Source organism: Sphaerodactylus townsendi, linkage group LG10, assembly GCF_021028975.2.
Source record: "Sphaerodactylus townsendi isolate TG3544 linkage group LG10, MPM_Stown_v2.3, whole genome shotgun sequence".
Lineage (NCBI taxonomy): Eukaryota > Metazoa > Chordata > Lepidosauria > Squamata > Sphaerodactylidae > Sphaerodactylus > Sphaerodactylus townsendi.
The window spans coordinates 85,925,566-85,994,555 of record NC_059434.1 but is presented as its reverse complement, the minus strand read 5'-3'; the positions used below and the strand labels follow the sequence as shown (position 1 = coordinate 85,994,555).

At 59.3% G+C, this 68,990-nt stretch overlaps 2 protein-coding genes across 4 annotated transcripts in view; one reads left to right on the top strand and one right to left on the bottom strand.

Annotated features, from left to right (window-relative positions):
* Window positions 1-6,767, bottom strand: part of PRADC1 (protease associated domain containing 1) — a 9,118-nt gene extending 2,351 nt beyond the window's left edge. The window contains exons 1-5 of one of the 3 annotated variants that reach the window (XM_048510077.1): window positions 6,669-6,767; window positions 4,424-4,465; window positions 4,088-4,188; window positions 2,158-2,267; window positions 1,210-1,377 (exon numbers count right to left, since the gene is read on the bottom strand). In XM_048510077.1, coding sequence (XP_048366034.1) covers window positions 1,210-1,377; window positions 2,158-2,267; window positions 4,088-4,188; window positions 4,424-4,465; window positions 6,669-6,732 — 485 coding nt within the window. In that variant the 5' untranslated portion in view covers window positions 6,733-6,767. Of the gene's footprint in view, window positions 1-1,209; window positions 1,378-2,157; window positions 2,268-4,087; window positions 4,189-4,416; window positions 5,257-6,668 lie in introns of those variants that run through there. The other 2 variants (XM_048510078.1, XM_048510075.1) reach the window with 2 other exon arrangements.
* A 15,442-nt stretch (window positions 6,768-22,209) lies between these two features.
* CCT7 (chaperonin containing TCP1 subunit 7) lies at window positions 22,210-45,919 on the top strand. The gene is given in 14 exon segments (XM_048509528.1): window positions 22,210-22,349; window positions 24,402-24,555; window positions 26,040-26,146; window positions 26,794-26,919; window positions 28,093-28,145; window positions 31,663-31,834; window positions 33,293-33,482; window positions 36,190-36,348; window positions 36,351-36,376; window positions 37,840-37,937; window positions 41,837-41,969; window positions 44,576-44,782; window positions 45,232-45,439; window positions 45,442-45,919. Coding segments are annotated over 14 exon segments (1,794 nt in total). The 5' UTR covers window positions 22,210-22,343; the 3' UTR covers window positions 45,597-45,919.
* Window positions 45,920-68,990: the final 23,071 nt, after the last annotated feature.

Sequence of the window (68,990 nt, the reverse complement as noted above, 5' to 3'; positions counted from 1 at the left end):
GTATGTTTTGAACATCAGTTAAACGTTCTCTGATTTTAGAACCTGCTAAAAACATGAGGTATACAAAGCTACTTTGAATGTAACCTCAGCATGCCGTCCTAAGCCATCAAGAAAGCAAAACTTTCTCTTCCTCACTACCCTTATCAGACCTGCCAGGATATCGATTGATATATTTGTTCTTGGATAGCAGAGTAAAAAGGGCAATGAAGGGGTGTGCTCAGTGTATTATGTAGGTCACTCTGATTTAAAACTACATCTGCATACACAGTAGCTCTTTTGGTGTTTTAGCATATCTCCCAGTAATTGTTCTGATTTAAACGTCTGATATCTCAGGGAAGTGAATGATTTCCTTAGGTTTGCTTCCTTGAGATTTGTGAGATATTGTGCATAACATTTGTTCTTTTTGACGCAGGAGAACCACGGGGAGTATTTCTGAATGGAAGCAAGTTGTTTGTCTCGTAGAGCATCTCTACTATAGAGCCAGTCGCGAATTTTGCTAGCATCCCATCTATGAATAGTTTTCAGATCAGAAATTTCGTAAAGAGCTAATATGGGAGACATTTGATCCTCCCCCTACTTATTGGAATTCAGCGAGCCAGATGTTACAAAAATAAAACTTTAAAAAATAAAAATGAGTGTCCTATGAAAATGCGTGAACAAAAAAAGCCTCTATTTTAGAAGTAACTCACAAAATTGACAAAACTGACACGGAAATCACAATTACCTCCCTTACATGGGAAAGGGGGCTCAGGATCAGTGGCAGAACATCTGCTGGGCTTGTAGAAGGTTCAACGCCCGGCATCTCCAGTTAGAAGACCAGGCAGTAGGTGATGGGAAACACCTCAGCCTGAGACCCTGGAGAGCCACAGGGAGGCCTCATGACTCAGTGGTGGAGCAACTGCTGGACATTCAGAAAGTCCTAGGTTCAATTCCGGGAATCCCCAATTAAAAAGGACAAAGCAGGGGGTGATGGGAAAAACTCCACCTGACCCTCCTGGAGAGCAGCTGCCAGTCTTGAGTATATAATGCTGACTCTCTGTGACTAGCCCAAGGTCACCCAGCTGGCGTGTATTGGAGTGCACAAGCTAATCTGGTTCACCAGTTAAGCCTCCATGGCTCAAGTGGCAGAGAGGGGAAACAAACCCGGTTCTCCAGATTAGAGTGCACCTGCTCTTAACCACTACGCCACTGCTGTTCTCTGCCACTTACCCGTCCCTCCCAAGGAGGAAAAGTGCAGGAATATCTGCTGTCTGGCCGGTGCTGTCCTGGATCATCTCCACATAGGAGCTGTCGTTGTCGTAGGCGTTGTCTGCGATGATCACTGCCCGGCCCCCGTGCTCTTGGATGACGCGGGTTTTGGACAAGAACGAGCAGCCCCTATTAGAAACAGGACACGGGTTCAGTCCTTACACTGATATGGTTGGGTGACCTTGGGCCAGTCACAGTTCTTCGGAACTCTCTCAGCCCCACCAACCTCACAAGGTGTCTGTTGTGGGGAGAGAAAGGGGGGGAAAGTTTGTAAGCTCCTTTGAGTCTTTACAGGAGAGAAAGGCAGGTATGAATCAAAATTCTTCTTCTTTAATGGGAGGGATTCCTGGGTCCAACCCAGCAGGGTTGTTCATTTATTTGCCGCTGAACAGCTCACATAAGTGTTCGCTGTCTTTCCTCTTGGGTTCATAGAATCATAGAGTTGGAGGAGACCCCAAGGATCATCAAGTCCAACCCCCGGCAATGCAAGAACACACAATCAAAGCACTCCTGACAGGTGGCCATCCAGCCTCTCTTTAAAAACCTCCAAAGATGGAGTCTCCACCACACTCCGAGGCAGAGAATTCCTCTGTTGAACAGCCCTGACTGTCAGGAAGTTTTTCCTGATATTTAGGTGGAATCTCTTTTCCTTCACCTTGAACCCATGACTCCTCATCCTGGCCTTTGGAGCAGCAGAAAACAAGCTTGCTCCCTCACCAACATGACGTCCCTTCAATGATCTAAACATGGCTATCATGTCACCTCTTAACTTTCTGTTCACCAAACTCCCTGAGTCTCTCCTCGTAGTGCATGGATTCCAGACCTTTGACCATTTTGGTTGCCCTCCTCTGGACCTGTTCCAGCTTGTCAATAACCAGTTTGCTCCTTTTCCTGTGCAAGGAAACTCACCCGCGTTCCACCAGGGCTATCTGGCCTTCAACGAAAACGCCGTTGTTCAACACCCCGCAGGCTTCCGGAGGCTCTGTGGGCACCAGGTAGATCTGCTCATATCTTGTGTTCTAGGGGAGACAACGGACAATGTGACTTGATAAAGCTGCAGGCTTGATTTGCTGGCCAAAATTATGCAGCCCAAACGTAGAGATTATATTTCAGCGTATTAATCTTATTGCAAGCTATCCCAAGCCCAGCCTTTGCTGGGAATGAGCAGGGTATAACTATAATAAAATAAAAATAAATAGAGCCAACATGGTGTAGTGGTTAAGAGCAGGTGCACTCTAATCTGGAGAACCGGGATTGATTCCCCGCTCTGCAACTTGTGCTATGGAGGTTTATCTGGTGAGCTAGATTAGCTTGTGCACTCCTACACATGCCAGCTGGGTGACCTTGGGCTAGTCACAGTTCTTCGGAGCTCTCTCAGCACCACCCACCTCACAGGGTGTTTGTGGGGGGGGGGGGGAGGAAGAGAAGGGAGTCAGCCCCTTTGAGTCTCCTTACAGGAGAGAAAGGTGGGGTATAAATTCAAACTCTCTTCAAATTCTTCTATAGGGCAGAATCCGCTGTCAACATGCAGCCGATGTGATACCAGAGATTTCACCCTCTAAGTAGCCAGGGGAATTGATTTCTACAGAATGGGAGATTAACCATAATTCTGGGAAACTCCACGGCAGATGGTCGAAGGATGGCATTGCAGACACCAGCTTAGCAGCGGGTGATGTAATGGATCACAGGGACACTGGGACGCTGTCAGATTCTATAAGATCAGCTTGCTTTGGGATTTGTTGGAGAGAGATGCCGTCTGATTTCTCATCCTGGCACAATCAGGCCAAGCTAAAATAAAAAGTCAACCCCAACTATATTGGCATTTCTATAAGGGTCCCGCTAACTGCAATACAATATTACCATTGTATATAATTAGTGTACCCATTATACAAAATACAAATGGCTAGCTAAACACATAGGTTCTAGAAAGCAGACCCTAATATATATTGCACATCAATCTCACAAGTAACAACACAGGTGTTCTTAAAATTGATAAATACCGTAGATCAAATGACCAGCAAAATCACCATGTTTCGGCCCTTACGGTCTTCTTCAGTGGTCAGTGACATAGCATTTTGAAACACACACTCAAGTGCTGATGTATAAATCCACACCAGGACTGGCTTCCTGGTGGACTTGTGGAAAAGCTAAATTGATAAATATATCAATATATACAATAATTCAAAATATTTTAAAGACTAATGGGATCTGGTTTCCACAACCTATGTGTATTTGTGTTGAAAGAGGGATGGATAGATGGGTGGATATAGATATATCCGATTGCTCCCTAGGGGAGGGTTTTAAAGGAAAGGATTCTCCGGGTGCCTTTATTATGATATTACCGCTGTTTTAATGAAATTTAGTATGTTTTAATGTTGGCGTTTTGATGGGCTGCTGTTGTTTTATTTGTATGGTTTGCCCCTAATTTGTTTGTATTAATTTTGTTGTACACTGCCCGGAGCCCCTCGGGGATAGGGCGGTATAAAAATCGAAATAATAAATAAATAAATAAAAATAATATAAATATAAAATATATATATAAATGAACAAGCCTTGTATCGTCGAAGGCTTTCACGGCTGGGATCACTAAGGTGTTGTGGTTTTTCCGGATTGTATGGCCGTATTCCAGTAGCCTTTTCACCTAAGAGAGAAGCTGGAACACTACTGGAACGCAGCTGCTACTGGAGCACAGCCATACAACCCAGAAAACCCACAACACGCTAGCGAATAAGTCTTCACACATAAAAATGACAAGAGGTTTTATAAGCAAGCTTGTTGAACACTTAGGAGGAGAAAGATAATTAGAGAAACTGTTCGCAAGGGCCGTTCTCATACTTACAAACACTCCCCCAAAATCCCTGGCTGGGGTTGCAGAAAAGATGTAGTGGATATCGCCGGGGCTGAGCACTTGGAAATAGAGATACTGCTGAACACGTAACCCTGCAAAGGGAATGTACACAAAGAGAAGAGAGGTGAGGCATTCCAGTGGCAAGGAGTTTCAAAGGTCTGCCCCAGAAATGGAGGAAAGGGAGGTGCATGTAGGTAAGGGTTTTGATTGGCGTGCTCATTCCGCAGTTCGTGGGAAGGCCTGTTTGCAATTGACCACAACCCAAGATAGCCACGTTCCCTTCCACCCCGCCACGAGGCCTGAATCTAAGAGAGACTCACAGCTTACCGGTTCCTCTGGTGGTGGTGGTGGTTTCAGCGCGAGGACAACCTGCAAATCACAAACCCCACCAGGCAAGGGTATTGCCCACTTTAGTGAAACCTGGAGCAGATGCCAACTTGGGGAACAGTGTTTGGAAGAGCCACAGGTAGCAGGCCGAAAGAGCCGGAGGTATGTAAGATACTTAGTGGATGGGCATGGCTGGTTTACACAGAGAGAGAACAGCATTGCTCTTTTCCCACGGAGCTGCAGCAGGGTGGCTCGCTCAATGGGAAAGAACAGCAAATAAGAACATAAGAAAGAGCCTGCTGGATCAGACCAGAGTCCATCTAGTCCAGCACTCTGCTCCTCGCAGTGGCCCACCAGGTGCCTTTGGGAGCTCACAGGCAGGAGGTGAAAGCAATGGCCTTCTGCTGCTGCTGCTCCTGAGCACCTGGTCTGCATGAGAACGGTCAGGTCCAAACCATTTTTGATGCTGGAGGTGGAAAATCTAAAGATGCCTTAACAATTTCAATAAGCCTTTATTGGCATACAGAACATACAATATAAATACAGTTAAAATGACTAGATAAAACTTCACACTGGATCATAAGTTCAGTTCGCAAACCTCGGCCAGAAACTTTGCCACTGCGAGACAACAGTCAAGGTCATTACAGTTTAAGAGCATATTTACTTTATCAAGCTCGGTCAGGGTTTTCATGGAGTCAATGATTTGTAATAATATGTTAAGATAAGATGCCTTAACTAACACGCTCTTGCAAAGAGCACATGGGAGAGTTTTCCAGTAGATGGTCTTTCAGATCTGTCCAACCCTCAGTATCCAAGACTCACAAACAACCCAGTAAGTTAGGCCCAGAGGTCTGCAACCTGCGGCTCTCCAGATGTTCATGGACTACAATTCCCATTTATTTTTCTGGCTGGCGATAGCGAACATCTGTATAAACATAGTTTCAGAGGGGTAGTTGCCCTAGTCAGTTGCAGAAAAATGAAACCATTTATTCCTGCATTAGTTTTTGTGAGTCCAGAGTAGCTGAACACATAGACATAAAACTGCCATATACTTCAGTCTATCCGAGTGATTATTGTCTACTTAGACTGGCATTGCTCTCTTACGCGGGGCATTTCACATCGTCTACAACCTGGTCCTTACTGGAGATGACGGGGTTGGACCTGGGATCTCCTACATGCCAATCAGTTTCTCTACCATTGACCTCACCCTTTCCGCCATGGTGTTAATGATGCCAGAATAGATTCTGTGATACTCAAAGGTTTGTCTGGACTCCTGTTTAATTTTGTGTAAACACAGGTATTTTTTTAGATGTGTATCCTTGGCGCCATTGTTCCTACCAAGAAGCCATTACCTAGGTTGAATTTGCAGAGAGCTTGATGTTCCCTTCTGGACACTTGGCGTTTGTTTATTTATTTCCTCACTTCACGTGGACTACATTCCTTAGTAGCACTGAATCTGCTGTCTTGTAGAAAATGTTCTTGCTAATCTGCAGTATCATAGCTTTGTTCTCCGGATGTGCATAAAATCCGTTGGAACCTGGAATCAGAACTAAAGAACGTTTGTATGTGTATATACTGTTGTTTTCTTGGGTTGCAATTCACAGATCTTTAAGATTATCTTTTCCAGGAAAAGGCAGTCTATTTCTAAGAGAGAGATGCACTCAATTGGCCATGCTGGCAGGGGCTGATGGGAATTGTAGTCCATGAACATCTGGAGAGCCGCAGGTTGCAGACTTCTGGGCTAATCTTATCACCCCCAAATTGCAGGAACAGAGGCCAAGAAAGGGTGGCCAGCCTAAAGCCAACAGCTTGGGGCTAAGGGTGACATTTAGGGGGAGGAGCCGTGGCTCTGTGGCGGAGCATCTGCCTGGCATGCAGAAGGTCCCAGGTTCAAGCCCTGGCATCTACACTTAAAAAAAAAGGATCAGAGAGTAGGTAAGCCTTGGAGATGCCAGCCATAAGAGGCGGCCGAAACGGTGGGAGCAAAAGCGACCAGACCATGCCTCTGAAGATGCCAGGCATGGCGATGGGCAGCATGAGGAGCAGAAGCGACCAGACCATGCCTCCGGAGATGCCCGCTAGTTTCCTTGGCTCATTTCGAGTCCTGCTGGAGGACAAGGCTGCAATCAAAAGGCGGCGGAGGGGGGGGGAGGGGTTGCACCCAAGGCCGCCACCCCTGCGAGGTAGGCACAACCCCTGCCTTGCCAGCTGTTCCCCAAGAGCCGCGGCCCCGGGGGAGACTCACCGTGCACGGCCGAGCAGAGCCACAGCCAGCCGCTCAGCCAGCCGCTCAGCCGGGAGGGCAGCATCGCTGGGGCGGCCGCGACCGTGCAAAGCCCAGGGGGAGCCCTGCAAGAGAGGCCCGCCTCCCGCGCGCCTCTCATTGGGCCAGGGCCAAAGGCCGGGCGCGTGCCATTGGCCAGCCAGGCCCTCACTCATCCGGCTCTCTCTACCAAGAAGTCTCTAGTAGGGAGGAAAGCGGAAAAGGGGGCAAAACAAGACAAGCCCGATTCTTTTCTTTTTTTTTTGACGGAAAGTTCTCCCATGGAGAAGTTCCATCACAGTAACATTTAATATTATATATGATTATTAATAATATCCTATTGGATATCCTATCCTATTATAATATATCCTATTATATCCTATTATAATATATCCTATTGTTACCGCGCTGCTCAGGATAACACTTTTCCTACTCAGAGGTATCCCGGGGGGGGGGGGGGGGGGGGGGGGGGGGGGGGGCGGGGGGGCGGGGGGGGGGGGGGGGGGGGGGGTGGGGGGGGGGGGGGGTTGGGGGGGGGGGGGGGGGGGGGGGGGGGAGGGGGGGGGGGGGGGTGGGGAGGGGGGGGGGTGGAGGGGGGTGGGGGGGGGTGTCAGGGGGGGGGGGGGGTGGGGGGGGGGGGGGGTGGGGGGGGGGGCTGGGTGGGGGGGGGGGGTTTGGTGGGGGGGGGGGGGGGTGGGGGGGGGGGGGGGGGGGGGGGGGGGGGGTGTGTGGGGGGGGGGGGGGGGGGGTGGGGGGGGGGGGGGTGGGGGGGGGGGGGGGGGTGGGGGGGGGGGGGTGGGGGGGGGGGGGGGTTGGGGGGGGGGGCGGTGGGGGGGGGGGGGGGTGGGGGGGGGGGGGGGGGGGGGGGGGGGGGGGTGGGGGGGGGGGGGGGTGGGGGGGGGGGGGGGTGGGGGGGGGGGGGGGTGGGGGGGGGGGGGGGTGGGGGGGGGGGGGGGTGGGGGGGGGGGGGGGTGGGGGGGGGGGGGGGTGGGGGGGGGGGGGGGTGGGGGGGGGGGGGGGTGGGGGGGGGGGGGGGTGGGGGGGGGGGGGGGTGGGGGGGGGGGGGGGTGGGGGGGGGGGGGGGTGGGGGGGGGGGGGGGTGGGGGGGGGGGGGGGTGGGGGGGGGGGGGGGTGGGGGGGGGGGGGGGTGGGGGGGGGGGGGGGTGGGGGGGGGGGGGGGTGGGGGGGGGGGGGGGTGGGGGGGGGGGGGGGTGGGGGGGGGGGGGGGTGGGGGGGGGGGGGGGTGGGGGGGGGGGGGGGTGGGGGGGGGGGGGGGTGGGGGGGGGGGGGGGTGGGGGGGGGGGGGGGTGGGGGGGGGGGGGGGTGGGGGGGGGGGGGGGTGGGGGGGGGGGGGGGTGGGGGGGGGGGGGGGTGGGGGGGGGGGGGGGTGGGGGGGGGGGGGGGTGGGGGGGGGGGGGGGTGGGGGGGGGGGGGGGTGGGGGGGGGGGGGGGTGGGGGGGGGGGGGGGTGGGGGGGGGGGGGGGTGGGGGGGGGGGGGGGTGGGGGGGGGGGGGGGTGGGGGGGGGGGGGGGTGGGGGGGGGGGGGGGTGGGGGGGGGGGGGGGTGGGGGGGGGGGGGGGTGGGGGGGGGGGGGGGTGGGGGGGGGGGGGGGTGGGGGGGGGGGGGGGTGGGGGGGGGGGGGGGTGGGGGGGGGGGGGGGTGGGGGGGGGGGGGGGTGGGGGGGGGGGGGGGTGGGGGGGGGGGGGGGTGGGGGGGGGGGGGGGTGGGGGGGGGGGGGGGTGGGGGGGGGGGGGGGTGGGGGGGGGGGGGGGTGGGGGGGGGGGGGGGTGGGGGGGGGGGGGGGTGGGGGGGGGGGGGGGTGGGGGGGGGGGGGGGTGGGGGGGGGGGGGGGTGGGGGGGGGGGGGGGTGGGGGGGGGGGGGGGTGGGGGGGGGGGGGGGTGGGGGGGGGGGGGGGTGGGGGGGGGGGGGGGTGGGGGGGGGGGGGGGTGGGGGGGGGGGGGGGTGGGGGGGGGGGGGGGTGGGGGGGGGGGGGGGTGGGGGGGGGGGGGGGTGGGGGGGGGGGGGGGTGGGGGGGGGGGGGGGTGGGGGGGGGGGGGGGTGGGGGGGGGGGGGGGTGGGGGGGGGGGGGGGTGGGGGGGGGGGGGGGTGGGGGGGGGGGGGGGTGGGGGGGGGGGGGGGTGGGGGGGGGGGGGGGTGGGGGGGGGGGGGGGTGGGGGGGGGGGGGGGTGGGGGGGGGGGGGGGTGGGGGGGGGGGGGGGTGGGGGGGGGGGGGGGTGGGGGGGGGGGGGGGTGGGGGGGGGGGGGGGTGGGGGGGGGGGGGGGTGGGGGGGGGGGGGGGTGGGGGGGGGGGGGGGTGGGGGGGGGGGGGGGTGGGGGGGGGGGGGGGTGGGGGGGGGGGGGGGTGGGGGGGGGGGGGGGTGGGGGGGGGGGGGGGTGGGGGGGGGGGGGGGTGGGGGGGGGGGGGGGTGGGGGGGGGGGGGGGTGGGGGGGGGGGGGGGTGGGGGGGGGGGGGGGTGGGGGGGGGGGGGGGTGGGGGGGGGGGGGGGTGGGGGGGGGGGGGGGTGGGGGGGGGGGGGGGTGGGGGGGGGGGGGGGTGGGGGGGGGGGGGGGTGGGGGGGGGGGGGGGTGGGGGGGGGGGGGGGTGGGGGGGGGGGGGGGTGGGGGGGGGGGGGGGTGGGGGGGGGGGGGGGTGGGGGGGGGGGGGGGTGGGGGGGGGGGGGGGTGGGGGGGGGGGGGGGTGGGGGGGGGGGGGGGTGGGGGGGGGGGGGGGTGGGGGGGGGGGGGGGTGGGGGGGGGGGGGGGTGGGGGGGGGGGGGGGTGGGGGGGGGGGGGGGTGGGGGGGGGGGGGGGTGGGGGGGGGGGGGGGTGGGGGGGGGGGGGGGTGGGGGGGGGGGGGGGTGGGGGGGGGGGGGGGTGGGGGGGGGGGGGGGTGGGGGGGGGGGGGGGTGGGGGGGGGGGGGGGTGGGGGGGGGGGGGGGTGGGGGGGGGGGGGGGTGGGGGGGGGGGGGGGTGGGGGGGGGGGGGGGTGGGGGGGGGGGGGGGTGGGGGGGGGGGGGGGTGGGGGGGGGGGGGGGTGGGGGGGGGGGGGGGTGGGGGGGGGGGGGGGTGGGGGGGGGGGGGGGTGGGGGGGGGGGGGGGTGGGGGGGGGGGGGGGTGGGGGGGGGGGGGGGTGGGGGGGGGGGGGGGTGGGGGGGGGGGGGGGTGGGGGGGGGGGGGGGTGGGGGGGGGGGGGGGTGGGGGGGGGGGGGGGTGGGGGGGGGGGGGGGTGGGGGGGGGGGGGGGTGGGGGGGGGGGGGGGTGGGGGGGGGGGGGGGTGGGGGGGGGGGGGGGTGGGGGGGGGGGGGGGTGGGGGGGGGGGGGGGTGGGGGGGGGGGGGGGTGGGGGGGGGGGGGGGTGGGGGGGGGGGGGGGTGGGGGGGGGGGGGGGTGGGGGGGGGGGGGGGTGGGGGGGGGGGGGGGTGGGGGGGGGGGGGGGTGGGGGGGGGGGGGGGTGGGGGGGGGGGGGGGTGGGGGGGGGGGGGGGTGGGGGGGGGGGGGGGTGGGGGGGGGGGGGGGTGGGGGGGGGGGGGGGTGGGGGGGGGGGGGGGTGGGGGGGGGGGGGGGTGGGGGGGGGGGGGGGTGGGGGGGGGGGGGGGTGGGGGGGGGGGGGGGTGGGGGGGGGGGGGGGTGGGGGGGGGGGGGGGTGGGGGGGGGGGGGGGTGGGGGGGGGGGGGGGTGGGGGGGGGGGGGGGTGGGGGGGGGGGGGGGTGGGGGGGGGGGGGGGTGGGGGGGGGGGGGGGTGGGGGGGGGGGGGGGTGGGGGGGGGGGGGGGTGGGGGGGGGGGGGGGTGGGGGGGGGGGGGGGTGGGGGGGGGGGGGGGTGGGGGGGGGGGGGGGTGGGGGGGGGGGGGGGTGGGGGGGGGGGGGGGTGGGGGGGGGGGGGGGTGGGGGGGGGGGGGGGTGGGGGGGGGGGGGGGTGGGGGGGGGGGGGGGTGGGGGGGGGGGGGGGTGGGGGGGGGGGGGGGTGGGGGGGGGGGGGGGTGGGGGGGGGGGGGGGTGGGGGGGGGGGGGGGTGGGGGGGGGGGGGGGTGGGGGGGGGGGGGGGTGGGGGGGGGGGGGGGTGGGGGGGGGGGGGGGTGGGGGGGGGGGGGGGTGGGGGGGGGGGGGGGTGGGGGGGGGGGGGGGTGGGGGGGGGGGGGGGTGGGGGGGGGGGGGGGTGGGGGGGGGGGGGGGTGGGGGGGGGGGGGGGTGGGGGGGGGGGGGGGTGGGGGGGGGGGGGGGTGGGGGGGGGGGGGGGTGGGGGGGGGGGGGGGTGGGGGGGGGGGGGGGTGGGGGGGGGGGGGGGTGGGGGGGGGGGGGGGTGGGGGGGGGGGGGGGTGGGGGGGGGGGGGGGTGGGGGGGGGGGGGGGTGGGGGGGGGGGGGGGTGGGGGGGGGGGGGGGTGGGGGGGGGGGGGGGTGGGGGGGGGGGGGGGTGGGGGGGGGGGGGGGTGGGGGGGGGGGGGGGTGGGGGGGGGGGGGGGTGGGGGGGGGGGGGGGTGGGGGGGGGGGGGGGTGGGGGGGGGGGGGGGTGGGGGGGGGGGGGGGTGGGGGGGGGGGGGGGTGGGGGGGGGGGGGGGTGGGGGGGGGGGGGGGTGGGGGGGGGGGGGGGTGGGGGGGGGGGGGGGTGGGGGGGGGGGGGGGTGGGGGGGGGGGGGGGTGGGGGGGGGGGGGGGTGGGGGGGGGGGGGGGTGGGGGGGGGGGGGGGTGGGGGGGGGGGGGGGTGGGGGGGGGGGGGGGTGGGGGGGGGGGGGGGTGGGGGGGGGGGGGGGTGGGGGGGGGGGGGGGTGGGGGGGGGGGGGGGTGGGGGGGGGGGGGGGTGGGGGGGGGGGGGGGTGGGGGGGGGGGGGGGTGGGGGGGGGGGGGGGTGGGGGGGGGGGGGGGTGGGGGGGGGGGGGGGTGGGGGGGGGGGGGGGTGGGGGGGGGGGGGGGTGGGGGGGGGGGGGGGTGGGGGGGGGGGGGGGTGGGGGGGGGGGGGGGTGGGGGGGGGGGGGGGTGGGGGGGGGGGGGGGTGGGGGGGGGGGGGGGTGGGGGGGGGGGGGGGTGGGGGGGGGGGGGGGTGGGGGGGGGGGGGGGTGGGGGGGGGGGGGGGTGGGGGGGGGGGGGGGTGGGGGGGGGGGGGGGTGGGGGGGGGGGGGGGTGGGGGGGGGGGGGGGTGGGGGGGGGGGGGGGTGGGGGGGGGGGGGGGTGGGGGGGGGGGGGGGTGGGGGGGGGGGGGGGTGGGGGGGGGGGGGGGTGGGGGGGGGGGGGGGTGGGGGGGGGGGGGGGTGGGGGGGGGGGGGGGTGGGGGGGGGGGGGGGTGGGGGGGGGGGGGGGTGGGGGGGGGGGGGGGTGGGGGGGGGGGGGGGTGGGGGGGGGGGGGGGTGGGGGGGGGGGGGGGTGGGGGGGGGGGGGGGTGGGGGGGGGGGGGGGTGGGGGGGGGGGGGGGTGGGGGGGGGGGGGGGTGGGGGGGGGGGGGGGTGGGGGGGGGGGGGGGTGGGGGGGGGGGGGGGTGGGGGGGGGGGGGGGTGGGGGGGGGGGGGGGTGGGGGGGGGGGGGGGTGGGGGGGGGGGGGGGTGGGGGGGGGGGGGGGTGGGGGGGGGGGGGGGTGGGGGGGGGGGGGGGTGGGGGGGGGGGGGGGTGGGGGGGGGGGGGGGTGGGGGGGGGGGGGGGTGGGGGGGGGGGGGGGTGGGGGGGGGGGGGGGTGGGGGGGGGGGGGGGTGGGGGGGGGGGGGGGTGGGGGGGGGGGGGGGTGGGGGGGGGGGGGGGTGGGGGGGGGGGGGGGTGGGGGGGGGGGGGGGTGGGGGGGGGGGGGGGTGGGGGGGGGGGGGGGTGGGGGGGGGGGGGGGTGGGGGGGGGGGGGGGTGGGGGGGGGGGGGGGTGGGGGGGGGGGGGGGTGGGGGGGGGGGGGGGTGGGGGGGGGGGGGGGTGGGGGGGGGGGGGGGTGGGGGGGGGGGGGGGTGGGGGGGGGGGGGGGTGGGGGGGGGGGGGGGTGGGGGGGGGGGGGGGTGGGGGGGGGGGGGGGTGGGGGGGGGGGGGGGTGGGGGGGGGGGGGGGTGGGGGGGGGGGGGGGTGGGGGGGGGGGGGGGTGGGGGGGGGGGGGGGTGGGGGGGGGGGGGGGTGGGGGGGGGGGGGGGTGGGGGGGGGGGGGGGTGGGGGGGGGGGGGGGTGGGGGGGGGGGGGGGTGGGGGGGGGGGGGGGTGGGGGGGGGGGGGGGTGGGGGGGGGGGGGGGTGGGGGGGGGGGGGGGTGGGGGGGGGGGGGGGTGGGGGGGGGGGGGGGTGGGGGGGGGGGGGGGTGGGGGGGGGGGGGGGTGGGGGGGGGGGGGGGTGGGGGGGGGGGGGGGTGGGGGGGGGGGGGGGTGGGGGGGGGGGGGGGTGGGGGGGGGGGGGGGTGGGGGGGGGGGGGGGTGGGGGGGGGGGGGGGTGGGGGGGGGGGGGGGTGGGGGGGGGGGGGGGTGGGGGGGGGGGGGGGTGGGGGGGGGGGGGGGTGGGGGGGGGGGGGGGTGGGGGGGGGGGGGGGTGGGGGGGGGGGGGGGTGGGGGGGGGGGGGGGTGGGGGGGGGGGGGGGTGGGGGGGGGGGGGGGTGGGGGGGGGGGGGGGTGGGGGGGGGGGGGGGTGGGGGGGGGGGGGGGTGGGGGGGGGGGGGGGTGGGGGGGGGGGGGGGTGGGGGGGGGGGGGGGTGGGGGGGGGGGGGGGTGGGGGGGGGGGGGGGTGGGGGGGGGGGGGGGTGGGGGGGGGGGGGGGTGGGGGGGGGGGGGGGTGGGGGGGGGGGGGGGTGGGGGGGGGGGGGGGTGGGGGGGGGGGGGGGTGGGGGGGGGGGGGGGTGGGGGGGGGGGGGGGTGGGGGGGGGGGGGGGTGGGGGGGGGGGGGGGTGGGGGGGGGGGGGGGTGGGGGGGGGGGGGGGTGGGGGGGGGGGGGGGTGGGGGGGGGGGGGGGTGGGGGGGGGGGGGGGTGGGGGGGGGGGGGGGTGGGGGGGGGGGGGGGTGGGGGGGGGGGGGGGTGGGGGGGGGGGGGGGTGGGGGGGGGGGGGGGTGGGGGGGGGGGGGGGTGGGGGGGGGGGGGGGTGGGGGGGGGGGGGGGTGGGGGGGGGGGGGGGTGGGGGGGGGGGGGGGTGGGGGGGGGGGGGGGTGGGGGGGGGGGGGGGTGGGGGGGGGGGGGGGTGGGGGGGGGGGGGGGTGGGGGGGGGGGGGGGTGGGGGGGGGGGGGGGTGGGGGGGGGGGGGGGTGGGGGGGGGGGGGGGTGGGGGGGGGGGGGGGTGGGGGGGGGGGGGGGTGGGGGGGGGGGGGGGTGGGGGGGGGGGGGGGTGGGGGGGGGGGGGGGTGGGGGGGGGGGGGGGTGGGGGGGGGGGGGGGTGGGGGGGGGGGGGGGTGGGGGGGGGGGGGGGTGGGGGGGGGGGGGGGTGGGGGGGGGGGGGGGTGGGGGGGGGGGGGGGTGGGGGGGGGGGGGGGTGGGGGGGGGGGGGGGTGGGGGGGGGGGGGGGTGGGGGGGGGGGGGGGTGGGGGGGGGGGGGGGTGGGGGGGGGGGGGGGTGGGGGGGGGGGGGGGTGGGGGGGGGGGGGGGTGGGGGGGGGGGGGGGTGGGGGGGGGGGGGGGTGGGGGGGGGGGGGGGTGGGGGGGGGGGGGGGTGGGGGGGGGGGGGGGTGGGGGGGGGGGGGGGTGGGGGGGGGGGGGGGTGGGGGGGGGGGGGGGTGGGGGGGGGGGGGGGTGGGGGGGGGGGGGGGTGGGGGGGGGGGGGGGTGGGGGGGGGGGGGGGTGGGGGGGGGGGGGGGTGGGGGGGGGGGGGGGTGGGGGGGGGGGGGGGTGGGGGGGGGGGGGGGTGGGGGGGGGGGGGGGTGGGGGGGGGGGGGGGTGGGGGGGGGGGGGGGTGGGGGGGGGGGGGGGTGGGGGGGGGGGGGGGTGGGGGGGGGGGGGGGTGGGGGGGGGGGGGGGTGGGGGGGGGGGGGGGTGGGGGGGGGGGGGGGTGGGGGGGGGGGGGGGTGGGGGGGGGGGGGGGTGGGGGGGGGGGGGGGTGGGGGGGGGGGGGGGTGGGGGGGGGGGGGGGTGGGGGGGGGGGGGGGTGGGGGGGGGGGGGGGTGGGGGGGGGGGGGGGTGGGGGGGGGGGGGGGTGGGGGGGGGGGGGGGTGGGGGGGGGGGGGGGTGGGGGGGGGGGGGGGTGGGGGGGGGGGGGGGTGGGGGGGGGGGGGGGTGGGGGGGGGGGGGGGTGGGGGGGGGGGGGGGTGGGGGGGGGGGGGGGTGGGGGGGGGGGGGGGTGGGGGGGGGGGGGGGTGGGGGGGGGGGGGGGTGGGGGGGGGGGGGGGTGGGGGGGGGGGGGGGTGGGGGGGGGGGGGGGTGGGGGGGGGGGGGGGTGGGGGGGGGGGGGGGTGGGGGGGGGGGGGGGTGGGGGGGGGGGGGGGTGGGGGGGGGGGGGGGTGGGGGGGGGGGGGGGTGGGGGGGGGGGGGGGTGGGGGGGGGGGGGGGTGGGGGGGGGGGGGGGTGGGGGGGGGGGGGGGTGGGGGGGGGGGGGGGTGGGGGGGGGGGGGGGTGGGGGGGGGGGGGGGTGGGGGGGGGGGGGGGTGGGGGGGGGGGGGGGTGGGGGGGGGGGGGGGTGGGGGGGGGGGGGGGTGGGGGGGGGGGGGGGTGGGGGGGGGGGGGGGTGGGGGGGGGGGGGGGTGGGGGGGGGGGGGGGTGGGGGGGGGGGGGGGTGGGGGGGGGGGGGGGTGGGGGGGGGGGGGGGTGGGGGGGGGGGGGGGTGGGGGGGGGGGGGGGTGGGGGGGGGGGGGGGTGGGGGGGGGGGGGGGTGGGGGGGGGGGGGGGTGGGGGGGGGGGGGGGTGGGGGGGGGGGGGGGTGGGGGGGGGGGGGGGTGGGGGGGGGGGGGGGTGGGGGGGGGGGGGGGTGGGGGGGGGGGGGGGTGGGGGGGGGGGGGGGTGGGGGGGGGGGGGGGTGGGGGGGGGGGGGGGTGGGGGGGGGGGGGGGTGGGGGGGGGGGGGGGTGGGGGGGGGGGGGGGTGGGGGGGGGGGGGGGTGGGGGGGGGGGGGGGTGGGGGGGGGGGGGGGTGGGGGGGGGGGGGGGTGGGGGGGGGGGGGGGTGGGGGGGGGGGGGGGTGGGGGGGGGGGGGGGTGGGGGGGGGGGGGGGTGGGGGGGGGGGGGGGTGGGGGGGGGGGGGGGTGGGGGGGGGGGGGGGTGGGGGGGGGGGGGGGTGGGGGGGGGGGGGGGTGGGGGGGGGGGGGGGTGGGGGGGGGGGGGGGTGGGGGGGGGGGGGGGTGGGGGGGGGGGGGGGTGGGGGGGGGGGGGGGTGGGGGGGGGGGGGGGTGGGGGGGGGGGGGGGTGGGGGGGGGGGGGGGTGGGGGGGGGGGGGGGTGGGGGGGGGGGGGGGTGGGGGGGGGGGGGGGTGGGGGGGGGGGGGGGTGGGGGGGGGGGGGGGTGGGGGGGGGGGGGGGTGGGGGGGGGGGGGGGTGGGGGGGGGGGGGGGTGGGGGGGGGGGGGGGTGGGGGGGGGGGGGGGTGGGGGGGGGGGGGGGTGGGGGGGGGGGGGGGTGGGGGGGGGGGGGGGTGGGGGGGGGGGGGGGTGGGGGGGGGGGGGGGTGGGGGGGGGGGGGGGTGGGGGGGGGGGGGGGTGGGGGGGGGGGGGGGTGGGGGGGGGGGGGGGTGGGGGGGGGGGGGGGTGGGGGGGGGGGGGGGTGGGGGGGGGGGGGGGTGGGGGGGGGGGGGGGTGGGGGGGGGGGGGGGTGGGGGGGGGGGGGGGTGGGGGGGGGGGGGGGTGGGGGGGGGGGGGGGTGGGGGGGGGGGGGGGTGGGGGGGGGGGGGGGTGGGGGGGGGGGGGGGTGGGGGGGGGGGGGGGTGGGGGGGGGGGGGGGTGGGGGGGGGGGGGGGTGGGGGGGGGGGGGGGTGGGGGGGGGGGGGGGTGGGGGGGGGGGGGGGTGGGGGGGGGGGGGGGTGGGGGGGGGGGGGGGTGGGGGGGGGGGGGGGTGGGGGGGGGGGGGGGTGGGGGGGGGGGGGGGTGGGGGGGGGGGGGGGTGGGGGGGGGGGGGGGTGGGGGGGGGGGGGGGTGGGGGGGGGGGGGGGTGGGGGGGGGGGGGGGTGGGGGGGGGGGGGGGTGGGGGGGGGGGGGGGTGGGGGGGGGGGGGGGTGGGGGGGGGGGGGGGTGGGGGGGGGGGGGGGTGGGGGGGGGGGGGGGTGGGGGGGGGGGGGGGTGGGGGGGGGGGGGGGTGGGGGGGGGGGGGGGTGGGGGGGGGGGGGGGTGGGGGGGGGGGGGGGTGGGGGGGGGGGGGGGTGGGGGGGGGGGGGGGTGGGGGGGGGGGGGGGTGGGGGGGGGGGGGGGTGGGGGGGGGGGGGGGTGGGGGGGGGGGGGGGTGGGGGGGGGGGGGGGTGGGGGGGGGGGGGGGTGGGGGGGGGGGGGGGTGGGGGGGGGGGGGGGTGGGGGGGGGGGGGGGTGGGGGGGGGGGGGGGTGGGGGGGGGGGGGGGTGGGGGGGGGGGGGGGTGGGGGGGGGGGGGGGTGGGGGGGGGGGGGGGTGGGGGGGGGGGGGGGTGGGGGGGGGGGGGGGTGGGGGGGGGGGGGGGTGGGGGGGGGGGGGGGTGGGGGGGGGGGGGGGTGGGGGGGGGGGGGGGTGGGGGGGGGGGGGGGTGGGGGGGGGGGGGGGTGGGGGGGGGGGGGGGTGGGGGGGGGGGGGGGTGGGGGGGGGGGGGGGTGGGGGGGGGGGGGGGTGGGGGGGGGGGGGGGTGGGGGGGGGGGGGGGTGGGGGGGGGGGGGGGTGGGGGGGGGGGGGGGTGGGGGGGGGGGGGGGTGGGGGGGGGGGGGGGTGGGGGGGGGGGGGGGTGGGGGGGGGGGGGGGTGGGGGGGGGGGGGGGTGGGGGGGGGGGGGGGTGGGGGGGGGGGGGGGTGGGGGGGGGGGGGGGTGGGGGGGGGGGGGGGTGGGGGGGGGGGGGGGTGGGGGGGGGGGGGGGTGGGGGGGGGGGGGGGTGGGGGGGGGGGGGGGTGGGGGGGGGGGGGGGTGGGGGGGGGGGGGGGTGGGGGGGGGGGGGGGTGGGGGGGGGGGGGGGTGGGGGGGGGGGGGGGTGGGGGGGGGGGGGGGTGGGGGGGGGGGGGGGTGGGGGGGGGGGGGGGTGGGGGGGGGGGGGGGTGGGGGGGGGGGGGGGTGGGGGGGGGGGGGGGTGGGGGGGGGGGGGGGTGGGGGGGGGGGGGGGTGGGGGGGGGGGGGGGTGGGGGGGGGGGGGGGTGGGGGGGGGGGGGGGTGGGGGGGGGGGGGGGTGGGGGGGGGGGGGGGTGGGGGGGGGGGGGGGTGGGGGGGGGGGGGGGTGGGGGGGGGGGGGGGTGGGGGGGGGGGGGGGTGGGGGGGGGGGGGGGTGGGGGGGGGGGGGGGTGGGGGGGGGGGGGGGTGGGGGGGGGGGGGGGTGGGGGGGGGGGGGGGTGGGGGGGGGGGGGGGTGGGGGGGGGGGGGGGTGGGGGGGGGGGGGGGTGGGGGGGGGGGGGGGTGGGGGGGGGGGGGGGTGGGGGGGGGGGGGGGTGGGGGGGGGGGGGGGTGGGGGGGGGGGGGGGTGGGGGGGGGGGGGGGTGGGGGGGGGGGGGGGTGGGGGGGGGGGGGGGTGGGGGGGGGGGGGGGTGGGGGGGGGGGGGGGTGGGGGGGGGGGGGGGTGGGGGGGGGGGGGGGTGGGGGGGGGGGGGGGTGGGGGGGGGGGGGGGTGGGGGGGGGGGGGGGTGGGGGGGGGGGGGGGTGGGGGGGGGGGGGGGTGGGGGGGGGGGGGGGTGGGGGGGGGGGGGGGTGGGGGGGGGGGGGGGTGGGGGGGGGGGGGGGTGGGGGGGGGGGGGGGTGGGGGGGGGGGGGGGTGGGGGGGGGGGGGGGTGGGGGGGGGGGGGGGTGGGGGGGGGGGGGGGTGGGGGGGGGGGGGGGTGGGGGGGGGGGGGGGTGGGGGGGGGGGGGGGTGGGGGGGGGGGGGGGTGGGGGGGGGGGGGGGTGGGGGGGGGGGGGGGTGGGGGGGGGGGGGGGTGGGGGGGGGGGGGGGTGGGGGGGGGGGGGGGTGGGGGGGGGGGGGGGTGGGGGGGGGGGGGGGTGGGGGGGGGGGGGGGTGGGGGGGGGGGGGGGTGGGGGGGGGGGGGGGTGGGGGGGGGGGGGGGTGGGGGGGGGGGGGGGTGGGGGGGGGGGGGGGTGGGGGGGGGGGGGGGTGGGGGGGGGGGGGGGTGGGGGGGGGGGGGGGTGGGGGGGGGGGGGGGTGGGGGGGGGGGGGGGTGGGGGGGGGGGGGGGTGGGGGGGGGGGGGGGTGGGGGGGGGGGGGGGTGGGGGGGGGGGGGGGTGGGGGGGGGGGGGGGTGGGGGGGGGGGGGGGTGGGGGGGGGGGGGGGTGGGGGGGGGGGGGGGTGGGGGGGGGGGGGGGTGGGGGGGGGGGGGGGTGGGGGGGGGGGGGGGTGGGGGGGGGGGGGGGTGGGGGGGGGGGGGGGTGGGGGGGGGGGGGGGTGGGGGGGGGGGGGGGTGGGGGGGGGGGGGGGTGGGGGGGGGGGGGGGTGGGGGGGGGGGGGGGTGGGGGGGGGGGGGGGTGGGGGGGGGGGGGGGTGGGGGGGGGGGGGGGTGGGGGGGGGGGGGGGTGGGGGGGGGGGGGGGTGGGGGGGGGGGGGGGTGGGGGGGGGGGGGGGTGGGGGGGGGGGGGGGTGGGGGGGGGGGGGGGTGGGGGGGGGGGGGGGTGGGGGGGGGGGGGGGTGGGGGGGGGGGGGGGTGGGGGGGGGGGGGGGTGGGGGGGGGGGGGGGTGGGGGGGGGGGGGGGTGGGGGGGGGGGGGGGTGGGGGGGGGGGGGGGTGGGGGGGGGGGGGGGTGGGGGGGGGGGGGGGTGGGGGGGGGGGGGGGTGGGGGGGGGGGGGGGTGGGGGGGGGGGGGGGTGGGGGGGGGGGGGGGTGGGGGGGGGGGGGGGTGGGGGGGGGGGGGGGTGGGGGGGGGGGGGGGTGGGGGGGGGGGGGGGTGGGGGGGGGGGGGGGTGGGGGGGGGGGGGGGTGGGGGGGGGGGGGGGTGGGGGGGGGGGGGGGTGGGGGGGGGGGGGGGTGGGGGGGGGGGGGGGTGGGGGGGGGGGGGGGTGGGGGGGGGGGGGGGTGGGGGGGGGGGGGGGTGGGGGGGGGGGGGGGTGGGGGGGGGGGGGGGTGGGGGGGGGGGGGGGTGGGGGGGGGGGGGGGTGGGGGGGGGGGGGGGTGGGGGGGGGGGGGGGTGGGGGGGGGGGGGGGTGGGGGGGGGGGGGGGTGGGGGGGGGGGGGGGTGGGGGGGGGGGGGGGTGGGGGGGGGGGGGGGTGGGGGGGGGGGGGGGTGGGGGGGGGGGGGGGTGGGGGGGGGGGGGGGTGGGGGGGGGGGGGGGTGGGGGGGGGGGGGGGTGGGGGGGGGGGGGGGTGGGGGGGGGGGGGGGTGGGGGGGGGGGGGGGTGGGGGGGGGGGGGGGTGGGGGGGGGGGGGGGTGGGGGGGGGGGGGGGTGGGGGGGGGGGGGGGTGGGGGGGGGGGGGGGTGGGGGGGGGGGGGGGTGGGGGGGGGGGGGGGTGGGGGGGGGGGGGGGTGGGGGGGGGGGGGGGTGGGGGGGGGGGGGGGTGGGGGGGGGGGGGGGTGGGGGGGGGGGGGGGTGGGGGGGGGGGGGGGTGGGGGGGGGGGGGGGTGGGGGGGGGGGGGGGTGGGGGGGGGGGGGGGTGGGGGGGGGGGGGGGTGGGGGGGGGGGGGGGTGGGGGGGGGGGGGGGTGGGGGGGGGGGGGGGTGGGGGGGGGGGGGGGTGGGGGGGGGGGGGGGTGGGGGGGGGGGGGGGTGGGGGGGGGGGGGGGTGGGGGGGGGGGGGGGTGGGGGGGGGGGGGGGTGGGGGGGGGGGGGGGTGGGGGGGGGGGGGGGTGGGGGGGGGGGGGGGTGGGGGGGGGGGGGGGTGGGGGGGGGGGGGGGTGGGGGGGGGGGGGGGTGGGGGGGGGGGGGGGTGGGGGGGGGGGGGGGTGGGGGGGGGGGGGGGTGGGGGGGGGGGGGGGTGGGGGGGGGGGGGGGTGGGGGGGGGGGGGGGTGGGGGGGGGGGGGGGTGGGGGGGGGGGGGGGTGGGGGGGGGGGGGGGTGGGGGGGGGGGGGGGTGGGGGGGGGGGGGGGTGGGGGGGGGGGGGGGTGGGGGGGGGGGGGGGTGGGGGGGGGGGGGGGTGGGGGGGGGGGGGGGTGGGGGGGGGGGGGGGTGGGGGGGGGGGGGGGTGGGGGGGGGGGGGGGTGGGGGGGGGGGGGGGTGGGGGGGGGGGGGGGTGGGGGGGGGGGGGGGTGGGGGGGGGGGGGGGTGGGGGGGGGGGGGGGTGGGGGGGGGGGGGGGTGGGGGGGGGGGGGGGTGGGGGGGGGGGGGGGTGGGGGGGGGGGGGGGTGGGGGGGGGGGGGGGTGGGGGGGGGGGGGGGTGGGGGGGGGGGGGGGTGGGGGGGGGGGGGGGTGGGGGGGGGGGGGGGTGGGGGGGGGGGGGGGTGGGGGGGGGGGGGGGTGGGGGGGGGGGGGGGTGGGGGGGGGGGGGGGTGGGGGGGGGGGGGGGTGGGGGGGGGGGGGGGTGGGGGGGGGGGGGGGTGGGGGGGGGGGGGGGTGGGGGGGGGGGGGGGTGGGGGGGGGGGGGGGTGGGGGGGGGGGGGGGTGGGGGGGGGGGGGGGTGGGGGGGGGGGGGGGTGGGGGGGGGGGGGGGTGGGGGGGGGGGGGGGTGGGGGGGGGGGGGGGTGGGGGGGGGGGGGGGTGGGGGGGGGGGGGGGTGGGGGGGGGGGGGGGTGGGGGGGGGGGGGGGTGGGGGGGGGGGGGGGTGGGGGGGGGGGGGGGTGGGGGGGGGGGGGGGTGGGGGGGGGGGGGGGTGGGGGGGGGGGGGGGTGGGGGGGGGGGGGGGTGGGGGGGGGGGGGGGTGGGGGGGGGGGGGGGTGGGGGGGGGGGGGGGTGGGGGGGGGGGGGGGTGGGGGGGGGGGGGGGTGGGGGGGGGGGGGGGTGGGGGGGGGGGGGGGTGGGGGGGGGGGGGGGTGGGGGGGGGGGGGGGTGGGGGGGGGGGGGGGTGGGGGGGGGGGGGGGTGGGGGGGGGGGGGGGTGGGGGGGGGGGGGGGTGGGGGGGGGGGGGGGTGGGGGGGGGGGGGGGTGGGGGGGGGGGGGGGTGGGGGGGGGGGGGGGTGGGGGGGGGGGGGGGTGGGGGGGGGGGGGGGTGGGGGGGGGGGGGGGTGGGGGGGGGGGGGGGTGGGGGGGGGGGGGGGTGGGGGGGGGGGGGGGTGGGGGGGGGGGGGGGTGGGGGGGGGGGGGGGTGGGGGGGGGGGGGGGTGGGGGGGGGGGGGGGTGGGGGGGGGGGGGGGTGGGGGGGGGGGGGGGTGGGGGGGGGGGGGGGTGGGGGGGGGGGGGGGTGGGGGGGGGGGGGGGTGGGGGGGGGGGGGGGTGGGGGGGGGGGGGGGTGGGGGGGGGGGGGGGTGGGGGGGGGGGGGGGTGGGGGGAGGGGTGAGGGGTGGGGGGGAGGGCGGGGTGGGGGGCTGGGACGCTGGGGGGGGGTAGGGGGGGGGGGGGGGGGGGGGGGGGGGGGGGGGGGGGGGGGGGGGGTGGGAGATAGGCCTCCGTCTCTATGGTGACGGGGGTACGTACTGGCCGTTCTTTCCCACCATTCTAGCATAGAGTTCTCCTTCCCAGGACAGGTCCGCCTTTCCGCTTCCTTAAGCCGAGGGTTCGCCCGCCTCCCTGCGGGAATCTTCTAGGTGCGCGCCAAGTGCATTGTGGGAAGGGACCGTTAGCTGGGCGTGAGCCGGCAAGATGATGGTGAGTGAGAGGAATGGAGGGGGAGGGTTATCGTTTTCCATCGGCCTCCGGGACGGGTCGGGCTCCTTCTTGGCGGCGCCTTCTGGGCCCGGGGGAGCCTCTCCGGTGGGGACAAGGCGGTATTGGCGGGGGCGGAGCGGGTTGAGCGGCCCCAAGAGGGAACTACGGAGCCCCCCTCCCAGCCTTCCCCGCGCGTCGTTAAGGGAGGCTTGAGGCCAGAATGAGCTTCGCAGGCACTACCAATCCCGGCAAGCTTTTCGCGAGCCGGCTCTCGTCGTGGAATGGAGGGTCCCCCGCGGGGATTGCTGGGAAGTGTAGTCGTTGCGGAGATGCGGGCGCTGTTTCCGCACCTCGTTGCCTGGGGATCTCATGGTCGAGGTCTCTTTTGCTGCTAGGCCGCGCACCCCGGTCTCTGGCACGGCGGTCTGCGATGGCCTCCCAGTTCATGCCCCTGAATGAACCGAATGCTGGACCTGACGGGCCTTGGTCTGATGCAGCGTGGCTTGCCTTATAGTTCTTATGCATACAGAGCTCCGAATTTGTCGCCTTATTGAGCTTTCTTGTACTTCTCTGTATGGAACACAGTGTGCTTAACAGTACTGACCTTTCCCGTGCAAAGGGCTATATCTATTGCACTGTGCTATGCTGGCCACATTAGAATTATAGAGTTGGAAGAGACCCCAAAGGCCATCAAGTCCAACCCCCTGCCATGTAGGAACACACAATCAAAGCACTCCTGACAGATGGCCATCCAGCCTCTCTTTGAAAACCTCCAAAGAAGGAGACTCCACCACCCTCCGAGGTAGTGCATTCCACTGTCGAACAGCCCTGACAGCCAGGAAGGTTTTTCCTGATGTTTAGGTGGAACCTCTTTTCCTTCACCTTGAACCCATCCCTCCTGGTCCCAGTCTCTGGAGCAGCAGAAGACAAGCTTGCTCCCTCAACAACATGACATCCCTTCAAATATCTAAACAGGGCTATCATGTTCCCCTTAACTTTCGCTTCTCCAGACTAAACATCCCCCGCTCCCTGAGCCTCTCTTCGTAGGGCATAGATTCCAGACCTTTGACCATTTTGGTTGCCCTCTGGATTTTGTTGGCTTATTAATGTCGCTACTTAAATTGTGGTGCCCAGAACTGTACACAGTACTCTAGATGAGGTGACCAATGCAGAGTAGAATAGTACAGTTACTTCCCTCGATCTAGACTCTATACCAGCCATTCTCAACCAGGGTTCTGTGGTACCCTGGGGTGCCGTGAGCATGTCCCAGGGGTACCACGGCAACACTACCGCCCCCCCTCATTTTTGTGGTGTCTCCCACCGGCACCAGCAAGGACATGGAGCTGGCCCATGGGGCAGGGCCTGCCACAAGGTCAGCAGCCACCCCCCCCCCCCAGTGCTACCCTTCACCCTGGGAGGGGAAGGTGGGGTGTGTGGCAAGCAGGGGCAATGGGAGGGGAAGGTGGAGGGTGGTGGCAGGGGTACCGTGAGATATGAAGAGTGAGGTCAAGGGTACCCTGACCTCGAAAAGGTTGGGAAACACTGCTCTATACTCTTATTGATGCATCCCAGAATTGCATTGGCTTTCTTTGCTGCCGCATCACACTGCTGACTCATGTTCAGTTTGTGGTCTACTAAGACTCCCAGATCCCTTTCACATGTACTGTCGCCAAGCCAGGTGTCACCCATCCTATATCTGTGCATTTCATTTTTTCTGCCTAAGTGTAGAATTTTACTAAGTGTAGAATTTCTGTTGAAATTCATTTTGTTAGTTTTGGCCCAGCTCTCTGTCCAGATCATTTTGAATCCTGCCCCTGTCTGATCCAGCATGGCTTTCCCTATGTTCTTATGCGTATAGCGCTTCGAATTTGTCGCCTTATTGAGCTCTCTCGTACTTCTCTGTATGGAACACAGTGTGTTTAACGGTACTGATCTTTCCCGTGCAAAGGGCTATAGCTATTGCCCTGTGTTATGCTGGCCACGTTGATGATCGCTGTGTTTGCATTGTCAATCTCAGGAGGATTTTTGTCTAATCCCTTGCCTCGCTTGCAGCCCACACCTGTGATCCTGCTGAAGGAGGGCACGGACACCTCTCAGGGAGTCCCACAGCTGGTCAGTAACATCAATGCCTGCCAGGTCATTGCAGAGGCGGTCCGCACCACCCTCGGCCCCCGGGGCATGGACAAGCTCATTGTCGATGACAGAGGTAAGAAGAAGAAGAAGAAGAGTTTGGATTTATATCCCCCCTTTCTCTCCTGCAAGGAGACTCAAAGGGGCTTACAATCTCCTTGCCCTTCCCCCCTCACAACAAACACCCTGTGAGGTGGGTGGGGCTGAGAGAGCTCCGAGAAGCTGTGACTCGCCCAAGGTCACCCAGCTGGCGTGTGTGGGAGTGCACAGGCTAATCTGAATTCCCCAGATAAGCCTCCACAGCTCAGGCGGCAGAGCAGGGAATCAAACCAGATTAGATACATGAGCTCTTAACCTCCTACGCCACTGCTGCGTGCCCAGCTTCTGCCAATTCATACAATTATTCGTACAATGGCTTTCCATAGTAATTTCTTCCAGCTGTCCCTGAACTGTTAGACTTGAACAAATGTGTAAATCTCTTTGGGTTCATAATTGTTTAGATTTTATAGAATCATGGAAGAGACCCTAAGGGCCATCAAGTCCCTGCAGTGCTGGAACACACAATCAAAGCACGCCTGACAGATTTGGGAGGGTGACCAATGTTGTTTGGGTGAAGTGTCAGGTACCCTTCTGACAGGTGGGTGCTTCTTGTCTTGCACTTCTTGCCTTGAGGAAAAAATAGCTTTGGGCCATTCTGTCGCTAAGAAGGTGGAAGAGAGTAGCTCTTCGCTACCTTAAACAGGTGGTGTCTGTGGGCATGGAGAAGAAGAAGAAGAGTTTGGATTTATATCCCCCCTTTCTCTCCTGCAGAAGACTCAAAGGGGCTTACAATCTCCTTGCCCTTCCCCCCTCACAACAAACACCCTGTGAGGTAGGTGGGACTGAGAGAGCTCCGAGAAGCTGTGACTAGCCCAAGGTCACCCAGCTGGCGTGTGTGGGAGTGTACAGGTTAATCTGAATTCCCCAGATAAGCCTCCACAGCTCAGGTGGCAGAGCTGGGAATCAAACCCGGTTCCTCCAGATTAGATACATGAGCTCTTAACCTCCTACGCCGCTGCTGCTCCTAGGGGCAGTATTCACACAAGGAACTTCTGCATCTGTACTAACAATCCAATAATCTTAATGCCAGGACTCATCTAAGGAATTAAGTTCTATAGATCTATAAATTAGATATGCTACCTCATATCAGAAAGTCAGAATTCGGGGTGCTGGAGAAAAGGGTGAGTTGGGATCGGGAACACAGTTACGCTTTGGAATGTCTTTTATCAGCTGGGTCTTTATCGACCTAATAGCATTACTAGTTGCTGTTAAGCCCTTTAATTTATCTGAGTGGCTTGGTGTGGCATAGCCAGGAGGGTTTGTCCTCTGCCCTGGTGGTTAGGGTTTCTCTAGTTGGTCACTGTATGAAACAGGATACCTGGACCGTTTGGACTGATCCAGCATGGCTTTCTGTGTGCTGTTAACTTTGGCATTAACCCAGACGGGTAGAGTCTCAATTGACTCAGCTTACTGTTGGCTGGGACATCGTATCAAGATGCTTGTTTTTCACCTCTGCTTCAGGGAAAGCGACCATCTCCAACGATGGGGCCACCATCCTGAAACTTCTAGATGTGGTGCACCCTGCTGCAAGGACACTAGTGGACATCGCCAAATCACAGGACGCAGAGGTGGGAAGAATGGGGCAGTCTTCAAAGAGGGACAGAAGGTGGTGCTCAGATAGCTTCCCTTTCTTAAGCCTTTAGTGCAGGGATGTTGAACATGTGGCCCGGGGGTCAAATCCTGGTCCCTTGAGGGAGCTTATCAGGCCCAACTTGCCAGGCCAGATTGGGAATGATGGAGGTGGGGGTGGGGAGGTTGTCTCAGCTGGCTCGCGGACTTGATAAGCCTTCTCAAGGTAGCCACCCCACCTCACTCCCAAGCTCGCCAATCCAGGCACCCTCAGTGCCATTCTGGGGCCAGCCAAGACAGCCACCCCTGTCCAAGAGCCACCCGATCAAATCACCTTCATCTGGCCCTGGCAACAAATGAGTTCGACACTCCTGTTTCAGTGGGCATCACATGTGGCCGCTGTCTAAGCACCCTGAATCATCCTTAAGCCCAGAAACCTTCTGTCTCTTGGAAGGAACTTCCTTGATGTTGATTTTGCAGTGCCAGGTAAGATGCTGGCGCCTGAGGAGAGACAGATGGGGCCGAGGACACTTAGCTGCCTCTCGAGCAGTGACATCAGGAAGGGGGTGAGAGGAAAAGCTGGCTTGTTGGCGAGTCTCCCAAGGGGGAAAAATCAAATTTAAGTCTACAAATGTTTCCCCTACAGGTTGGTGATGGCACCACTTCGGTCACCCTCCTAGCTGCTGAATTCCTCAAGCAAATCAAGCCTTACATAGAGGAAGGCCTGCACCCTCAGATCATCATTCGGGCCTTTCGCACTGCCACTCAGCTGGTAAGGCGCCTTGGGGTGTCTGTGTGGGTTTGCTGACTGCCCAGATTTGTTCAGAAGGGAGCGCATGCTAAGAGATATTGGGGGGGATCATAGACTCATGGAGTTGGAAGAGACCCCAAGGGCCATCAAGTCGAACCCCCTGCCATGCAGGAACACACAATCAAAGCACTCCTGACAGGTGGCCATCCAGCCTCTCTTTAAAAACCTCCAAAGAAGGCGACGCCACCACACTCCGAGGTAGTGCATTCCACTGTCGAACAGCCCTGACTGTCAGGAGGTATTTCCTGATGTTTAGGTGGAATTTTCCTGATGTTTAGGTGGAGACTCCAGAAGAAGAGTCCTGAATGGGTGCTAAGCATAGTTTGGGGCTAGGAATAAAAGCTGAAATTTGTGTTTAAAAAGATTTTTTTAAAAGCTCTAGTGATTTCTGGACTATCCATGCGGCTGTCTTGGGTTTAATCTTCGGAATCTAGCGCAAGTGTGTCTAGCCTCCTTGAGCCTGTGGCCACCTTTGGAATTCCGACACAGCGTTGTGGGCGCATCCGCAAAATGGCTGCCACAGCTTACCTTCAGGAGCCCAATGAAGATGCGTGTGCTGTGGGGGCAACTGCTGCCAACCTGCCAGTTTTAAAAATCCACCCAGCCAATCAGGAGCCTTGCTGGCTAAAAGCCCCACCTGGCCCTGCCCACTTTCTAAAAATACATGGCAGGCAAACAGAAAGGTGTTGATTGGGGCCATGGTGCCCTTAGAGTAGAGAGTCATTTTTCTCTTCCAGCGCTTATGATTGAAAAGTCGCCACTTGTAATCAGACATACCGTGGATTGAATCGGCAGTTCTGCTGGAAATGTGCCACAATGTTAATCTTTGGTATGGAAAGTAGAGATAGCGCAGATAGAGCTTTATTTCCTGTGTATACCTTGCTTCGTTAGACATTGGCTTGATATTCTTTCTCAGTGGCTGAGTCGCTAGCGCCACAAATGCCAGCCCAGGGTGTGACTCCTGCACTTAACTGAGCAGGAAGGGCACATGGGCATAGTCGAGATAACTTGCCACTATGCGGTGCTCATAGCGAGAGCTTCAAATCGGAGCAAGCGTGTGTAGTGTGTGAAAGATCAGGGTGAGCGGCAGACGGAGGGTTGGAAGACCAACTGATTGTCACTGTGTTTTGGCAGGCCGTCAGGAAGATCCAGACAATTGCAGTCACCATCAAGAAGACGGACTTCGAGTAAGTTTCTGTCTCATCCAGATGTTGCATAGAAAGAATCAATCTTTAGCTTCCCTCTGTTCTGATTGGCTTATTGCATATTTGTACTGACACCTGAAACAATCTTGGTGTGTGTTGAAGTAATGGGAAGTGTGTGCCGTTCTGCCGCATCAGCACAGTTGGGTGTTGGGAGTTTTGTTGTGTCCTTGAAAGCAGTGATGTTGCCCAGGCTGGTGATGTTGTTTGTGGGGCTACCCTTGAAGAGTGCCAGGAAGTTAAAGTTGGTACAGAAAACTGCAGCCAGAATATTGACCGGCTGGGTTGTAGCAATCCATATGACTTCAGTCTTTTCCCCTTTCCCCTAGCTCCCAGTTTGCTTCCGAACCCAATTCAAGATAGTGGTATTGTTTTTCAAAATAATTATTTTACTAATTAAAGAAATACAGAAAAAATAAGAAGTTAAAGATAAAAAGCATAAAGCAATACAGAAAAGTAAGAAAAAGATAAAAAATAAGTATAAAGAAATGCAGAAACAGAAAAAAGTTAAAGATAAAAAATAAGCAAGTATAACAGCCGTAATGCCCTCACAGTTGAAAAGATAGTTATAACAAATACACGTATTGACTAATACAATCAAAATCAGATATAGTCTATATCAAATGGGCCTGCATTTATACTCTTATAATATTATAAACTTTATAATCTTATTGATAAAGATAAATTAACTGGTATGCTGGATAGAAACAACCCTAATCATTAATCGTTTAAGGCCTAGCTAAACTTAGCTATATTCTTATTGTATATGTTTAAAAAAAGAAATTAATCAACAAATACATATAATAATATGTGCATAATAAAACTATTCCAGTGGCCCAGGAAATCTTTACGCTAATCAGAATATTAGAATGTTAGTTATCTGCTAGTTTGTATGTGTGGGTGTGTATTCAATATTATTGAAGATATGAATAGAAACATTATGAATAGTCATGTAAAAGGTGCTAGTATTGACCTTTAAAGCTTTACGCAGCTTGGGGCCAGCATACCTTAAAAATATGTACTCCCAGATAAACCTACTCAACCACTCCAGTGATCTTCAGAGGCCTGCTTCAGTTGCTTCTGCTGTCTGAGGATAGGTGGGTGGCAACCCAAGAAAGGGTCTTCTTGTTCGTGGCAGCAAATGTTTGGAACTTCCTGGCACAGAGATTTGGCTGTCTCCCTCTATTGTTGTCTTCTACCAGCGAGTCAAGACATCTTTGTTTTATTTGGCGACCATTTACTGACATTCAACAACTCTACTTTCCTGTTTGTGTATTTATTTTAAATATTATATATACGTGTGTATGTATTATAGTGCCTTGGGGACCCTAAGTTGGGTGAAAAAGCATTATTCAACTGTTTTAAATATCCTACTATGTTTAGCTTGCTGAACCTAGGATCTTTTAACGTGTCATTTTAAGACTGTTGCTTTGCTTCAGTTATGCCTTTAGATTTCTCCTTGGTCCTACAACCCTCGTTCCATTCTGTTTATTGAGTGTCCATTCTGTTGATTGTTTCGACTCGCTCATGGATAATCTGCCGTGGGTCCAAGCCAGACAGATGGACTATAAATAACACAGATTAAAAAATCAATCAATCACGTGAATGTTTGCTCTCAAAATAAACACTTGGAAGTCCAGTTGTTACATGTTGACTGAGACCACTGGTTGGTCCAGATCAGCTCTTGGGTAGGGATCTTGCCTATCACCTACTGACTTGAGAGCTAGCGTGGTGCAGTAGTTAAGAGCAGTCACTATCTCTGAGCCACAGCTCCGTCCCTTGCACGTCAGCCATGTTTTCTCAGGTTGGGGCATGAAACATAGGCGATTCCGCACACGAGTAAAATAGGTTCGACCCAGTTCCCTGAGAAGGGTACTAACCTAGGTCGAAGCCATTGTTGTTCCCCACTGCAACCAGCTTGATCCCAGCTCGGAGGGCGGAATCATCCTATGCCTCTTCGTCGCTCTGTTCCGATTGGCTACTGTTCTACGTTCACGTTCCGTCTATCCCCACACACGTTATAAAAAAAACTACCACAGGAATGGAGGGACAAGGGTGGCGTTTTTTGATTGGCCAGCTGTACGCATGCCCAAAACACTCAGCTGTGATTGGCTGAATGGGGGACTCCTTGCACCAGAGATTCCACACTTTTCTGGAATCTAGCTGAGTTCGAGCGTGGTTCCCTGAAAAAGTAGTAGTTCCCAACTGGAGTTGGAAATTTGACCGTTACATGGGGCGAAGCTGGTACAAAACTCGAACTTAGGTCGATAACGCAAGTGCAGAATCGACCATAAAGTGCTGTTCAGTCCCTGTGGATGCTCCAGCATCCAGTGACCCTCAGCTGTTCGCTCCAAGGCACAAGCCAGCGTGCAAACGCACAGCCTTTATGAAGAGTTCCGCCAGAGACCTCTTTTGCCCGTCCTGAGCCCTTCATTCACCTGTTTGCTACCTTGCTTTTGATTGCTTCGAAGTGGAGTTTCTCTGTGTCCTTTTGTTCAATCCAGGCTGACCCACCATTTCCCCCCTCCGTTTCTCGTTGCCCCGCATGCACCAACAAACCGGCTTCAAAAGACCAATAGCTATTGATTTAATTTTATCACATATTTATCCTACCCTATCCCAAAGGGCTCAGGGTGGGTTACAACATTTAAAACACAATACAATATTTAAATGCAGCATAAACACTGTAAAACACCTACAGTATTTTAAAACAGTAGATTAATAAGTGTATAAAAATAGATGGCGACTTAAAGACCCTTCCCCACTCCCACCCCCCCACCCCTTTTTGGAGGCTTTGCGGGTGGGGGGATTGGGGAAGGGAAGAAGGTAGCGGCAGCTGGGAGGGGGAGGAAATGTGGAAGAGAAGACTGGAAAGAGCCAACTGGCTTGGAAAAGCAGCAGTCGTGTCTTACTGGAGGCTTGGGAAGGGAAGGGAAGGAGGAAAGAAGGCAGCGGTTTCTGGGGGGGAGAGGGGAGAGATGAGGAAAGGAAGGCAGCCTTGAACGACCCCTGAAATGGTGGCTGGCAGCGTGGCGTGGGTGGGGGAAGGCGGGGAGTCGGGAGAAAACTGAAGGAAACGCCAAAGCACGATGCCCTCATTCGCTCTCCCTGCAAACTGAGGAAACAAATCATGCTTCAAGAGGTTTTCAAAAACTCGGCCTTTCTCTGATCTGAGGCGAGGTGAGTGCTGAAGTAGGGGGAAATGACCGTCAGCAACGGTCAAACCCCAAGGGAACGCACACTTAAAGTGAAGGAGATCACATGTGCATAAATGGCCCCAGCGTGGAACAGGAGGGGGTGTTAAAATACATTTGCCGACTTTTGTCTGCTGAAGCAAAAGTAAGTCGAGTGTCTTTGGCCCTCTAATCGTTTCTGGCCAGGGCTCCAATCCTTTATAAGGTTATGACTCGAAAGAGCTTTGGGTGGTTCTGCTGTCCCTTGGTGGGGTGCGTGCTGTTGGAAGGCGTGCTGGCATTAATGCATGCGTGTGTTCCCCCTGCAGGGAGTTCAAAGGTCTTTTGGAGAAGTGCGCTGCCACCGCCCTGAGCTCCAAGCTGATCGCCCAGCACAAGGACTTCTTCGCCAAGATGGTGGTGGACGCCGTCATGCTGCTGGACGAACTCCTGCAGATCAAGATGATTGGGATCAAGAAGGTGCAGGGAGGAGCCTTGGAAGTGAGTTCCCGCCTTTCAGACTTCAGTACTTATTGCATTTTTCCCTCTGCACCCTGACTGTGTCTCAACTCAGTCGCCCAAAGATTCAGTCAGAATCTGAGGTACCACAGGAAGAAGAGGAAGAGTTGGGATTTATACCCCACCTTTCCCTCCTGTAAGTAGACTCAAGGTGGCTTACGAGCTCCTTTCCCTACCTCTCCCCGCAGCAGATACCTTGTGAAGTAGGTGAGGCTGAGAGAGTTCTGAGAGAACTGTGACTAGCCCAGCAGGAATGTAGGAGTGCGGAAACACATCTGGTTCACCAGATAAGCCTCTGTTAGGTGGAGGAGTGGGAAATCAAACCTGGTTCTCCAGATTAGAATCCACTTGCTCTTCACCACCGCACCTCATTGGCGCTCAGAGTTCAGAACTATTAAATCAATAAGTGCTGTCGAAGTTGTGTTGTCGAAGGCTTTCGCCGCCAGAAATTGAGTGGCTGTTGTGAGTTTTCTGGGCTGCGTGGCCGTGGTCTGGCAGTTTTGTTCACGCAGGCGAAACGTTAGGAGTAAAAACTACTAGACCTCGGCCACACAGCCCAGAAAACCTGCAACAGCCTGTTCAAGTTAATTCACGTATTTCCCATTTTTCTTGAGCACTTATTTTGTGAAGATTTACTTGAACTAGAAGCTCTGGTTCTGTTGCTCAAGTTGCACAGAAGGAAATTTTTCTGGCCCCAGTCTGTCCAATGAGACCAGACCCCTGTGGGACCTTAGGCAGTTCCGCAGGGCTTGCAAGGCAGAGCCGTTCCACCCGGCATATAGTTGAAGCAGCTGTGGTACCATCTGGCCTCCCCCATTCTAACTTTTCCTCCCTTTTTCCATCGTTTTCCCATAATTAACACTTAAGGGGTGAAATGTTTGTAACTCGCCATCTTGTGATTCCTATTAGATGTATTTATTACTGTTGATTTTATTGTATTGTCGAAGGCTTTCACGGCCGGAATCACTGGGGTGCTGTGTGGTTTCCGGGCTGTATGGCCGTGTTCTAGCAGCATTCTCTCCTGACGTTTCGCCTGCATCTGTGGCTGGCATCTTCAGAGGATCTGAAGATGCCAGCCTGGAAATGGCAGGCTAAACATCAGGAAAGAATGCTGCTAAGTACAACCATACAGTCTGTCAGGCTCTAGCACCTGTTGATTTATGTGTTAAGTGTTGTTGTTTTAGATGTTTACATTGTGTTGTCATGATGTGAGCTGTCCTGACCCCAAAAGAGGAGGTATGGCATAGAAATCTAACAAATAATACTAAATAATAATAATATTATTATTATTATAATTAATTGGTACACAGGACTGTAGGAAAGAGGAGCAGGTTAAAGATAATAATATTCCCTGGTTGTGTTAAGACCAGGACCGTGGCAGGTGGATTTTCAGAAGCCTTCTGGGTCTACCCAGACCTCAACTCCACCTTTTCTCCCCAGGATTCCCAGCTGGTGGCTGGTGTGAGCCCTCAAAGAAGAAGGAAACCTTCTCTTAACGGCTTTGAAGGCTTTGAGATGCAGACCAAGAAATACAAGTCACCCAAGATTGCCCTGTTGAACGTCGAATTGGAACTCAAGGCCGAGAAAGACAACGCCGAAGTTAGAGGAGTCCCTACAACAGCGATGGAGGGTAAAAGGCATTGGACTAGCCCGTAGATGTTGGGTTCACTTACTAAAGTTGCTTGCAACGTTTGTTGTTGCGTTATTTAAATCCATTCATTCCCTTTTGTTTTTATGGCCACAGATTCATTTTTTGTTGTTTATTCCCATCGAAATTTATTTATTTGCGTTATCCCAGATATTATACTTTTTTTTTCAATAAGCCTTTATTGGCATACAGAACATACAATATAAATACAGTTAAAATTACTAGATAAAACTTCACACTGGATCATAAGTGTGACCTCAGCCAGAAACTTTGCCACTCTTGAGTATAACAGTCAAGGTCATTTACAGTTTAAGAGCATATTTACTTTATCAAAAGCTCCGTCAGGAGTTTCTATAGAAGTCAATGATTTGTAATAATAAGCTGGATCTTGGATCTTGATCCGGTAAAAGTGGGCAGTGGAGGAGGATAATGCTTGAATGGAATCAACACTGCCCTGAATGCGAGGGGGCAAAGCCTCTTATCGTTTGGTAGACCCTTGAAGTCTTCCTCTATGGGCCGCGGGATGGCACTGATGTTAAAATCTAGCCAGCATGTAAGGCTCTCCCTATATATAGGGTTAGTAAGCGCTTCGCAATATAGTAGTCCTGGGTTTTCCCTGCACAAATGGAACTGCCACGTTCATTGGCGAAAAGCAGGATTTGTTGGCCAAGCTCTGCGCAGTTGTTGATAATCCATTTTTTAGTAGCCGCTCTTTGATGAGGGCACCAGATATTATACATTTCCCCATGTGGATTACTGGCATAGGATCAGAATATCTGTGTGGACAGATACTCTTTAATAGGGAATGGCGAGACTGGGAATGCTGCCATCCCTTGCTTCAGGTCCCAACCATTTGCCTTTGGGGCTAAAATATTTTTAATGCCTCCCTTCTTCTGAGGGGGGGTTAGGCTGGACGAGAAGGTTCTTTCGCTTCCAACATGGAAGGCTTTAGAAGAAGAACTAAGAGCAGGATTTATGGGGAGAGCAGGGACTAGAGAGAAGAAGTTTGGATTTATACCCATCTTTCTCTCCTGTAAAGGAGACTCAAGGAGTTTACAAAGCTCCTTTCGCTTTCCTCCTGCCCACAACAGACCCCTTAGCCAGTGGGGTAGGCGGGGACTGAGAGAGTGCCAGAGAGAACTGAGCTAGCCCAAAGGTCACCCAGCAGGGAATGTAGGAGTGATACAGAAGCAGCTTTGGTTCACAAGATAATCCTTTTCCACTCAGATGGAGGAGTGGGGAATCAAACCCGGTTCTCCAGATTAGAACCCACATGAGAACATAAGAACAAGCCAGCTGGATCAGACCAGAGTCCATCTAGTCCAGCTCTCTGCTACTCACAGTGGCCCACCAGTGCCTTTGGGAGCTCACATGCAGGAGGTGAAAGCAATGGCCTGCTGCTGCTGCTGCTGCTCCCGAGCACCTGGTCTGTTAAGGCATTTGCAATCTCTGATCAAAGAGGATCAAGATTGGTAGCCATAAATCGACTTCTCCTCCATAAATCCATAAAGCCCCTTTTAAAGCTATCCAGGTGAGTGGCCATCACCACCTCCTGTGGCAGCATATTCCAAACACCAATCACACGTTGCGTGAAGAAGTGTTTCCTTTTGTCCTAATTCTTCCCCCCAGCATTTTCAATGGATGCCCCCCCTGGTTCCTAGCTGTTGTGAGAAAGGGGAGCAATTTCTCTCTGTCCACATTTTCTACCCCATGCATAATTTCATAGACTTCAATCATATGTCCCCCCCTCAAGCCTCCTCTCCAAACTAAAGAGTCCCAAACGCTGCAGCTTCTCCTCATAGGGAAGGTGCTCCAGTCCCTCAATCATCCTTGTTGCCCTTCTCTGCACTTTTTCTATCTCCTCAATATCCCACGTGCTCTTAACCACTACATCACGCTGGCTATGAGTCAGTGTGGCTGTCTGCTCCCTCCAGTACTAGAGGCAGTATTCCTCTGCATGCCAGCTGCTGGGGAGCGCAGGCGGGAAGATGTTCCTGTAGTCTTACTGTTCATGGGCTTCCTAGAGGCAGCTGGTTGGCCACTGGGTGAACAGAGTGCTGGACTTGATGGGCCCTTGATCTGATCCAGCGGGGTCTTCTTATGTCCCCCTCCTCTCCATCAGATAAGAAGGGGCTGTGCCTCAGTGACAGGGCGTCAGTTTGGCATTTAGAAGGTCCCGGTTGCCATGCAGAAGGTCCCCAACGTCTCCAATTAAAAGGACCAGGCTGTATGTTGTGTGGAAGAACTCCACTGGAGAGCTTCTGTCAGTTTGAGTAGACCAGGGGTCTGCAACCTGCGGCTCTCCAGATGTTCACGGACTGCAATTCCCATCAGCCCCTGCCAGCATGGCCAGTGGCCCTTTAGCAGGGAGCTGATGGCTGCGACCATGGAGAGCCATGCGACGCGGTCGGCTGGTCGCTAAATCATGGATTCTAGGCCCTGATGGATGGTGGGTCTCATTCAACCAGAAGACCAGCTTCCATGTGTGTTCATGCTCAGAACAGGCCTGAGGGGTCAATTAAGCTGGGAGAGAATGAAAGGCAGGCCCAGGGTCAGCCCCATGTGTCATGTGAGTAAGTGGAGGGTTGAATGCAGCTCGAGTTACTGGAGGGTTAAATGCAAGTCTAGCTTGGCACTATAGGCACCGCTGCCTGCATGAAGCCCTCTTGCATCCGTTTCCCTCGGCAGGACTACCAGGCCATTGTGGACGCCGAGTGGAACATCTTGTACGACAAGCTCGAGAAACTGCACACCTCAGGCGCCAAAGTGGTGCTTTCCAAGCTGCCCATCGGCGACGTGGCCACGCAGTACTTTGCCGACAGGGACATGTTCTGCGCTGGGCGGGTGCCGAGGAAGATCTCAAGAGAACCATGATGGTGAGTTGTTTCCCTGCTTGTCTTTATCCTGTTGTCCGGATGCCCATGTTGAAGGTAGAAGCAGTAAAGAAGAAGAGTTTGGATTTATATCCCAATATCTCTCCTGTAAGGAGACTCAAAGGGGCTGACAATCTCCTTTCCCTCCCCCCACAACAAACACCCTGTGAGGTAGGTGGGGCTGAGAGAGCTCCGAAGAATTGTGACTAACCCAAGGTCACCCAACTGGCAGGTGTAGGAATGCACATGCTAATCTGGTTCACCAGATAAGCCCCCACAGCTCAAGTGGCAGAGCGGGAATCAAACCCGGTTCTCCAGATTAGAATGCACCTGCTCTTAACCACTACACCAGGCTGGCTCTCCAGATCATAGTTTGGATTTATATCCTGCTTTTCTCAACCCTAAGGAGTCTCAAAGCACCTTACAAACTCCTTCCTTCCTCTCCCCACAACAGGCGCCTTGGGAGGTAGGTGGGGCTGAGAGAGTTCGGAAAGAACTGTGACTGGCCCAAGATCACCCAGCAGGTTTCATGAGGAGGAGCGGGGAAACAAATCCAGTTCACCAGATAAAAGTCCTCTACTCATATGGAGGAGTGGGGAATCAAACCCGGTCCTCCAGATTAGAATCCACCACTCCTAACCACTACGCCATGCTGGCTCTCAAAAAGGGACCTCCTAGCAACTTTTGAAACAGCACATGGGGGGAATGGTGAATGTAGAACTGTTTCCAGTTGACGAGGGTCATCCAGGTGAGCCATGATAGGCAAAACAACTGAATGGAAAACTCCTGGTGTCCTTTTACCGCTGTGCTATAGAGTGTCTTAACCTACTGCATCTGTGTATGGTTCTCCAGTTGCACAGTGGCAGATAGGAAGGCACTCCAAAGGGTGATCACTACTGCTCAGAGGGGATTATCGGCTGCCCTCTCCCTCCTTGGAAGAACTCTACAATTCCCAAAGCCTAAAAGAAAGCCCAAAGAATATTCTGAGAGACCAGTCTCATCCAGCACATCTCTTTTGAACTGTTATCATCCGGCCAGGCGATACAGGTCTATCAAAACTAGGACAAAGAGGCTTAGAGACAGCTTCTACTCTGGGGCGCTGTGGCGAAGCGTGCCTGAACTCAGCTTAGCCGATGTTGCTGTGTTTGGGGGCTGTGCTAGGGATGGGTGGAGGAAGGGAAAAGTGGAGATGAATTATGAGCCTGAAATTCCAGTAGCCGAGGAATGCTGTAGCTGAATTTAGGACATGCGTGCACTGAAATGCAATAAAATGCTTATGCTTAAAACCACCCACAACTCTGACAAGCTTAATATGCTCTGACTCTGGGCAATAATAGGTTAAAAAAACATTCTAAAAGTTAATATTTGGAAAATCTTGTTCAGTAAGCCTCGGGTTGGTTTTTAAGCTGGTATTTCTGTGGCTTCAGATTCCATACTGACCCCACACTCTCTTTTGTGTCTCTCAGGCCTGTGGAGGATCCATCCAGACCAGCGTCAGCGCCCTGACCCCTGACGTCCTGGGGCATTGCGCACTCTTTGAGGAGGTGCAAGTTGGAGGAGAGAGGTAAACGGAGACTGCTTGGGTGGCTAAAGAGTGGGGAAACCCCTGGCTACTGGGTGTGTGTTCAAGTGACTCGCAGACCTCACCACCCTATTCCCAGACTGGAATTTTTCTTCTTCATCTCATTGGTTTGTTTAATGTTTACCCTTCTCTTTCCTGTCAGAACGCGCTCAGAGCGACTTGCAGCATATGATAAAATTACAAATAAAGTGAAAGCATGCAACAAGTTTCAATGCAGAATCCAATGGCACTGAAGCCAACTAAAGGTGGAGCAATTTCAAAACAATCCCCCCCAGACCCATAACAAATCTATAACCCCTGGCACACTAACTAGAAGGGGAGGGGGACCTGGGAGGAGAAGAGAGGCCAGAAAGATGGACACTCTGTTACTGCCCTCAACTATAGCAGGGGTCTGCAACCTGCGGCTCTCCAGATGTTCATGGACTACAATTCCCACCAGCCCCTGCCAGCATGCCATGCTGGCAGGTGCTTGAATTCAAAGATGTAGTCCATGATCTGGAGAAGCTACAAATTACGAACCCACAATTTCAAAGCTTTGTGGAGCCACTCAGTCTTTCAGACGAGATTGGTCCTGCATCTGGCAGACAGTTCCATCAGTCCAGAGGCAGGGTTGGAAAAGCCCTGGCCCTACTTGAGGACCAAGGTGGTGACATTAAAAGGGATCCAGCAGGAGGTTGTTATTGGCAGACATATGGGGGACATATCCTTGTCCTTCCATGGCTGGTGTTTGCCACCAGCGGTCCTAAGAAAAACCCTAAGAATGCTTTGTGGGCTGAGTAGCCTGGTTTGCATGGTAGAAACTCTTAACGTTTCTGTTCCTTTCCAAAAATTGACTGTCATAAGAACATAAGAACAAGCCAGCTGGATCAGACCAGAGGTCCATCTAGTCCAGCTCTCTGCTGCCTCGCAGTGGCCCTGCCAGGTGCCTTTGGGGAGCTCACCCGCGTGCAGGAGGAGGTGAAAGCAATGGCCTTCTGCTGCTGTTGCTCCCGAGCACCTGGAGAATGTTAAGGCATTTTGCAATCTCAGATCCAAAGAGGATCAAGATTGGTAGCCATGGCGACTTCTCCTCCATAAAATCTGTCAAAGCCCTTTTGCAAGCTATCCCGGGTGAGGTGGCCATCACCACCTCCTGGCAATCTTCTGAAGCACCAATCCTTTCGTTGCGTGAAGAAGTGTTTCCTTTTATTAGTCCTAATTCTTCCCCCCAGCATTTTCAATGGATGCCCCCTGGTTCTAGTATTGTGAGAAAGAGAGAAACATTTCTCTGTGTCAACATTTTCTACCCCATGCATAATTGTATAGACTTCAATCATATCCCCCCTCAGACGTCTCCTCTCCAAACTAAAGAGTCCCAAAGAGTGGGGAATCCTCGCTCTGTCCTCGCTCTGTCCTCTGTCCTCGCTCTGACTGAGCTGTGGTACATACATTGGAGTGGATCCCAAGCAGCAGATCCCAGCCAACACTGATATTTTGCCAGCTCCTTTCTCCTGAATCGTGCAGAACTTGGCAGCGGGGTGCGGGAGAAGAAGACTTGGATTTATATCCCCCTTTCTCTCCTGTAAGGAGGCTCAAGGGTTTACAAACTCCTTTCCCTCCCTCCCTCCCTCCCTCCCCCCGCAACAACCCTGTGAGGTGGGTGGGACTGAGAGAGCTCCAAAGAACTGTGACTAGCCCAAGGTCACCCATCTGGCACATGCTGGAGTGCACAAGGTAATCTGGTTCCCCAGATAAGCCTCCACATCTCAAGTGGCAGAGCGGGGAATCAAACCTGGTTCTCCAGATTAGAATGCACCTGCTCTTAACCACTACACCGCGCTAGAAGGCGTCATCAGTAGACTGGCAGAAATGGCACTGGTTGAAAGACGTGAGAAAGGGAATGGTGGAAATCGACCCTTGAGTTCCAACTCCCTGAGCTCATTTCTTGGGATATGTGATAAGGGTGCCTCTGAGCATGTTCAGAGCAGTCTTCACTCCCTGCTTAGTAAGCTGTGGCAACTCATGCATATCCATAAAGCTGGCCGATGACCCTGGACTAGTCACACCCTTCCCAGCCTCATCATAATATTGGGGTGATGATAGAATGTGTTTGCGGGCCCCACTCACACCACCCTGTGCTCCTTGCAGAAAAGGTGTGGTAAAACCTAACGGACATCTAGGATGAGAAGCGATACATCCAAGCAGGGCCTGGGACCTCTCGCCAGAAAACTAGCCAGGACTGGCGAACCGTTGGGTGTTTCCATTCATAGAAGCAGCATGGTTGTATTTCATCATGCACTGGATGCGGCTGTCAAAAATATAAAGCAAAGTAGAACCACAAATGAGTAGACTACTTTTTTGGGAAAAAAAAAATATTTTCCTAGATTTAAAGTTAATTATTTCAATTTATATAGTATGTAAATCTTGCTTACATCTGTATCGTCCAATCATCCAACATCTTAAATACCAATGAAGATTTTCAAGTCTAAACAGAATCTAAAATCTGAATTCGGCATTTTATTCTTTTACATGTGATTTATTATCTCTCATTAGATGAGTCCTTTGTTTATATAATCTCCCAAAATCTCACCTTCTTCCATACTCTGTGGACTCTGTTAATATACCAAGACTTTGCCATGGAAGAATATTCAATTGAAATTCAATTTTATTAATTTTTAACAAATAAAATCAAAATAGCGAAATTGCAAATACAACATTCTTCAATATTCTACTGATTTGTTCATCCATTCTGTAAGATCTGCAGAAGTGGTTAGATTACTGAAATGCTGCAAGGTTCATGGGGAACGTAAAGTAAAACCATGCACAGTAAAACCTGAATGCAAAATACAAAGCTTCTCATCTACTCTTTCACTATAATTTATATCTCCTACTGATGACTAGTGTCAGAGGGTAGCTGTGTTGGACTGTAGTAGAAGAGTTAGATTACAGTCCTGTAGTACCTGAAAGACCAACCAGATTTTTATTTATTTATTTATTTATTATTGGATTTTTATACCGCCCTTCCCCGAGGGCTCAGGGCGGTGTACAAATAAATATATGCAGACAGGGGCTCTCAAAAGGTTTGGCTTTGGCTCTCAAAAGGTTGTACCCCCAATATCGGGTTGGGTTTCAAGTGCTACTGGACTTTAATCTAGCTGAAGTCTAGTCTGTTTCACTGAGTGGTCAAAACAAAACAGCCAGTGATTAGCAATGTGATGTTCTAATCATACGCTGTTCAGTTGGAGTGGTTTCTTCACAGAATTGGAGACTTCCTTAGGAAAATGTCAGTCTTCCATTCCTGCTCATTCAGAGTTTCCCTAGCAAGATTTAGCAGTTTTGAACTATGGCCTATCCTCTCTCAAACACCTTAGTGAAGTAACTGCAGTTTGCTGAAGTAACTGAAGTTTACTTTTATTTTTTATTTATTAGTTGGATTTATTATACCGCCCTATCCCCTAAGGCAGTGGTGTCGAACCTTTGGCACTCCAGATGTTATGGACTACAATTCCCATCAGCCCTTGCCAGCATGGTCAATTGACCATGCTGGCGAAGGCAACTGTCGGGTATGATCAACATCTGGAAGTGCTAAGAATTCACTACTACCCTAAGAAAACTCTGTGAAGCGTCTTCAGCAGTAGTTCCTCTAACAGTGGTAGGGACTTTGTGGAAGTTTCCTACCTCTGTGTGGAACTGAGCCGCCTGCAGGAGCTCCTTCTGCCGGCAGCCGCTCGAACTGTGTGACATCAATTTGGTGTCAGTGCGGCCATGTGGCTTACAGAGAACATTGGTCTTCATTCCCCCTCCCTGACAGATGCACTCCCTCCCACACACCTCTCCTGGCTTACAGAACTTCTCCCTTTTTCTCACTTGTGCGGTGGCCTGTCCTCCTCTCCCTTTGACAGGTATAACTTTTTCACGGGCTGCCCCAAGGCCAAGACCTGCACGATCATCCTGCGCGGCGGGGCAGAGCAGTTCATGGAGGAGACGGAGCGTTCCCTCCACGACGCCATCATGATTGTCAGGAGAGCCATCAAGGTACAGTTTCTCAACCTCTGCCCAACTGGACTTGTTGGTTGCTCTTTGCTCGATTCCCCCATTGGCCACGAAGGATCACCTTTGGGCAATCTGGCAGAGAACCTGTGTGAACCGGGATTTTTATTATCATTTCCCCATTGAGTCTCCCCTGAGACTGAAAAGATAGGCATGGCTGATTGATGACCACTCTTGGGGAATGTTAACTTGAGCGGGGGGAGTGGACTAGGAAGACATACTGTTGTGGATTTTCTGGGCTCTGTGGCCATGGTCTGGGAATTTGGATTTCTGACATTTCTGACATTTCACCCACATCTGTGTCTGGCATCTTCAGAGGCATGTTACAGCAAAATGTGTTCTCTCCATGAGCCAGTGTGGAGTGATTGTGTGGTGGGGTATATATCTATTTGTATATACTCCTTATTTATATATTTCTCTGGAGATATATACATACACACCGAGAGAAAGGAATGTATACCCCACCACATAATCACCCCACACTCAGAGAAAGGAATATATGCAAGTATACATTTTATATGTACCCCATATTTATATATTTCTTTGGAAATGTATATATACACATGCAGAAAGGAATGTATACCCCACCATATAATCACCCCACACTCAGAGAAAGGATTATAGACAGGTATATATATTTTATACATCCCATATTTATTTCATTTGATTTTCATTGTAACCTTTAATGGCATATAAATTATTAGACATCCCATATTTATATATTTCTCTGGAGACACACACACACACACACACACACACACGAGCGAGAAAGGAAATATACCCCACCAAACAATCACTCCACGCTGTGTTATGGGGAGAAACACATCTTACCATGACTTGGCTCTGAAGGTGCCAGCCATAGATGGTTGTGTCCATGAACCGCCTCCCAATAACCAGTTTCAGAGTAGCAGAAATCAGGTTTATCGCAGCAGAATAGAAACTTGTGTGAACTGGTACACTCCAAAGGGTTTAGCTACATTTTGGCAGTCAGATCCACAGTGGCAACCTATGTGCCCCAGCCAAGCACCCCCCCCCCCAATGGTCATTTCCCAAAAGCGAAAGTATTCCCAGCAACTCAAAGCAGTCTCAAATCACAGCGCAGCACTCTCCATTGTCAGGATCTAATAAGTGGCCAGACGGTGCTTTGCTGGCCTAAGAGAAGTCTTTACTGCATTTCTAAACAAAGAAGAAGAGAAGAAGAGTTTGGAGTTATACCCGACTTTTCTCTCCTGTAAGGAGACTCAAGGTGGCTGACAAGCTCCTTTCCCTTCCTCTCCCCACAACAGACACCTTGGGAGGTAGGTGGGGCTGTGAGAGTTCTGAGAAAACTGTTACTAGCCCAGGGTCACCCAGCAGGAATGCAGGAGTGTGGAAACACATCTGGTTCACCAGATAAGCCTCTGCCACTCAGGTGGAGGAGTGGGGAATCAAGCCTGGTTCTCCAGATTAGAATCCACTTGCTGTTAACCACTACACCATAGGCAAAAGGACCTTTGGTGTCACACATCCTCCCGGGCTTCCCTGGGTGGTGATGGCAAGACACAAGACCTTGGGCTTGACATAGATGCGGGCAAAACATTACGAGCAAAAACTAGCAGGCCACGGCCACACAACCCAGGAAACCCACAACAGCCGGTGCATTCCGGCCGTGGAAGCCTTCGGCAAGACGTTGTGTTCTCTGACTTTCTCCCTAAACTTTCATAGAATCAGAATTCAGAGTAACCAAAGGCTTTCCACTGGCCTCCTGTGCTGGCCTCCTGCTTAGATCGGTCTGTGGTCAATTATTTTTTCCATGGGGCCGCATAAGAAACAGAAAATATTGTGGAGGGCCAGGCCAAAAGGTGGGGGGCGAGGCGCTTTTGAAAGCCCCGCAGAAGCCGGCAGCCAAGGCAACCGGCTTCTGCGGGGCTTTCAAAGGCGCCTCGCTCCCCAGCACGGCAGGGGGGCCAGTCAGGGTCATCCGGCGGGCCGGATGTGGCCCGCGGGCCGTATAATGCCCAGGTCTGGTCTGTGGTGTAGTCCACGGGATGTGACCAGAAGAGCAGAAATTCCAACAAGCTATACCATGTTGTGGTAGCCCCGGGGCCCCTGAAGCTTAGAGGAAAAGATGGCCCCTTCCAATTCTTAAGATTCTAAGGTGCCATGTTGTTTTGTAAGTGAGATTTCTCTTGGGGTCACTTTGTATGTTGTTGAAAATGTGAAAATGCTTCTCCACATTGAACGTATGCTTGGCGTCACACTCCAATTTGTCGTTTTGTCATGTGTGAAGGGGCCCCAAGCAGCCTGCTGGGGGCTACAACAGTCTGGCTCCCTCTCTGCATGGATTTGTGGCCTCTTTGGCGGCAGATTCCGAAAGTCTGGTCTGCAATCGCACCACAGCTGTGCCTCTCCTGTCTGTGCCAGCCGGCTGGCATTTGCGATCGACTGGCTTGACTCTGGCAGCTGCTCTGGCCGTCTCAAATCCACCAGCCGGGTCCGTGTCGGGCAAGCGGCCAGCGGCTTCCATCTGAAGGGCATGGGCTGCTGTGGTTACAGAATCCCTAGAGAAAAAAGTTGCTTGTTTTCACCATCTCGTTGTTGTGCTGTTTTAGAACGACTCTGTCGTGGCCGGCGGAGGGGCCATCGAGATGGAACTGTCCAAGTACCTCCGCGACTACTCCCGGACCATTCCGGGCAAGCAGCAGCTGCTGATCGGGGCGTACGCCAAAGCGTTGGAGATCATTCCTCGCCAGCTCTGCGACAACGCCGGCTTCGACGCCACCAACATCCTCAACAAACTGCGAGCCAAGCACGCACAGGTTAGATCCGACAGATGTGAATTTCCAGTCACTTGGCTACATCCCTCTTTTTATTCTGGTTCCCCTGCCTCGGCTCGGCTTGGCAAGCCCAGGAAGAATGCCCTCTGAACTGTCAAAGGCTTTCATGGTTGGAATCACGAGGGTGTTGTGGGTTTTCTGGGTTGTATGGCCGTGTTCCAGTGGCTTTTTCTCCTGACGCTTCTCCTGCATCTGTGGCTGGCATCTTCAGAGGATCAGGAGAAAATGCTACTGGAACACAGCCATACAACCCGGAAAACCCACAACACCCTTCCTATTATCGTTTCCCAACTCTGTGTGTGTTTGTGTGTGCGCGTGCGTGCACGTGCACGCTCACACACTTTAAAATCATTTTGCATGCTCCTCTTTGGGAAATCCTTTCTCATATATAGTTGGCTTCGGCTATGACAGGTGTATTTTCTGCGTTCCAGGGCGGGATGTGGTATGGCGTGGACGTGAGCAACGAGGACATCGCCGACAACTTCGAAGCTTTCGTGTGGGAGCCAGCCGTGGTGCGCATCAACGCTTTGACAGCGGCTGCCGAGGCCGCGTGTCTCATCGTGTCCGTGGACGAAACTATCAAGAACCCCCGCTCGACGGTAGACGGGCCCCCTGCAGGCCGCGGCCGAGGGCGAGGCCGGCCCCACAACCATTAAGGGGTGGCTCTGCCGGCATGGGGTGGGGAGGGGGGGAAGTTTGGCAGTTGAGAGGCGATCTGTCTGGTAAATTACAAACCAGTAGGCACTTCTTACACTGGAGGAGGAGGGGATTGGGTTTGGTATGTTTCCACTTTTGATGGGGGGAACGGCCGTTGCAGAACTGCTCTTCTTTCTCACAATATGCAAAGTGTGGCAAATCCCCAGAGCTGCCCACCCTTCGCATACAAGTTTAGAGAGCCTGGATCACATCAGCCTCTCCTCCTCCTCCTCCTCCCCCCGCCCCAGATCTTCTTCCAAGTTCCTCTTTGGCCATCAGTTTCAAAGCTTCAGCCCCCCCAACGTCTGTAACGTCAGCATATTGCTGGAAGGGTCGGGAGGTCGGCTGCTGACTGTATTTATTTGTCTTTGTGCTGGTGGGCGTGAGCCCTGACGCCAACCAAATAAACAGTTTGAAACCCTGCGGCCTGGTCTGTGGTCTTGCCTGTTTCCTTCTCTCCCTCCCCCATGATTACAAGGGTGACTTCCCCTGGTTGCACAGTGGCAACTTCAGCATTCATCCGCAAGTGCTTCGAGTGCAAATTCTGCAGGCCCCCAGAAAACGCCTGGAAACGCCAGTTGCCGTGGCCTCCGAGCAGGGAAAGCCCTCAGGCCGGCGATGGTGAACTTATGACCCGTTTGTCAAAGGTTAAAATAAACACCAGAACACTGTACCTAGGCTGCAACAAGGCACAAGGTCCATCCAAGCAATGTTTTAATTTCTATTTATTCAAAGTAACTGCCACTATTAGATTTTAATGGGGTTAAGTTATATTTTGTATTTATTTGCTGTCGAAACTTGATAGTTCGAAACTTAAATCCTCCAAGGGCGTAAACCTATTAGACAGTTCAAGGTTGTTAAGCAAGGCTTCTGCCTCCGACTGACCTCGTAAATACAAGTCTGTTTTGGTCTGCTTCGGAGGTTTTTGCTCACGAATACCAGGCGAAGACCGACTCCGCTTTTTATTCGGCATTTTGTTTTCTCTCAACACTGTCAGTTATCAGCTTTAGATAGTTGGTAGAGGTTCCAGTAAAGGAGAATATGAACTAATGCTGAAAAAGCCGTAGGAGACGCCACCCTCTTCGTTCAGGACGTCCATTTGTGCCGTGAATCACAGCCACTCATCCTTAATATTCTCTTTAGAGTCAAGCTCGTATTATGATTGTTAAAAATTTTAAACTTATCTTAAAATGTGGAGGAGCTCAGGAAAGATTGCCTGCACTGCTTGTCTACCGGAACCGGAACGGGAAAAACCATAAAGAGAACAGTTCTGTCATTGTGAACAGCCATATTGTGAGCTGCCTCGAGCCCTTCGGGGGTGAGGCGGCCTATAAATCGAATGAATGAATGAATGAATAAATAAATAAATAAAAATATTAAACAGCATGCAAAGCGAGAACCAGCAGATCTGCAAAACACAGTGAATCTCTCCATGTCCTCCAAAAGAATCGTCTATAAGAGAGCAGGTCTCAGACACTGATCATACGAACAGCGTCCAGTGAATCCAAATTCATACAAGCTCCCCGGTGTATGCTTGTTTCGTGGACGTCAGTCCACTTCCTCAGCATAATATTTCAGGTTTGTCCATAATATTCTGAGATATCTTTGGGATATCTAGCCTGGAACCATAATCATAACAACTGCTCAATAATCTATTCCACCATTCTAAATACATATTACGTTTCCTCTGGAATGGGCGACTAAACGATAAAAGGTCTGGAAGCCATGCCCAGCGAGGAGAGCGAGCGAGCTGGGGATGTTTAGTCTGGAGCAGAGAAAGTTAAGGGGTGACATGTTTAAATATTTGAAGGGATGTCATGTTGAAGAGGGAGCAACTTTGTTTTATGCTGCTTCAGAGACTAGGACCAGGAGTCATGGGTTCCAAGTACAACAAAAGATTCCATCTAAACATTAGGAAGAACTTCCTGATGGGAAGGGCTGTTCAACAGAAATACGCTGGGGCTTTCCGCACTGACAGAGTTGTACTGGTTTCTATCTAGGTTCACCTCAGTGTATCCGCACTGCAAATGAGCTCAATGTTGTTTTGTCTCAATCCCCCCCCCCCCTCAGAACTGCGACATCCCTGTCGCAGTTATGAACCGCACCTTTCTGCTGGAACAAGGTTGATACCGCTTCGAAGCTTCGAAGTGCGGACGCATCGAAACGACACCTCATCCGTTCAATGAATCAGGAGCCGCTTTTGTGGCATGCACAGAACGGGAGAGTCGTGGCGGGCATGTAACTGTAAACTGTAAAAACTGTAAAAAAAAAAAAAGAACGCTCCCGTTTCCCATGGTAACACAAGCTCCAATCACGATCGAGGGGCGAAACAGGCACCAAGATGATCCCGCCCACTTAGCTCGGTTCCAGGGGGCCAAGTAAGTTGCTGTGCAGACAGCCTGGAATCGCCCCCCACTGAAGGGAACCGAGTCGACCTTAGCTCCCTTCTGTAGTGCGGAAAGCCCCGCTGTCTCAGAGGATGGTGGAGTCTCCTTTGGAGGTCTTTAAACAGGCTGGAAAGCCAACGACTGATTGTGTGTTCTTGCATGGCAGGTGGTTGGACTTGATGGCCCTTGGGGTCTCTTCCAACTCCATGATCCAAATTTAATGTCAATAAAAATACGATAAATATTACCAGTGTTAATAAGAACTAGAAAAAAGTGACTATTACAAATGTTGTAAAAGATATAATTATGAACCAAATAAATTTCACAATATATATATTGACATAATCAAAAGTTGAAGCATTATAAATGAATAAAATCAAATATACATACTAGTCCCATGTTTTGAAAAAACTTACATATTGTATAAATTAAATGCAATCCTGTAGACGTGTCTCCCATTAAATCAGGCTAAGCGACACCCCGATTTGCTCTTTTGTTCTTTGTCAAAGCTGTCACAGCATGACGTTTGGGGTGACACACCAGCGCTCACCAACGCCCGGCAACAGCTATTCTCCCCGTTTTGAGTTACCAAAGAAACCGAAGGAACGAAAATACAGGGAATACGTGACCCTGCCTCACCCCAGAGCTTAAAATGGATCCTCGTCCTCCGTGATCTGTCATCTTCAGAATTGTAATTGGCGGTGACATGAATATGTAAAGGATTGTTTCTTTGGTTCGAGGGCGAGGGGGTGACATGCCGGCAGTCAAGCCTTTTCCGAATTTTTGACACGCCAAGCACAAACGGTTTGCCGCCATCGCCTTAGGAGATTGAGCACCGCCCGCATTGTGGGATGTTCAGCTTTAAATAATCCACGCTCTGGAGTTTCAGGGCAGTCTGAATAGCCCGGCTTAGGCCAGGCTTGTCAGAACTTTGAAGCTCAGCCAGGTCAGCCGCCGAGGAAGACCAGGGTGGTGGAGCCAGGGAGGAAGGGATGGCAAACCATCTCTGGCATGTGGATGGGGTCAATTTCTCAATGGATGCAACGTTAACAACTCCACAAACAACAAACGCGCTGCATCAACCGCTACTTTATCAATTGCGCTAAGCCCACATAAAAAGTGCAATACATAAAGTGCAACCAGTGAAAGGTTCAAACAACATCAGAGCCTAGACTCTTACAATACTACACATATCACATCACCCTACAACATAGTCAAGGTGACTAAACGATGTCTTCTTCACTCGGTCCCATGTCTTCGTCCGTATAGGTACTTGGACGGGACCTCTTCTTTGAAGATAATCAATCACTTATCAATAGCTGCATATACTGCATTCCAGTCAGTAGAAGTAGGTCTATATGGCAATGCGGACCGGTCTGAGCCAAGTCCGTCAATTAAATATCCAGACCGGTCTTGGATCTGTTTAGATGGAACAACAACAGCAGCAGCAGCAGCAACAGCAGCAACAGCAACAACAGCAACAACAGAAGCAACTGGAAAAAACTTACAAGATACAAGGATTTAAGGATTGAACTACAAAGACTCTGGCACAAACCAGTAAAGGTGGTCCCAGTGGTGATCGGCACACTGGGTGCAGTGCCTAAAGACCTTGGACGGCACTTAAAAACAATTGGCGCTGACAAAATCACCATATGTCAGCTGCAAAAGGCCACCCTACTCGGCTCTGCACGCATTATTCGTCGATACATCACACAGTCCTAGATGCTTGGGAAATGTCCGACGTGTGATGTGATACAAAATCCAGCATATTGATCTTGTTTGCTGTGTATAACTGTTTTTGTATCAATAAAATAATAATAATAATAATAATAATAATAATAATAATAATAATAATAATAATAATAATAATAATAATAAATAGCAATCCTTACAACAGCCTTGCCAAGTGAGCCAACACTACCATATTGTCAAGCGGAGTCTGAGTTACGTCCCTCGAAGCTCACTGGCTTGCACTGTCTTGGAAGTCCCTCTGCTTGGGGTGGCTCTGCGAATGAGGTGGCCGAGGTGACCTTTGAACCCGTGACTTCTTGCTCTGCACCAACTCTGACGGGCTGCTGGCTCGGTCTGTTCCTTGATCCACTTGAAAAAACTGGGTGAGATTTTTTTTTGTTGTTGGGCAACCCAGGGCTGTGTGAGAATGGAGAGGCAGGATTTTCACCCCCATCATGGCTGGTTTTATGAGACTCTCTGAAAGGCTGGTTTTACGAGACTCTGAATCCCCACTACGGTCCCTTCACAGTAAGTGCCTGCACGTGCTCATTTCTGGAACCCCATGGGGACTGCAATGAAATCAAGGCAGAGTCCCCACCGTTTTGTCCCCTGGGGCCTTGGCCCTTCCTTCTCTGAACGCCTGCCTTCTCTTCTGAGCAGGTCCGGCGTGTTCCTCTTCCCCCCCTGTTGATTCTGTTGGTAGAAAGCAAATTGCTTGCACTAATTGCCAATTTGTACGGAGGCAGCCCCGGACTCTGTTTGGTGAGTTACTTAACATGTCTGAATTTAGCAGGTCATTAAAACTGTGCACTTGCGCTAATGGAGACCCATTTAGGTTTTGTCCTTCTAGCACATTAGCCGTGACTGAGAGGAGATGTGATTGCGCATAAAAAACCCTTCGCGTGTCTGTGAGAATGAGCTGAAGAGCTTTGTATAGCCACGAAAGCTGGCAGGCTACATTACTAGCACAACAAAAAGAAAAAGATCAGAACAAAACAATAAAAGATCAGAACACCGCCCAGAGCCCTCCGGGGATGGGGCGGTATAAAAGCCTAATGAAATAAATAAATAAACAAATAAACAAAGATCAGAACAAAACAATAAAAGAACAATCTATCTGAACAATCTATCTGTCTAATCTGTTTGTCCTCTTCTGCGATTAACCAAAAAAGAAAAAGGAGATGATTCAGTGATTGTAATTGGATATTAATGCTAAATTGGACTTCCCTGTTGGATTCCTGACTGCAACTGTGGGAGGTTTATGTTTTGGTCCTTCTCTATCTATGATGGAGCTTTGATTATATGTTTTAATTATATGTATGTTTTTAGCTGATGTTTTATCTGTACACCGCCCTGAGCCCTTCGGGGATAGGGCGGTATACTAAATTTAATAATAATAATAATAATAATAATAATAATAATAATAATAATAATAATAATAATAATAATAATAATAATAATAATAATAATAATAATAATAATAATATACGTGTCTGTGAGGTAATATATTACTTTACAGGAGTTGGTAACTTATACCAGAACACATTCACCTGTTGGATTTCTGACTACAGCTAACGAAGATATTTTCTTGAGTCCTCCTCCATGATAAAAGAAAAAAACACCATGTAATTGCTTCAAGAAAAAGTAGATTACTTAATGAATGGAGTTGGACATCAAGACTATACATTATATTCACCTGTTGGATTTCTGACTGTATTTTATAAGTTTAAAATATGTTTCTATGTATTTATTTATGTGGTTAGTTGATTAGCTATGTGGAATTAACTATATGTATTTATGTGGTTAGTTGATTCACTTCATTAAGCTGTATTGGGTCACACGCTTACATTGTTGGGGATTGTTGTTATATTTGTTTCAACATTTAATACATGTTCATTTAAAATTTCCTAAGCAGCAGTGGCGTAGGAGGTTAAGAGCTCGTGTATCTAATCTGGAGGAACCGGGTTTGATTCCCAGCTCTGCCGCCTGAGCTGTGGAGGCTTATCTGGGGAATTCAGATTAGCCTGTGCACTCCCACACATACGCCAGCTGCTGGTGACCTTGGGCTAGGTCACAGCTTCTGGGAGACTCTCCTCAGCCCCACCCACCTCACAGGGTAAGTTGTTTGTTGATAGAGGGGGGGGGAAGGGCAAGGAGAGATTGTCCAGCCCCTTTGAGTCTCCTGCAGGAGAGAAAGGGGGGATATAAATCCAAACTCCTCCTCCTCCTCCTCCTCTCCCTCCTCCCTCCCTCCCTCCCTCCTCTTCTTCTTCTTCTTCTTCTTCTTCTTCTTCTTCTTCTTCTTCTTCTTCTTCTTCTTCTTCTTCTTTAATACCTTCTTCTTCTTCTTCTTCTTCTTCTTCTTCTTCTTCTTCTTCTTCTTCTTCTTCTTCTTGGGGGGGGGGGGTGGGGGGGGGGGGGGGTGGGGGGGGGGGGGGGTGGGGGGGGGGGGGGGTGGGGGGGGGGGGGGGTGGGGGGGGGGGGGGGTGGGGGGGGGGGGGGGTGGGGGGGGGGGGGGGTGGGGGGGGGGGGGGGTGGGGGGGGGGGGGGGTGGGGGGGGGGGGGGGTGGGGGGGGGGGGGGGTGGGGGGGGGGGGGGGTGGGGGGGGGGGGGGGTGGGGGGGGGGGGGGGTGGGGGGGGGGGGGGGTGGGGGGGGGGGGGGGTGGGGGGGGGGGGGGGTGGGGGGGGGGGGGGGTGGGGGGGGGGGGGGGTGGGGGGGGGGGGGGGTGGGGGGGGGGGGGGGTGGGGGGGGGGGGGGGTGGGGGGGGGGGGGGGTGGGGGGGGGGGGGGGTGGGGGGGGGGGGGGGTGGGGGGGGGGGGGGGTGGGGGGGGGGGGGGGTGGGGGGGGGGGGGGGTGGGGGGGGGGGGGGGTGGGGGGGGGGGGGGGTGGGGGGGGGGGGGGGTGGGGGGGGGGGGGGGTGGGGGGGGGGGGGGGTGGGGGGGGGGGGGGGTGGGGGGGGGGGGGGGTGGGGGGGGGGGGGGGTGGGGGGGGGGGGGGGTGGGGGGGGGGGGGGGTGGGGGGGGGGGGGGGTGGGGGGGGGGGGGGGTGGGGGGGGGGGGGGGTGGGGGGGGGGGGGGGTGGGGGGGGGGGGGGGTGGGGGGGGGGGGGGGTGGGGGGGGGGGGGGGTGGGGGGGGGGGGGGGTGGGGGGGGGGGGGGGTGGGGGGGGGGGGGGGTGGGGGGGGGGGGGGGTGGGGGGGGGGGGGGGTGGGGGGGGGGGGGGGTGGGGGGGGGGGGGGGTGGGGGGGGGGGGGGGTGGGGGGGGGGGGGGGTGGGGGGGGGGGGGGGTGGGGGGGGGGGGGGGTGGGGGGGGGGGGGGGTGGGGGGGGGGGGGGGTGGGGGGGGGGGGGGGTGGGGGGGGGGGGGGGTGGGGGGGGGGGGGGGTGGGGGGGGGGGGGGGTGGGGGGGGGGGGGGGTGGGGGGGGGGGGGGGTGGGGGGGGGGGGGGGTGGGGGGGGGGGGGGGTGGGGGGGGGGGGGGGTGGGGGGGGGGGGGGGTGGGGGGGGGGGGGGGTGGGGGGGGGGGGGGGTGGGGGGGGGGGGGGGTGGGGGGGGGGGGGGGTGGGGGGGGGGGGGGGTGGGGGGGGGGGGGGGTGGGGGGGGGGGGGGGTGGGGGGGGGGGGGGGTGGGGGGGGGGGGGGGTGGGGGGGGGGGGGGGTGGGGGGGGGGGGGGGTGGGGGGGGGGGGGGGTGGGGGGGGGGGGGGGTGGGGGGGGGGGGGGGTGGGGGGGGGGGGGGGTGGGGGGGGGGGGGGGTGGGGGGGGGGGGGGGTGGGGGGGGGGGGGGGTGGGGGGGGGGGGGGGTGGGGGGGGGGGGGGGTGGGGGGGGGGGGGGGTGGGGGGGGGGGGGGGTGGGGGGGGGGGGGGGTGGGGGGGGGGGGGGGTGGGGGGGGGGGGGGGTGGGGGGGGGGGGGGGTGGGGGGGGGGGGGGGTGGGGGGGGGGGGGGGTGGGGGGGGGGGGGGGTGGGGGGGGGGGGGGGTGGGGGGGGGGGGGGGTGGGGGGGGGGGGGGGTGGGGGGGGGGGGGGGTGGGGGGGGGGGGGGGTGGGGGGGGGGGGGGGTGGGGGGGGGGGGGGGTGGGGGGGGGGGGGGGTGGGGGGGGGGGGGGGTGGGGGGGGGGGGGGGTGGGGGGGGGGGGGGGTGGGGGGGGGGGGGGGTGGGGGGGGGGGGGGGTGGGGGGGGGGGGGGGTGGGGGGGGGGGGGGGTGGGGGGGGGGGGGGGTGGGGGGGGGGGGGGGTGGGGGGGGGGGGGGGTGGGGGGGGGGGGGGGTGGGGGGGGGGGGGGGTGGGGGGGGGGGGGGGTGGGGGGGGGGGGGGGTGGGGGGGGGGGGGGGTGGGGGGGGGGGGGGGTGGGGGGGGGGGGGGGTGGGGGGGGGGGGGGGTGGGGGGGGGGGGGGGTGGGGGGGGGGGGGGGTGGGGGGGGGGGGGGGTGGGGGGGGGGGGGGGTGGGGGGGGGGGGGGGTGGGGGGGGGGGGGGGTGGGGGGGGGGGGGGGTGGGGGGGGGGGGGGGTGGGGGGGGGGGGGGGTGGGGGGGGGGGGGGGTGGGGGGGGGGGGGGGTGGGGGGGGGGGGGGGTGGGGGGGGGGGGGGGTGGGGGGGGGGGGGGGTGGGGGGGGGGGGGGGTGGGGGGGGGGGGGGGTGGGGGGGGGGGGGGGTGGGGGGGGGGGGGGGTGGGGGGGGGGGGGGGTGGGGGGGGGGGGGGGTGGGGGGGGGGGGGGGTGGGGGGGGGGGGGGGTGGGGGGGGGGGGGGGTGGGGGGGGGGGGGGGTGGGGGGGGGGGGGGGTGGGGGGGGGGGGGGGTGGGGGGGGGGGGGGGTGGGGGGGGGGGGGGGTGGGGGGGGGGGGGGGTGGGGGGGGGGGGGGGTGGGGGGGGGGGGGGGTGGGGGGGGGGGGGGGTGGGGGGGGGGGGGGGTGGGGGGGGGGGGGGGTGGGGGGGGGGGGGGGTGGGGGGGGGGGGGGGTGGGGGGGGGGGGGGGTGGGGGGGGGGGGGGGTGGGGGGGGGGGGGGGTGGGGGGGGGGGGGGGTGGGGGGGGGGGGGGGTGGGGGGGGGGGGGGGTGGGGGGGGGGGGGGGTGGGGGGGGGGGGGGGTGGGGGGGGGGGGGGGTGGGGGGGGGGGGGGGTGGGGGGGGGGGGGGGTGGGGGGGGGGGGGGGTGGGGGGGGGGGGGGGTGGGGGGGGGGGGGGGTGGGGGGGGGGGGGGGTGGGGGGGGGGGGGGGTGGGGGGGGGGGGGGGTGGGGGGGGGGGGGGGTGGGGGGGGGGGGGGGTGGGGGGGGGGGGGGGTGGGGGGGGGGGGGGGTGGGGGGGGGGGGGGGTGGGGGGGGGGGGGGGTGGGGGGGGGGGGGGGTGGGGGGGGGGGGGGGTGGGGGGGGGGGGGGGTGGGGGGGGGGGGGGGTGGGGGGGGGGAATTGCTGAGTTTTCTCAATAGTCTCTGGTGAGGAACTTTGTCAAAAGCCTTTTGGAAATCCAAGTAGACAATGTCCACTGGTTCCCCCTTATCCACATGCCTGTGGATCGAAGGTAATGCTGAACTTTAACCATCACAATGTCATGTAACGCCTTGGCCGCTACCTGGTGGAATAAGCTCTTATGAGAGATCAGGGCCCTGAGAGATCCGAACCAATTCCACAGGGCCTGTAAGACAGAGCTGTCCCGCCAGGCTTTTTCTAGAGGCCAGCTGGGTTGACGCCTATCAAATACTGGTCCCGTGCGATAATGGTTTTTAGTCACCATCTTTTATTCTTGGTCTATTCTGTTGTTGGTATTTTATTGTATTTTTATTGCATTTTGTCTTAATTATTACTGATTTTAAAAATTGTGTTGCTGATTGTTGTGTGCTGCTCTGAGCCCTTTGGGGATGGGTGGGGTATAAATATAAGAAATAAAGAAATACTAGCCTGTCCTACTAGGCGTTCGTGAAGAGAAGTGCCAAGTGCCGGGAAAGAGGGTTGCCCGTTTGCACCCTTTCTTTGTACCCTTTCTCTGCCTCAATACTTGAACAATGGGTATTCCTTTTATTCATTTACTAGCAGAAAATCCCATTGTACAAATACGATGGGCTCTAGAACATAAGAACATAAGAACAAGCCAGCTGGATCAGACCAGAGTCCATCTAGTCCAGCACTCTGCTACTTGCAGTGGCCCACCAGGTGCCTTTGGGAGCTCACATGCAGGATGTGAAAGCAATGGCCTGCTGCGGCTGCTGCTCCTGAGCACCTGGTCTGCTGAGGCATTTGCAACCTCAGATCAAAGAGAATCAAGATTGGTAGCCATAGATCGACTTCTCCTCCATAAATCTGTCCAAGCCTCTTTTAAAGCTATCCAGGTTAGGGGCCATCACCCCCTCCTGTGGCAGCATATTCCCAACACCAATCCCCCTCTTGGCCCCGCATCACCAGTTCCCTTCAGAGGCATAGCTCCAAGGGGGCATGGGCGTGTGTGATGCACCAGGTGCGCGTCCCTATGGGGGGGTGTGGTGGGGGCGTTCAGGGTGGGACGAGGGCATGGCGGGCGGAGGACGCATCAGTGCACCGGGTGCTTTCCCCCCTTGCTACGCCACTGCTGCTCATCCTCCTCTTCCAGCAAAGATCAAGGAAAGGGGGATGAGAGGATGAAGTGATTGGTTGGCACTGGAGAGTGGCTGTGTAGGGTCTGTGCTGGAACTAAGTGTCAGAGTATGAAAAACGTGAGCGAGAGAGACAGTAGTCTGTGCTAGAGGCTGACAAAGACACAGTCTGAGCTAAACTGGGAGAGACAGTCAGTCTGTGTTGTGTTATATGAAGTGCAGAACTGCCAAAGAAATGGGAAGACATTGAGATACTAGAAGTGGACTCATAGAGTTGGAAGAGACCCCTAAGGGCCATCAAGTCCAACCTCCCCTGCCATGCAGGAACACACAAAGCACTCCTGACAGATGGCCATCCAGCCTCTCTTTAAAAACCTCCAAAGAAGGAGACTCCACCACCCTTCGAGGTGGTGTATTCCACTGTTGAACAACCCTGACTGGAAGTTTTTCCTGATGTTTACATGGAATCTCTTTTCCTTCACCTTGAACCCATGACTCCTGGTTCTAGTCTCTGGAGCCGAAGAAAACAAGCTTGCTCCCTCACTGACCTGACATCCCTTCAAATATCTAAACATGGCTACCATGTCACCACTTAACCCTCTCTCCTGCAGGCTAAACATCCCCAGCTCCCTGAGCCTCTCTTCGTAGGGCATGGATTCCAGATCTTTGACCATTTGGGTTGCCCTCCTCTGGACCAGTTCCAGCTTGTCAATATCCTTCTTGAACTGAATTGTCGTCAAATCCTAATATAGTCCCAGAAATGCCAAGGAGAGAGTGGATTGATATAAAGGAAAAGTCACCTCAGTGGAAGATGTTGCCTGCTTGATTTGTTGTAAATTATTTCTTGAAATGTTTAAGTTAAGGAACATACACAAATAAAAGTTTAATGTGTCAAAGTGTAACCTGGAATCCCATTCTAGTAATTTCCCCAGAACCCCATCGCCCTTTGAAACTGCTTTAAAGCTCGAACACACGACTTCAGGAGAAACTATAAAGGGGTTTGGAATTAAATTCCCAGTGGCAGCAAAGTATGGTTAGAAAAGAAATAAATACACATTATTTTGCACCTATTATCTTTATTTACAAAGAAACAAGACAGCGGGCATTGCAGTTTGTTTTGCTGCATTATACTACTCTTTTCCTGATCTCTAAGGTGCCACTGGACTTGAATCTAGTTCGTCATATGTTTGGGGACCATTTACCGTCTTTGTATAGTTTCAGCAAGTAGCTATGGCTCATTCCGCACATGCAGAATAATGCACTTTCAAACTGCTTTCAGTGCTCTTTGAAGCTGTGCGGAATAGCAAAATCCACTTGCAAACAGTTGCGAAAGTGGTTTGAAAATGCATTATTTTGTGTGTGCGGAAGGGGCCTATATTGGTCTATTGTGGAACAGCTAGATTAGAGTCCAGTGACACCATATAGACCAATAAGGTTTCCGAGATCTGAGCTTTCAAGATCCGCTGAAAATCCTGGTGCTTGCATGAGAGCTACTGGACTTGAATCTACCAATCTCTGGATAGGAATATTTCCCTGTTTACCTTTTGGAGAGATGGTTTCATCACTCACCCTCCCAAACATACCCTGGGACCCATTTTCTAGTGAAGACTGACCTTAATCCAGAGGTGGGATCCAGCCGGTTCTCACAGGTTCCCGAGAGTTGGTTACTAATTATTTGTGTGTGCCGAGAGGGGGTTACTACCCTGTTTCCCCGGATATAAGACATCCCCGGAAAATAAGACGTAGTAGAGGTTTTGCTGAAGTGCAAAATATAAGGCATCCCCCAAAAGTAAGACGTAGCAAAGTTTTTGTTTGGAAGCATGCCTGACGAACAGAATACAGAAATATAAGACATCCTCTGAAAATAAGACATAGTGCATCTTTGGGAGCAAAAATTAATATAAGACACTGTCTTATATTCGGGGAAACACGGTAATTGGTGATTTTGCCACGTGATTTTTGCCTTAGTTACACCCCTCCTAGAGGCGGGGTGAAAAGGAACTGCACCTGGGGTACGCGTGCCCTGGGTCCCTGCCACAGCCCCGCCCCAGAATGCCCCACCCCCGGAATGCCAGGCCATGCCCCATCTTGCCCCGCCCAGCCCCATTGGCGCTACGCCACTGTTTGAATCCCACCACCATGGGAACCTGTTACTAAAATTTTTGGATCCCACCACTGCCTTAATCCTTGAGCGGTCCTGCTGAAAAGGAAAAGAGAGCCAGCCCACTTAATTTTAAGAACCTTTATTCACCAATTAATCATAAAATAGCTCTTATAACATGTAGCTGTTTTTCCTCTTTAAATACGCATTGTTTACATTCGGCAAAGTTGAAAAGCAACAACATCAAGGCTCATTTACAGATGATGGTTCTTGCCCCCCAAAGTGTCCAAAAAAAAATGAAGGTCTCCCGATGGGGTTGAGAGAGTCACCGGAATGAATGTCGGGTCACTCCCTTAGCGAACGAAAGCTCCCTTCTTTTCTGTCCCCGTATGTTCCTCTCTCGTCTCACTTTGCCCTTTGCCAATTCGTCCTTCGCTGAAAGAAAACCCACCTCTTTGACACAGTGCAAAGGTTTTCCTTCCTGTCTCACAGGCCTGGCTCCAATTCCCTGGATGTGGTGGTTCTCAAAATATGAATCTTCCAATGGCGGACAAGATACAAAAAGCCCTGTATCGTTCATCCAACTTTTTGTCCAGTGTGGGTACACAAGGAGATCATCTCTCTTTCTCTGATGTGACGCTTTTGTGGCAGGGATGTCCCATTTTCTATTTGCAATGGAATATCTTATATTTGGGGGGGGGGAGTGATGATTGCAAGGCTTTGCAATCAGAAGCAATGGCAATTTCTAGACAGTGTTTTTTAAATCCATTCCACCTATGGGACAGTCTTCCTCCAGCGGAAGAACTCTCCTCCTTCCAGAAGAAGGTCTTGTCATTAGTAGAACGGAATTCACTCATCGAATCATAGAGTTGGGAGAGACCACAAAGGCCATCCAAACCAACCCCTGCCATGCAGGAAGACACAATCAAAGCACTCCTGGCAGATGGCCATCCAACCTCCAAAGAGCCTGGAGATTCCATTACCCTCTAAGGCAGCGATGGCGAACCTTTTCGAGACCGAGTGCCCAAATTGCAACCCAAAACCCACTTATTTATCGCAAAGTGCCAACATGGCAATTTAACCTGAATACTGAGGTTTTAGTTTAGAAAAAAACAGTTGGCTCCGAGGCGTGCATTACTCGGGAGTAAGCTTGGTGGTAGTCAGTGGCTTTTCTTTGAAGCAACCATGCAACTCTTCCAACTGGTGAATCATGACCCTAAGAGGGTTTACTCAGAAGTAAGCCCCATTGCCAGCAACCAAGCTTACTACCAAGTAAAGGATCGCGCTTTAGTTCTTCGCATGAAAATCAGTGGGGTTTAACAGTGCTTAACAGGGTTACCTACACTGCTTCCCCAAACCTAGGACTTAGGTTTAATGCTAATAATTGAGCCCAGAGGCCCAGGCCAGCCTAGATGAATGTGTGTATGGGGGGCGACTCTGTTTGCGCGTGCCCACAGAAAGGGCTCCGAGTGCCACCTCTGGCACCCGTGCCATAGTTTCGCCACCACTGCTCTAAGGGAGCGTCCACTGTCGAATAGTCCAAACCCTCAAGAAGCTCTTCCTAATGTTTAGGTGGAATCTCTTTTCCTGTACTTTGAACCCATTACTCCTTGCTCCATCTTCAACATGACATCCCTTCAAATATTTAAACATGGGTCTGTATTGCCTACTCAGACTGGCAAAGTCCAAAGTGTGATTCTTACTGCAGTTACTGTAGGGCACGGGCAGCCATTTGAACATGAGATATATACATGCATAGTGGCAGTTTTTTGGAGAGAGGTGGGGAATGAGGTCTAAGAACTCTGTTACACCTGTCTGATTCTTCAGTCCTACCCCCACTGCATTGTTCTGTTCATTAGAGATCTTTGCTGCTCGACTGAATTTTCAAAATCTTCTTTTGCAACCCGCTTTGAGGCCCAGGGAGAAAGGTGTGCCATAAATGGGGTAGTAAGATAATAGTAACAATAACGTCTTCAATCCATTTCAAAGTTTGAACTGCAAGTCCCCCTTCCAGGCTACAGAACTGTGATTCACTCCACAAAGTGTGAAATGACTGGAAAATAAATATTGCAAATAGTTAATCTTTTTTTTAAAAAAGAAAATCTAACGCCTGGAAGGGTTTCACTTTAAAAGGCAGATCTCTTTATGTGTGAGGGCACTGTTCAATTAACGTTTGCCATTTTTTGGTATTTCAGGAGGAGGCCTGAAAACTTTAATTAAATTTAAATGCTATTAAATTTCAGACCACCAGACAGACTGTTCCCCAAATCTGCAGTAACTTCATCACTGGGGCGCAACAGAACATCTTTTGCCGTTCGTTTTTGTCAATTTCCAGGGAATTTCAACATTTGTGATATTTCGCACCCAAGTTGAATGGGTTTGCACTGACTTTGAACAAAACTGATTTTGACAAAAGTTTTTTAAAAGGTTAGGAAACCTCCCCCATGTCAAAAGCCAAGTCAAAAGAAAAGCCTCGATGAACTTTGTCGTTATCTCGTGCCCGAAAGTTGGCACTGCCAAGGGAAGACTCAAACTTTGGAGAACCACCAGCGATCCAATTAATTGGTCACGGTTGACCTGTTGATTGCCATATATCATACCTATCCCTGCCCACCCCACCCCCTTTCACAGCTCCCCACTCCCATAAAATTATGTGCTCTGTTATTTGGGATTCGTCTCAAGACACAGGGAGGGAGCATTTTGGTATCCGGAACACTGGCACGTTTTCGCTAAAGGCTAAAATATACATATATTTATATAAATAAAAAAATAGCTTAACGGATGAACCTTTTCTTTCTTTCTGGCACACTAACACTTTTTTTTTTAGCAACTTCAGAATTATTTAAGTGCTTCTGCGAACCTTTTTAGTCTTCCGGGAGCAAAATCCCTTTGATTATCTCTAAGGAGGTGCGTGCCGCAGCACTTCTGACTCTGTCACGGGTGGCTGTTTCTTCTGGGCATTTGGTTACGGTTGCCAGCTTTTTGGCAGAGGTGTATCTAGGATGGGACAGCCAGGGCACGTGCCCTGGGCGCCGCTTGAGGGATGTGCCTTTGGCCACCTGGCCCCCTGCCCATCAAGAACTCCGCTCCGTCCCGAATGGCTTCAGCTTCAAACTGCCAGTTCCGCCTCTGAAGTCCACATAAACTTCACAAGTGGTGCGCACAGTTCAACGCTGGACCCAGACAGACTGCAAGGGAGGGAGAATGGTTTTCAGTGCTTGCCTTAGGGGTTGTTTTCCATAGATACACCCCAGCGTGGTGTAGTGATGACCAGAAGTGGAGTCTAATCTGGAGGACTGGGTATGATTCCCCGCTCTTCCACGCGAGCTGTGGACTTTTATCTGGTGAACTGGATTTGTTTCTCCGCTCCTCCACAGGATGCTCGCTGGGGGACCTTGGGCTAGCAGTCACCATGCTTGAGAAACTCTCTCAGCCCCACCTACCTTGTGAGGTGTCTGTTGTGGGGAGAGGAAGGGATGGAGTTTGAAAGCTACTCTAAAACTCCTTACAGGACGGAAAGGCCGGGGTATAAATCCAAACTCTTTTTCTCAGTGAGAAATTTGGGGGGTGGAGCCTAAGGAAGGTGGGGGCTGAGGAGCATATAAGGCCATACTAGTCATTCGCCAAGGCAGCCGTTTTCTCTGAGTGAACGTATCCCTGTCGTCTGGAGACCAGCTGAAATTCCTGGAGAATGCCAGGCCCCACCTGGAGGTTGGCAAGGCCAGCATGTGCATGCCCCTCTTCCCTAAGGGAATCCTTGGGAGAGGAGTACATAGGCTTGCTTCCCTCCCCTTGTCACTTTGGCTAGGGCTACCAACTCCAGATTGGGAGATTTCTGGAGATTTGCAGGTGGATTCTGGCAACAACCCCAGAGGGATATATGATGCCATAGGATAGGGGTGTCCAACTCCGGCACTTCAGTTGTTCATGGACTACAATTCCCATCAGCCTCTGGAGTACAATTCCCACCAGTTCATGGATTGCAATTCCCATCAGCCCCAACTGGCCATGCCAGCAGTGGCTGATGGGAATTGTAGTCCATGAACATCTGAAGCACCACAGTTGGACACCTCTGCCACAGGAGATCAGTTGTAATTCTGAGAGATGCCCAGACCCACCTGGAGGCTGCCGATCCCACCTTGGATTTAAGACAAATTCACACAGATAGATGGCCAGGTAAACAAGGATAACTCTTACTAGATTCCATGCCCAAATACATACGGAAATCCAGTCTTAGTGGCTCGTGCCTTGAAATAAATACCCCCATCTGTTTCCTGGGCAAGTGAAATTCCCGAGAGCATGGAATCGGCGCACCAGGCAGCCAAACCGATTTGCATCTCACCCTCTCTGCAGGCTTGCTCCTTTTTTGCAGACGCAAAATGCAGAACGGCACAAAATTGGCTGCCCCGAAAATCTAAACAGTTCATCAATGGGATGCTGATAATTATGAGAGGGCTATCAAGAGATGACATTCTTAAATGTTTTCCCTACGCTTGCCTCAGAGGGAGTTTCTTTTGGCTAGGGGGGCCCCTGTCGGAGCTCATCCCGAGTTCAAGCTTTCATCCCTCGAACGACTGCAGACTGCAGCGTTTGGGGACTCACATGTCTGAATGGGACATAGCAGATCGACCGTGACAGGTCCAATTTTCTCGGTATCGAGTGCCGAGGGCAGGGAATTATTTGCCCGTTCAGCTGCAACACAGCAAGGGGCGGAAATTCAAGTGTGGTTCTGTGTGAACTGCTGGCCCTTAAAAACCCATCATGGCATTTACAGCTGCTTTACCTTGAACAGACAAATAGTCATTTCGGGGAAGAAACAGCGGCAACCCTATTCAGGCTCAAATACACACGGTCAAATTCACCACACTCTCCTTCAAAGTGCAGCGGACGGTTTCAAGCAACGTTTTGGCTAAAATGTACGTTTTTACTCCCCAAAGTTCAGCGGCACAACGTCGCCAATGCTAGGTACTCTCAGTTTTAAAATTGCATGCCTACTTTTCCCGCGGTTCCACTGAAATGTGACAATTTTGGGATGGGCTGTGTTTAAGATTGCCAACTCCAAGTCGGAATATTCCTCGAGATTTGGGGATGGGGCCTAGGTAGGGTGGGTTTTGGGGAAAGGCAGGACCTCAACGCGGTATAATTTCATGGAGCCCATCCCATAAAGCACCCAATTTCTTCAAAGCAGCTGGTCTATAGTTGTGCACGCAGCAACGGTGTTCTATCTTAGCTGGCGTGGTGTAGTGGTTAAAAGCAGGTAGATACTAATCTGCAGAACCAGGTTTGATTCCCCACTCCTCCACCTGAGTGGCAGGGGCTTATCTGGTGAACCAGATGTGTGTCCATTCCTACTGGGTGACCTTTGGCCAGTCACAGTTCTCTCTGAACTCTCCCAGCCCCACCTGCCTCACAAGGTGCCTGTTGTGGGGAGAGGAAGGGAAAGGAGCTTGTCAGCCACCTTGAATGTCCTGACAGGAGAGAAAGATGGGGTAAAAATCCAAACTCTTCTTCTTCTCTCTCTTTCGTTCCTCTCCCCTTCTTCGCCCCCGGTCTTTCCGTTCCCTTTCTCCCTCCCTTTCTTTAATTCAATCCCCTTTGTTTAGTGAGAGATTAATTTTATTATGCCTTGGGGATGAACCACTGCTCATTTTAATCCCGTACTTTTATCGTTCTGAGCCCGTGAAGGGAAGGGCGGCCTAGAAATCTAATTACGAACAGACAAATAAAAAATAAATCTGTGTCATCTGAGATCAGTTGTAACTCTGGGAGATTTCCAGGCCTCACCTGGAGGTTGGCAACTCTGATTGAGCCCCAGCCATTTGATTGCTGGTGATTTTTTTTTTGTTGATCTCCGCTTAAGCAAAAGATATTCTTAAAAGAACAAACCCCTCTCAAAACGTAGGCCTGGCTCACACTTTTAAGGCGCAGTGAAGATGGCTCAGAGATGGGGGAGAATTTATTCCAGCTATTGGCACCTGTTCATCATTCTCTTATCCGTCCTCACTGTGCCGTGAAGGGTAGTGGCCCGGGGTGGCGGGGAAGGCCACGATCGAACCAGACAGATTAATCGCTGCAAGAGAAAGAAAACAGCCACATATCCGTGGCTTCACTTAGGCCACCGCTCCCAAGTGGGAAATGCCACAAAAACAAGCACCAGCCTGCCATTTGTTTAAAAAAATAAATAAATAGCTAGGTTGTTCCACCAATAAATAAATAAATAAATACGTACATACATAAATAAACCTCTTGCTCTCCTCCCCCCTTCCGCCCCTCCCCGCAACCCTTCGAACCTAGAGATGAACGATCCCTCAAAGACACTGTGGCCTCCGCTCGAATAACCCTTTTTAGAAACTGTCCTGCGCCCTGGACCCCCGAGGCAACAGCACAAAACCGTGACTTTCCGTACATACGACTTCCTGCATCGTGCATGGCTTACAGGCGGTGCTCACTCGGTTTTTCATGCGCCTTAGAAAGGTGGAACTTCCGTACACCAACGATGGGATAGGAACCCCTAGTTTGTTCCTATCAGCCCTCTGTCCAGTTGGATTCCATGGTTAGGAGGACTCGCCGCATGAAGATGCTGATGTAGCACTCCCCCCTCCCCAAAGAAAGAAACATCATGGCATCCAGTGAAATGAAGTCATGCGGACATGTTCTTGGATTAATCAGGGACCCAAGGTTTGGATTTAACAACCGCAGTTCTGTGGTGGAATTGCCCACAGACGAACACAGAAAACAGAGAGAGTCGCGTCCAGCTCTTCAGTTCTCTTTGCACCGGAGGGAGAGACTGATAGTCCCTCTGACGATTTCAGAAATGAAATGATGCTAGCGGCCCCTTCCGCCATGGACAGATGAACAAAGAACCCCCGACTCCTTGTAAAAACAACCCCTTACTAAGAGCAGATAGATACATGCTGAGTAAATAGCTTTGCTTTAAAAACCTCACTTCTCGGGTTTTTCGTTTTCTTTTTAATCCTTTCCGGGAAAAACAAAAATACTGTCTTTCTTGCATTTAAGGCAAGTTTGTTCAAGTGTCTGTGCTGCGTCGAATACGACGGTTTGGCTCAGGTTCGTCGTCCCCACCAGAAAAAAAAAAGAAAGGTTTTAAAAAACTATCAAAATGGGACGTTTCAAAGGCTCTTTTCACCCTTTTGCTTATCTTTGTAGCTTTTCCCTTTCCCCTTTCTCCTATCTTTCAAGTTTTTGCTTGTTTGGAGGCATTCCTTCGAGTCTATTTTGTCCATGAACTCTCAGCTAATCTCTTCCGAGCACTTCTCCGCTGCCGTTTTTAGTGCAGAAAATTGCCAAAATGGCCGCCCTCGTTGTCAACATGCGAGCGGCACACTCCTGGAAGGCCAAGTTTCCCGGCATGCAGTGAATCTAGAATTTCAGAAAGAACATGGCCTTCTGTGTATCTTTTTCCACAGCTCCTTCTGTACAGGTGAGAAAGTGTGGGCTTTTGTACTCCCAGGGAGGAGGGGGAAAAAGACATTGTTGCGCATTGTGCAAATCTTGCAGAAGAGTTTACAAAAATATTTCAAACTAAAAAACTGTGAGTTGGCTGTGAAAGGAGGCAACCATCTCCCAAAAAAGACCTTGATCAGGATTCCATTCATAATCTTGCTTCTGATTTTTTTTCTTTGTTGTTTTCAAAGCAGTGTGACTCTTATGATGAAACCATAGAGTTTTTGGGTGGTTCCTAGAGTTACCTGTACCACTTCTTTTTTAAAAAACTGGAGGTAAAATGGTAATCATTTCCAAAAGCTGTATATGGTGGCTTGAACAGTCCCCTGTTCAATTCTGCCCACCAAAGTGCCTTTCTACTAGCCTTCTAAGGCTTCCACAAGGACCTATTCAGCCTGACCCATGCTTCTGTTTCCCCCACACAGACTAGCTTTGAAATGGCATACCTTTTCCATGCCTGAGGGATTGTTGGATCAGCATGGAATCCAGCACAAGAGTCGGCCTCTTAACTATATATTTGTATTGTCAAAGGCTTTCATGGCTGGAATCACTAGTGTGTTGTGGGTTTTCCGGGTTGTATGGCCATGTTCCAGTAGCATATGGTGACCAGACGTCCCGCTTTTTGTGGGACAGTCCCGCCTTAAAACAATTTGTCCCGCGTCCCGCAGGTTTTTTGAACCGTCCCGATTTTTGGAAGGCTGCTGCACTGCCTTTTGGGGAGCGCCCCAAAAGGTAGTGCGGCAGCCTCCCGTGCACGCAGTCGCAGGAGCACACTGCCTTCTGGGGCGCTCCCCGGTTTCCCGCCCACCCACCTATCCAGGTCCCAGTTTACAAAGGTGACAATCTGGTCACCTTACAGTAGCATTTTCTCTGTTTCACCTGCATCTGTGATGCAGGCGAAACGTCAAGAGAAAATGCTACTAGAACATGGCCCTACAACCCCGGAAAAACCACAACACACTAACTATAGCCTTAATTAAAACATACACATTGTTTTTTTAAAAAACCCACCAAGTTTCAAACTTCTATGGTTGCACTGGAAAACTTGTGTGCAAAGACTGTGAAGAAGTCTTAGGAAAAGGAACATGAACACTATCTCTGGATGTGGTGCTATGTAGGGCTCCTTCCCCCTTCTAACGGCTACTCCCGGCTGGTTTTGGGGTGCCATTCCCCCAGTTGGAGCTCCCATCACCATAGAGCGGCAGCATTGAGGGCATGATGATATACTTTCCAGGGAAAACCCAGAAATGATGGTGATAGCTCTAGGGATGGCAAGAAACTCTATGGTTTTACCTTATAATTTCTAGTGATTCCTATACCTTCCTGCCATCACTTCTGGGTTTTCCCTGGAAGTGATGTCACCACATCCAAGACACCGCCGCCCACCATATCCCTGCCCCCAACCCTCACGTAAATTACTAGATTCATCCTGGCAATCCAAGCTAGATCCTACCTAAAGAACCCAGGGAATTTCAGTTTGACCCGGGTGCTGGGGATTTTGCTAGAATCCTAACTTTCCCTGAAATAATTACATTTCCCAGAAACCTGTGGGGGAAAGGAGCGACTATTAAATCCCTTTAGGCCCATGGCGTCAATATGCCTGAACTTAAGACCTCACTCGTTTTTTGCTCACAGGGGCACAGTGCACATACAACCAAATATATAACTAATAAATTCCATTTGCACACTTCCAATCCAAAAAAGTTTGGAGCGCCTTGGGCGCAGAATTTCGATTTTTCTATTTGGCACAATGTACACAAACCCTGATATTTCTTTGGGAGAAAAAAAAAATAATAGGATTTTAATGGCCATTCTTGGCACTACCTGCTCGACCTTATCATCTCTTTCTGGTTCATGTACTGGAAAATGAACATCTATTGGTTAAGAGGAAATGCAGATAATTTGGTAGCCTCTTTTCCTGACCCAGCAATGTCCATGGATGTTCTACCAGGATTGGATGTTCTACCAATCATGCAGTTCAGGGCTCTCCAAAGCGGTGTCTGTGGGCACCATGATGTTCCCCGTCACCTTTCCCAGTCTGCCAAGTATTTTTAGGACGCGTGTGGGGCTTCTGCCCAAGAGGGTATCTGATTCGCCATGGGAGAACTGGTTGGCTGAGATGTTCAAAACATCCCTTCAGTGATAGCTCCTACTGCCTTGTTGGCTTTTAATTTCCACACTCCTCTGGGTGTGCACTTTTTGGGGTTGTTCCCGTCATCCTATGCCAGCATTCCAAAGTCTCAAAAAAAGTGGGCATCTCTGATATAACTATTAGAGGCCCAGACTGTGCCGGAAAAGTGGTAGAAACCCAATGCTCTTTCAGAACTTACCTCAGGGGGGCTCAACGTAGAGGTTATATATATAAAAAAGAAGTCATTCAAGTTTGAAGCTAAAGCTTCAGCCAGGACTTCTGAAAAACAATTTACTTGGGGTTGCCAGCTCTGGATTGGGAAATTCCCGGAGATTTGGGGGCGGAGCCTGAGGAGGGGAGAATTTGGGGAGGGGAGGGGACCTCAGCCTGGTATAATGCCCTACAGTCCATCCTCCACTGCAGCCATTTTCTTGAGGAGAACTGACCTCTGAGCAGCAGTGGTGTAGTGGTGTAGTGGCTAAGAGCAGGTGCACTCTGATCTGGAGGAACCGGGTTTGATTCCCTTCTCTGCCGCCTGAGCTGCGGAGGCTTATCTGGGGAATTCAGATTATCCTGTACACTCCCACACACGCCAGCTGGGTGACCTTGGGCTAGTCACAGCTTCTCAGAGCTCTCTCAGTCCCACCTACCTCACAGGGTGTTTGTTGTGAGGGGGGAAGGGCAAGGAGATTGTAAGCCCCTTTGAGTCTCCTACAGGAGAAAAAGGGGGGATATAAATCCAAAACTCCTCCTCCTCTGTCATCTGGAGATGAGCTGCAATTCCAGGAGATTGCCAGACCTCACCTGGAGGTTAGAAACAACTGAAAAATGTGCTGCCCCTACTAGCAGCAGATTGCCAGACTGGCTCTTGGGCCACCCCAACAGTGTCAAGTTTTTTGCAAGCTCCTTCTTTCTACCTTCTGACTGATCAAGCAGCTCCTTCAGGGTCAAGCTTCCCCTCTCAAGTAATCAAAAAAAAAAGATTATATTTTCCTGGCGTTTGCACTGGGAACTCAGACGTGGCTGGTTTCTTGCTCCCGACAACGACATAACTCCAAAATGGCTGCTGTGTGCAGGAACCAATAACGACGACTCCAAAATGGCTGCCGCGTGCAGGAAACCGATTC